The following is a 72,089-nucleotide window of genomic DNA, read 5'->3' as shown; positions in this document are numbered from 1 at the left end:
GGGAAAATCAACTTCGTTATGTTGAGGCGCGAAGTTATGGGTGCCCTTATTCAAATCGATCTCGATGTTGTTCTGAAAAATAAAAGACACTTGTATGATGAAGAAATTTGGGATCATATGAATGAAAAAGCTTATGGTCATATCAGATCTTGTTTGACCAAAGAGGTGAAATACTTGGTGAAGGATAAGGAGTGTGCGATGACTTTGTGGCGTACATTGGAGGAGAAGTACTTGCTAAAAAGTCCTGAAAATCGCCTTCATGCAATGAGCCAAGTATATGGCTTTCGAATGAAGTCAAGGGTGTCAATGCACGATCATGTCTCAAGATTTGAAAAGTTACTTGCTAATTTGAAGAATCTTGATGAAGATATTAAAGATGAAGTCAAGGCTATGATTCTGTTACACTCACTACTAGAGGAATATAACCATTTTGTGACTACCTTGATATATGGGAAATGCGTGATCATCTTCAAAGATGTTTGCACAACATTGTCTAACTTGGAGATTTAGAATAATAATAAAAATTCTGAATGAGCATCGTCTGAAGCTTTGGTGAGCAGAGATTGGGTAATGGAGAAAAAGAAAAAGCGTGGTGGAAAGAATTCTCGATCCAAATTGAGAAGCAGAAATATAGCTCGAGACGAGTGTGCCTTTTGTCATGAAAAGGGTCATTGGAGGAAAGATTGTCTAAAGGCTCAAAAGAGAGATGGGAAGAAACCAGCAGCAGCAAACATGGCACGAAAAGATGAAGACTCTGATTATTCACTAAGTATTACTCATGTAGCATACGTGGCTAGTTCGAGCGAGTGGATACTTGAAACTGGAGCAACATATCATTTGTGTCCCATTAAGGAATGGTTTACAGATTTTAGCGAATTGGAATCTGGTGCAGTTATGATGGGGAATGATCAACCTTGTCACACAATGGGGATAAGAACAATTCGACGCAAAATGTTTGATGAAATGATCAGATAACTCAAAGAAGTTAGATTTGTTCCAGCTTTAAAGAAAAATCTAATTTATGTGGGTGCTTTGGAATCTAAAGGCTACAAGGTTACCATTAGAGATGGCATAATGAAGTTTACACATGGAGCTATGGTGATTCTGCAAGGGGTTCGGCATCACAATCTGTACTATTTGAAGGGAGGTACAACTAATGAAGCAAATGTTGCTGAGACGCACAGTGACACCACTGAGTTATGGCATGTACGATTAGGACATGCTGGAGAGAAGTCTTTGCAAACTCTGATGAGGCATGGACTCTTAAAAGGTACCAAAACCTATAAATTAAATTTTTGTGAGCATTGTGTAGTAGGCAAGAAAACAAGAGTCAAGTTTAGTACAGCTAATCATAATACTCATGAGATTTTTGAATATGTTCATAGTGATGTATGGGGACCAACCAAGACTGCATTAATTGGTGGAAGCCATTATTTTGTTACATTTGTTGATGATTTCTCTAGACGTGTGTGAGTGTACACAATGCGAGCAAAGGATGAGGTTCTAGAGATTTTTGTGAAATGGAAAAAATTGGTGGAGACTCAAACTAGCAGAAAGATCAAAGTATTACGATCTGATAATGAGGGTGAATATACTTCTGATCCATTCTTGCAAGTATGCCAAAACGAGGGTATTAAAAGATATTTCGCGGTGAGACATATTCCGCAACATAACAGTGTGGCTGAACGTATCAATCATACTTTGCTGGAGAAAGTAAGATGTATGTTATCTAATGCTGGTTTAGATAAAAAGTTTTGGGCTGAAGCTGTAAGCTACGAAAGTCACTTGGTAAACTGGTTGCCTTCTGCTGAAATTGGAGGTAAAACTCCTATGGAAATATGGTCTGGAAAGCATGCACAAGACTATAATTCCCTTCGTATATTCGAGTGTCCAACTTATTATCATGTCAAAGATGGTAAACTGAATCCTCGTGCTAGAAAAGCTATCTTTGTGGGATTCAAAGGTGGAGTAAAGGGCTTCAAGCTTTGGGATCTCAAAGATAAAAAGTTTGTGTGTAGCAGAGATGTCACATTTGATGAAGTTTCAATGATAAAAGCTTCAAGTTTTCAGCAGGTGGAGAACAAGACCAAAGAGGTATTGCAGCGGGTGGAGTTTGATGCAACTCCATATGTACCAATTAGTTCTACATCAGAGAAGGGTTTAACTATGGAGGTGACACCTAGAGTTGAAGAAGAGGATGTTTCTTCTAATGTCCCACAAAATGAAGAAACAATTGATGATGTAGATAATGATGATTTTATAGCAACAAGGAGGCCAAGAAGAGAGATAAAGAAACCTGGATGACTTACTAAAGATATAGTGGTAGCCTATGCACTTCCAGTTATTGATGATGACATCCCCAACACTTTCGGTGAAGCATTACACAGCAGTGAAAGTGATCAGTGGAAGTTAGCCATGGAGGAAGAGATGAAATCTCTCCATCAAAACCAGACTTGGGAACTTATAAAGTTACCAAAGGGGAAAATGGCTATTGGCAATAAATGGGTCTACACAAAAAAGCAAGAATCTCTGAATCAAACAACTCCTCGATACAAGGCAAGGCTCGTGGCAAAAGTTTTGCTCAGAAGGAAGGTATTCACTACAATGAAGTTTTCTCTCCAGTTGTAAAATATACTTCCATTTGTATCCTACTTGCCTTAGTTGCAGAATATGAGTTAGAGTTGGCTCAATTAGATGTTAAGACGGTGTTCTTACATGAAGATTTGAAGGAGGAAATCTATATGATTCAGCCTTGTGGTTTCAGAGTTGCTGGAAAGGAGAATCATGTGTGTAGGTTGATTAAATCTTTGTATGGACTGAAGCAATCGCCAAGGCAGTGGTACAAAAGATTTAATCAATTTATACAAGGGAAAAAATTCACCAGAAGTGAACATGATCACTGTGTTTACTTTAGAAGACTACCAGATGAAGCTTTCATCTATTTGTTACTCTATGTCAACGATATGCTTATAGTTTCGAAGAATAGAGATGAGATCGAAAGATTAAAGAAGCAGTTGGCTTCTGAGTTCGAGATAAAAGACTTAGGTGATGCACAGAGAATACTTGGCATGAAGATTCGTAGAGACAAGAAGAATGGGAGCGTATGGTTGACTCAAGAGTCTTATTTAAAGAAAGTGCTAGAAAGATTCGGCATTGATGACAAAACTAAATCGGTATGTACACCTTTAGCTCCTCATTTCAAATTAAGCTCTTCTTCATATCCTAGATCTCAAGAAGAGCTCGATTACATGGTTCGTGTTCGATATGCTAGTGCTGTGGGTAGTCTTATGTATGCTATGGTATGCACAAGGCCCGATATATCTCAAGCAGTGAGCATGGTTAGTAGATACATGCACAATCCGGGTAAAAATCACTGGCTTGCGGTAAAGTGGATTCTCCGATATCTGTATGGGACAGTTGATGTTGAGTTATTGTTCAAGAAAGATTGTGGTCAATAATGTATTGGGTATTGTGATTCTGATTTCGTTGGAAACCTTGACAAGTGAAGATCAACAACGGGCTACGTATTCACATTGGGTGGAGGTCGATTTTGCAATCAATAATTGCTCTGTCCACTACGGAAGCAGAGTATATGGCAGCAACTGAAGCTGTAAAAGAAGTTATCTGGTTGAAAGGCTTGTTAGGTGATTTGGGAGTAATCCAGGAGAACATTGTGGTCTTTTGTGATAATCAAAGTGCGATATTCCTTGCGAAGAACCAAACATATCACGCTCGGACGAAGCACATAGATGTGAAATATCATTATGTGAGAGAGATTATCGAGAGCGGTGTTGTGTTGTTGAAAAAGATCGATACCAAAGATAATCCATCAGATATGTTGACGAAGGTAGTTTCTGGAGTTAAGTTTCAACATTGCTTGAAACTAATTCAAATCCTTCACTTGTGTTAAGATATGTCCTTCGGGAATTTTGAACTACGGTTGGCTTGATCCCAAATTTTGAGTACGTAGGCAGTCACAGAGATGCAGCCACTTTGGGGATGATGATTGGTTGGTAGTCGACTCAGATTTGGACAAATCTTCACCAATGTGGAGAATTGTTGAAAAGTCAAGAGTTTTGGTTGAAAAATAAAAGTGAGCCACATGCATTGCTTTTGTTTTTCAAAGTTGGCACAAAATTGCAAGCTGTAAAATATTTGGCATTTGACAATCCTGCACCAAATGAAGAAAAATGGAAAAGTTAACAAAATTTATCAAATTGACAGAGATGAAGATTGACAAATTGCAGAGAGATTAGGTGGAATAGTGCAAGCTTAAAGCTTATAAATTGAAGTCATTTCTTCATTCTAAATCATCCCCAAACTGTTAAGCTTATAAGTTTCTGAGCTTTTGAGAGAAGTGAGAGAAGTGTGTCTGAGGAATTTATCTTTCCTGCAGAGTGTGAAAGTACTAGGTATATTTAGGTTTCTGGGAAGTTAGATTCGTTACTCAAATATTGTACTTTATTTGTTAAATAAACAATTATTCTTTCTTGCCTCCGTGGATGTAGGTTTAATTACCGAACCACGTAATTCTTGTGTCCTTTATTTTTCTATAATTATTTGGTGCGCTTGATTCCGCATTCCGCGCACAACATTATGTATAATGTTTAATTTATTTATTAAACCTTATTTTAGTGGGACTCTTTCCTGAAGGTATTGGATATTTATTTTGTAAAGTCTTTTAGTGTGTGGGATTAGAAGTGCTGGAAGAATGATTATAGGGAAAGAATTATTATTTTGGAGGCAAGTATCTGTGTACACATGCGTTTATGATCCGATTTAAGCAGACGATACACAAGGCGAGGAGAAAGTCATTGGCGCTGAGCTCCTAAGAATTTTCCCAAGACGAGAGGATATATTATTTGTGCAGCCATTAGTTCCACCGTTATCATCTCGTAATTAACAATAATAAAAATTATTGTAAATGTAAAATGATGACAAATAATTATAGGAATTAGGTAACAAGCTTCAGGCGTGAAACGGTCAACAAGAAAAGATATAAAAAAATTCAAACAAATATTACTAAGCAATTCCTAAGTTACATACGATATAATTAACAATCAGCCAATTTCATGCGTTGCATTGAAATCTAAACTGTTGAAAAATAATTAATGAAAAATGAATAACAAGTGGGCCACACGCTGAATCAACTTAGTTTTATGAGCCGTATGTTACATTAAGGATGTATTGTATTAGGTTATATTGTATTATTATTGTATTATATTAATGTTATAAAATATTTGGTGCTACACTGTATTATATACTTTATATTATCATTTATATTAAATAATATTATTTAAACTTGTTAATAGCTTAATATTTTATGTTGTTAATTATATTAAAATTATAAACAAAAATATAACAATTCATCGATGGCCATCACAACCACCACAATACACCACTACCAGTCACCCACTCATACGTCTTTTAAACAATATATAATTTACTACCATTGGAATTTGGAATCCTCGTTATCGTGCCTATGCAAAGGCATAGGTGCAATTATTATTGGCAATGGAGCTTCCGTTCGCCGTAAATCTAAGGTAAAAGTTTTAGATTAAATATATTCTGATTTCAACAAAAGGAAGCTTCGTTGCCAGTAATAGTTGTATGGTCAGTACATGGATTCGAATGATGTCGACGTTTTATTCAAATGACATCTAAATAAGGAGGCCGACGGTGGTGAAACAGTAGATAAAGTTGCCGGCGGTGGTTGATTTGCTGCTGTTCTGATGTTTTACTTTATGATTTAATTATAAATAAATTAAATCACTTTAATTGATTAAATAGAAAACTTTTGGCTTTAAAACAAATTAATGCATACCCGCGTTTACCAAGGGTGGGTCGTGAGTTAATTTTTGTGGGATAATCCGCATTAAGCCTTCGATTAATAAGGTAAATATGTTTCTTTTGCCAAACACAAGTTTCATTTTAGTTAATGCTGGACTCACCAATGATGTTGTGCATTGCGACTTCCCAAACACTCCTTAAGTGCAATTCTTAGGGAGACCCCTAAATAGTTTTCAGTCTTGTAGATAGAGATAATTTGACGATTTGAAGTCCATATTATTTAGAGCTCAAGAGTATTTGAAGATTTTATACTATGTGTACATTAATGAAGTTGTTAAACAATATTACAAAATATCCAATCAATTTTTTTTTATAGTAGCATTTTCCAATTTCCTTCGATTTGGATTTTATTTTTCTCTTTCTTACATTTATGTCTTCGCAAATCACTAATGTCCTTTCTGGCAAGAAATTATAGATTTTTTTTAATATTTAACAATTGTAAGATTATATATCCCAAAACTTGTATTAAAAAAAAGTTTGAAATAATTAAAGTCACTCATCAAGTGAGATAAAAATTTAAAAATTAGACAATAACTATTTTAAAAAGGGTCCAGTTACTTTGCCCAAGGAGTAAGGTGTCCATATATTTGTCTTTTTCTAATCCAACCATTATGTCTAAACCAAGAGTTCTAATTTTTTTTTCTTTTTTGCAATGGTAGGGATATATTTTCTTGATTATTACCATTGAAATCCTTGATAGTTCCTAAAAAATTCATTAAAGTTAAGTGTGAGAAATTTTGGAAACATAAGCCCAAATTTGTTTTAACTTTTTCCATTTATCTTGTTATCAACAATTTTTTTCTTAAAAATAAAAATAAAACCTTTTGTGTTCTAAGAATTCATGTGATAGTAGTCTTTAATAGTTTAATTGAATACTTATTCCTGTGCTAATTTGATTTCATAATGTTCTTTCTTATGATAAGCAATAAGTCTGAAAAAACAAGAGAAGGAGAAGGCATAGGCCCTAATTAGTTCATGGCCGATGTGTTATATTACAGTGGCTATCATTCTGTTGTGGTGCAACTTCACTGCAGAGATGATGTTGAGAAGTTGATTGATGATCTGCAGTGATGATATTCAGAACTATTATTCTGTTGTTGACCATAAGCTAATTGATCTTAATCCGGGGTTGAACCATCGGGGGTTTGAGCCAAGGTGATTGAGCTGTCTAGGCAAATGGCTAATACGGTAGTCCTTGTGAAGAATGAACGATGATGACAAGGACAGCTGCATGTAGTTCTTGAAGGACATGAACGTTGTTGAGGTTCCAACATTTTAGTTCACAATATCACTGCAAGTTCCATCGGTCGTCGAAATAATACCCATGTTGCGGGTGACCAAACATAGTGCTATTGTAATGAGAACTCTTCTTCAACATTTTATCAAGCACCTAACGGGCTTAACTTCATGTGTTTATTATTTTGCACGTGCTGAGTTTCATGAAACCCTTATAAAATTTACATTCAGAAAATCAACTTAATTTATCTTATGTTTTCCTTTTTAATAACAATCTCGTTTATTTCATATTAAAAGAATCCGACCCATTTTGTGTAAGTGAAATATTGTCAATTATTCGAATACTCCTCCACAAGTAGTTCAAAATAATATATTTATATGCAGGTACTAATATAAGGAAGGCATAATAAGAATTAAAGTTCTCATTTGTTTTCCTATCTAATATAGTAATTTCATTCTAGTGCAAATAATAATTTAAATAAAAAATTAAAAGGGGTTTGAAATATGTGGGGTTTGAATAGGTCTACTTATTATACAAGTTAATTGGAAAAATTAAAATAAATAGAACTTGTGTGCCAAAATTTAATTAAAACTCTTTGTTTTTTTCCCTTCTATTTTATAACAAACAATAAGGATTGCAATCCAATTGAACAAATAAAGATAAAAGATGGGGGTCAAAATCCAACAAATTTTTCTCTGGAAAACGCTTATATATATGTTAGATTAATTTTAGCTATTATTGGTTGATGATAAAACAATTGTACCAATGTGAAATATATATTCCTCTGGTCTTATGTCTCATGCTATATAGGGATGTTAAAAATACCCGTTAGATCCAGAGCCGGGATATTCAGATTGGGTATTGAGGTCGGGCCAATTCCAAACATCACTTGATAATGATTATATTTATTTGGCTCATTTATTACATATATTCAACATTTTGAACATTTAAAGTTCACATTTTCATGCCAATTTCATTAAAATAAAATTGTAAAATTATAAAATAAATATAAAAATACATATATGTTACATCATATAAAATTCAGGCCGAATTCGAGCATTGCCATACTCGGGGTCAAACCCAGATTTGCAATGCATTATTGCCCACGAGAAATATAATAACCTCCAATTGTTGAACAAAAGAGAAAATGAATCATATATGTAAATTAAAATGTGATTCATTAATTTCACAATTTAAAGAAATATACTTATTCCAATCTTACAATAGAAATTCTAAATTTTATTGTCTAGGAAGTTTTAGAAAAGCTAGTGAGGATAGCAATAACATCATGGATATAAATTCTTTATCTATGTTGAATCCTTCCTATTATGCTTATATATAAAAATAAAGAACGTATTTTCAATCCTTATTACAAGCCACCATAGGGGAGTGGCGTATCATGACCTTCTCTAGGGCTCGACCCAGATTTATCATCAATTTCTTTCTTGTTATAAATTGCATTCTTTGTTTCCATAGGGCTTGGAACACCATGACCTTGTCGAGGGCTTGGCCTAGATTCATCATCTGTGTTATAAATTGCATTCTTTGTTACAACAAAAGTATGTAACAAATCCTATGTAACAAATCCAAATAACAACCAGTTTTCATAAGGAATCTAAAATGTCTAATTGCTTCAACTTAAACCGACTTGCCATCTCTGACATAAATACATGTTTCAGCATCACTTGGCGGCCGGTAGCTCAGGCAACCCTGCATTGAAACACAAATGTGAGTAGTAGCACCCGAATCTATCCACCATGTGTTGCTTGGTACCAAAGCTAAATTAATTTCATAACAAACCAAAGTAAGAAATGCACATTTCTTCATGCACCATGCGTGATATTTTTGACATTCCTTCTTGACATGTCCAGGCTTACCGCAGAAGTAAACTTTGATAAACCTCCTGAACGAGGCCACATAAGAAAAATCTTATTAAATCGCATGCACAGTAAAGTTCCGAAAACAACTTTAATTGTACTGCTACATTTTTCCTGCTGTTTAGCTATTTCGTGGATTTATAATTGTAGTTTTTGTGGTTTGTTTGGGTTTGCATTTACTGTTTTGAATTCTCTAATATCGTAAGAATTAAAGAAAATTTTTGAGTTAGCATCAGTTAAAAAAATAAGGGTACCATTTAATTTCATTAATGACACATGTCAACGGATCCTTGAAAGCGTAGGATGGTTGGGAGAGAAAATGTCTAAAAGAGGATTATTTATTATCTAGCATTACTGCCCATGAGAACTATATTATGTACCAATTATCGAACAAAAGAGAAAATGAATTATTTATTTAAATTAAAAAGTGGTTCATTCATTCCACAACTTAAAGAAATATACTTATTCCATTCTTACAATAGACATTCTAAATTTTATTGTCTAGGAAGTTTTAGAAAAGCTAGTAAGAATAGTAGTAACATCATGAATATAAATTCTTTATCTATGTAGTACCCTTCCTATTTTGTTTATATATAAAAATAAAGTACGTATTTTCAGTCCTTATTACAAGCCACCAGAGGGGCGTGGCATTTTATGACCTACTCCAGGGCTAGGCGCAGATTCATCATTGGTTTCTTCCATGTTATGAATTGCATTATTTGTTTCCATTGGGCTAGGAATACCATGACCTTCTCCAGGGCTTGGCCCAGATTCCTCATCTCTGTTTACCTCGTTATGAATTGCACGAATTCTTCTAAGAAGGCTTGGCACGCCATGGCCTTCTCCTGGGCTTGGCCCAGATTCGGCATCAGTGTTTTCCTCGTGAATTGCATTGCTTGTTCTTATAGGGTTTGGCACACCATGACCTTCTTCAGGGCTTGGCCCAGATTCAACTTCAGTGTCTTCCGCGTTGTGAATAGTATTTTTTGTTCTAGGATGGGTTGGCGCATCGTCACCTTTTCCAGGGGTTGGCTCAGATCGATCGACACTTTCATTTTTGTTAGGATTTAAACTGCTTGCAGTGGTTAACGCAGCAAGTATTGCGATGATAAAGAAGAAGATGAGTACTGCTTGAATGTGACGAAGGCCATTGCGACAAGTGAGAGTCGATGACTTGATGAGGACATGGAGTGCATATGTGCATGGAGCATTTATAGTCTCCAGTTTTTTCCATTTATAACTAATTCTATTTGTATAATAATTTCAATTGGATTTTGGCTACAACTGAGGAACAAATTTGTCAGTTCACCGAAAAATATGCATTTAATTGTAATAATCTGTTAACATATATGTTTCCATTATTTTGATTTTGATGATAACAAAAAAGATTAAGAATGATTAATCTTTTAAGCTCAAATTATTTTCTTTTTAAATAAATCATTATTTTCACATTATAAAGGTTTCATATTTAATGGAAAAATGATGTTATGGAATTAAAGTGTTTTGGACTAAAATGAAAGTATTTTAAAATCTTTGATATTGTTTTAAAATTTTGAATTTGGACCTATTTGAAAATATTTAAATATTTTGGGTCATTCTATAATTTCACATAGTTTGGGTGAAATCATAATTTCAAAAAGTTTTGGGATTGACAAAGCATTATTTAGAAATTCTAAAATTGGACCTATTTGAAAGCTTTCAATTAACATTTTGGGCCATAATATAGTTTTATAAAGTTATGGGGCCAAACTATAATTTTAAAAAATAGTTCACTGTAGCAGTTATTGTAGCAAGCGGCTAACCGGATGTGCAAAACCGATAAGCCGGATGTTGGGCAAAATCTATCCGAATTAAAAGCGGCTAACCAGATCCTGACAAACGGTAATCCGGTTGTTGGGCAGTAAGCTTTTGGAGCTTAAACGGCTAACCGGATTTCACAAGCGGCATACCGGATGTTCAAAAATTTAAAATTGTGGCTGTAACGGTAACATTAAACGGCTAACCGGATGTCCATAAACGGTAAGCCGGTTATGACTAAAATGTGCATAATGGCTAGTTTTTGAGCTCAAACTATATAAACTCAAAACCAATTCATTTTTGGTAATCTTGGCAAGCAAAAACAAGTGCACACAACATATATTGAGCTTCAATTTCGTAAAACATTATTTATTAAATTATCTTTGTTCTTCAATTTGTATATCCACTCTTAAAGAGAGTTTCATTGATGTAATTTTCATTTCTCATCAAATTGTGAGTGTACAAGTGTGAGAAACACTTGGGGTGAAGAGATTGGAGAGATAATCTCTTGTTGTAAAGGTTCATTGACACCTTGAAGTCAATTGTAAATGATTGAAGCCTTGGAAAGGTTCGGATAGTTAAATCCTCAAGCCCGGTGTGCTTGGAGGTGTGGACGTAGGCGAGGATTGCTGAACCACGTAAAAATCCTTGAGTTTGCTTTCTCTTCCCTTGCTCATTTATTATTGTGCTTTCATTGAATTTATTATTTTCGAATTTATTAAGGCATTAGATTGGATTGTTGTGTGTTTGCTTAGCTTAATTTATAAAATCTCAATTCCCCAATTCACCCCCCTCTTGGGTTGCCTAGTTAGTATTTCATTTGATATCAGAGCGAGGTGCTCTTGTGTAGTCTTAACCGTCTAGAGTTAAAGATCCATGGCAACCCATAATGACTCAACCTTTAGAGAAGGACAGTCCACAATTAGACCACCGTTCTTTGACGGAAATGACTACCCGTATTGGAAAACTAGGATGAGAATTTATTTACAAGCACTAGATTATGGAATTTGGGAAGTTGTTTGTGATGGTCCTTTTATGCCTTTGACTAAAAATGAAGTCGGGGAAGATATTCCAAAACCTTCACGGGAATGGAATGAATTGGAAAAGAGAAAAGCTACTCTAAATTTATTATTGTGCTTTTATTGAATTTATTGTTTTTGAATTTATTAAGGCATTAGATTGGATTGTTATGTGTTTGCTTAGCTTAATTTATAAAATCCCAATTCACCCCCCTCTTGGGTTGCCTAGTTAGTATTTCATAATCAAGTAACGTTAAACTAAAAGTATTAGGTTTGTCTCTCTTTTTTTTTTCTTCTTCTGTTCCGTAGTTATATATATTGGAAAATACCGATTCAATAATAATAAAATTGTCAAACAACATTTTCAAAACATAGTCTTGTTAATGATAAATTAAAATTTTTAATTAGTAGAATTATATTATCCACCAATTTTGTCTTTTTTTGTTACATATTTGTTATTTAAAATTGAAATTACATTGTATTGTCGTACGAGATTAAATATGTCATGCCTTAAGAAAATCAATGTCTACGTCCCTGATGGCTGTGACAGATTGATGCTAATTTTTTGTACTATCATTAATGTAATAAAACATACATATATATCAGTTGACACATTATTTTAAAGGGTAAGTACTCGTTTGGGGACTATATTTTGAGTTAAGTATCCATTTAGCCTCTACATTAAAAAACAAAACTCAAAATCTTTTGTTGTTAAATATGCTACACTCTTTTTCTTTGGTTTTACAATAATACCCTACAACAATGTTCTCAGGAACAGTAATGAAAGGAAAAAGATGATAATTTAAAAAATTAACCTCGAAATTAACATGTAAATTTACTCAATTTGTTATATTATTTTTTTACTTTTAGGATTAATTAGGTATATTAATTTTTTTATAAAATAATTATTAATAAGATTGTTGTAAACACATTAAACATTACTTTAAGTTACGTGATACCAATTTATTTATAAGTAATAATATAGCAAGATTGTTGCACAGGTTCAAAAATCAAAAGTTCTTTTACACTGATAATTATTGATTAATTTGCTAATTAGCTTCTTTATAGTTAAATTAATTAGTGTTAAGAATATAGTTACAAGGATAATATCATAGAAGAAAGGAAAAAGTACGGTTAAGAATGTATAAAATTTAATTACAAGGGTGTTTTCAGTTATTTTTAAAATATCAAAGCTAAACAAACACTTAGATCAATATAGAAACTAAATAAGTATTTACCCTTACTTTAAATACAAAATTCACATTTTAATCATTGATATAATTGCAGCATCACTTTTCTAAAAATTAAATTGATGTACTTTTAGTATGATTTTCTTCCTATAAATTAAACTTTTCTTTTTGACAAGAACGAAAAGGCAAAGGCATATGCTAATATTATGTTTTTTTTATGCCATTTGTAAATTGTGTTTCGTTCATTTATCGATTAAATTCCAATTGTAGCTAGAACACTACAAGAAAACAGGAAATAGATGACGAGAAATAATCGTCATAAAAGGGGGTGCATGACAGACACTTAATCTGTCATCTATGTCACTGTCATTAATGTATGACAGATTATTTGCCGTCATATATTAACGATGGTATTTTATAGTCATCTATTTGTCACATAATATTTTAATGTGAACAAATAATTAACTTAAAATTTGAATTATTTTAAAATTTCGCGCCAAATTTTTTAATTTTGGGCGGGAAATTTAATTGTAATTGGTAAATTTTTTATTCAGTTTTGGCGGGAAATTATGTTATAATTTGTAAATTTATTATTCATTTTTTGGCGGGAAATTGTTTATGACAGACCATATAATGGGAATTTCCCGTCATAAAGTTAATTTAAAAAAAAACGATTAAAATTAATTTTTGTATTCATGTTTACAAATGTAATTAATTAATTAAAATGAGTATCATAAAAAAATAAAAATAAAAATAATTAATATTAATTAAAAATTAATATTAATTAACATCCACTCATTCCAACAAGTTAATTTCAAAATAAATACATCTAGTATCTAATATTGTCATCACTACCAATACATATATAAGCAACATCCGAAATTAAAAAAAAAAATTCAACCAGTTAAACTACAAGAACAGATTTCCAAATTCCAGCCACCAAGCCAATACATGCATCATTCCACACCACTAGCATAACAGCAGCAAGGCAATACATCTTTTCACACCAACAAAAACCTCCAGCAGCAATACATCTTCTAACTACACTCCACTGCTATTCCAGCCACTTACCCAACAACACTCGCCACACACATTCAACAGCAAGCCAGCATCTTCCAACCCAACATCTGTCCACACCACTGGTATTCCAGCCACATACCGAGCAACCCTCCAACCGAAACCCAACAAACCAATACCAATCTATTCAGAATCAATCAAAATACCCAATGTTATCGAATGCAAAACACGTACACTACAATTGTTAACAGTAACCATTATAATTTGACACTTATAACTTTAATTTCAATAGATTTTTACAACTAATATTTATAGTTTCATACTAATACTAACCATTTTGCTGATGCAATAAGGATGTCGGAAAAATGGATAGCCCACTCCAAACGAACCTCATCTAATTTTTCCTGAGTGTATACTTTCTTTCCATTAAACTGTTAATCACAAGATTATTAAGAGGTCAAACTTAAAAAATAATGTCAAATATATGAAATAAAAGAAAGTTAGTGAAATGTCATCATCAACTTACATTGTTCATTAACAAACTAACATATGCTATTATTTCCTTCATGTATCTTAACACATAATTGCCACACTCCAATTTTGCGATATTTTGTTTCGAAGCCTGTTCATGCCACAAAAAAAAAAGTACAAAATCTCATTCATTTTAGTTATGTAATCGATAGGCACATATAGTTTCTATTCTTTTTTACCTTCACAATTCTCATCTTAGAATTAGAATTCCATTTTTCCCTACTTTCCTCTGCTGTGAAGAGTGTCATGGTGCTATAAAAAAAAAACGCAAAGTGTTATCTTTTAATTATATTGAAAAAACTTAAAATATCAATTGCATGAAATGGATTGGCATACATACATTTTAAGGAGCTGTTCTAAATCAGTATAAGGACTGGACTGCACAGGATCTACATAAAACACTTCCTTTTTCACCACGTCAAACACAACCAAAACCCAATGGTAGCTACAATAGGAGAAGGCAGTTGGAAAAAAAGCAGAAAACAAAACCATGAATTAACAAACAGTTGTAAAAGTAATATAAATTCATAAACAACTGTAAAAGTTTAAATGAAAATTAAAACTTACGAAGGATTATATGGCATGAGAATGAGTTGTCCGTTTTTGGCTTTTTTCAAGCGGTCGTGGATAAGCTCAACTCTCTTTGAGTGAAATATTTCTGCAGCCTTTCAATTTGTTGGGCAAACTAAACTTGGAGACATGAATCCAAATGGTTTTATTCCTTTTCTGGTTGGCAGAATGGTGGAATCCAACATCCTGAATAGAAAATCAGTGCATCCATAAAAAAATGTATACTAATTTCAAATAAAACTAGTTTAAAGAAAATTCATTAAACCACTTATGTCATATATACTTGAATAACATTTACTCCTTATGCTTGCATTGACAACAGTTCATTGCAATCTTTCTTCCCAATATAAGCATAGGCATGTCTTTGGAATACATTATCATCAATCATATATGTTATAACACCATCATTTTCATCAGGCAGGTGTTTCTCACACAATTTACCAAATAGTTGCAGCATAAGATGACTGTTTTGGTGCTTGAATACTGCACTCCTTGTGTTCCTCATAGGCTGCACTACAACTTTTTTGGCTCTATCCTTTTTGAAAAGTGGCTTTTTTGTTGGGCTATCAGGATGCCTCTCTTGTATACCATCAGCTGTACCGTCAACACAGTCAAAATCCAATTGCTTTTTACTGCTTCCAACTATTTTCCTCTCATCATTTGCATAATCCTTTGGGATTGAAGGATTGAGTCTTGGACTTTTCCTCAAAATGGCAGCAGTAGTATTTTTTGGTGGCTTGCCCAAATCGTCTGGCTCCTGTAGATGTTAATGATATCAAATTGTTAGTAAACAGTTAGCCAACAAAAAAAGAAATCACACATACAAAGACAAAAAAAATTTAAATATTTATTATTTAACTGATATATAAATTATTTCATTAACAATTTAAATATTTAACACACTTACAATTTCTTTCATTAATCCAACGTATCCTTTTTGACTAAGGCGGTGATTGCACTTGTTCAAAGCTCTCCTGTTCTTATTGACACGACTGATTTTCTGCGTAATTAGATTAGTTATAACACAAGGTAAATATAATGTAAGTGCTAACATATTACTTGTCCTAACTTGAAAATACTTACTTCAAAAGATTCCGACAAACGTTGGTCGACAAACTTTATCCAAATAGGACGTTTTAGTTGAGGGTACTCAATTGGGGGTGCATACAATTTCTTTTTATCATTTCTGCAATTCTAGATATAGTTTTTTGCCAGCATATACTTGAAGTTCCGAAATGTTGTTCCAATTGATTGTATCACCTGCTTCCTACTTCTAGGATGAACAATGAAACGACCCTAGATAAGAGGAAGATTGTTTAAGTGACAGTTAATAAAAATTCTGTTACATTAAAGTACATAATTGAAAAATGATAGCAAAAGGATTAAGTAGAATGCAGTGGATTTTTAAGAATTACCAGAACAGATTTCCACAAACGCTCTTTTGTCTCCAGCGGAACCTTACGCCCGTCAGAATAGAGAATTGAAACTGATGTATGAGCTAATACCCCAATAAACGAAGCCAACTCAGTGGCTTCATCGCCTGCTAGAATGCCCATTTCATTGTATTGTACCACAATCTTTCCCTTCTTTGTTTTAAGTCTTTTATTTTGCCTAGCTCCTATATTTACACCTCTCCTAGAGTTACTGCTTTCAGGAACATCAACATCAGGAGGAACGAAATTAACACCATCCATCTCTGCACCATAAAATTCACCTCTAGCCAAATCAGCACCATCATTATCACCTCCATCAAACTTAACACCATCCATCTCAGCACCATCAAAATGAGCCTCGTTTTACACATCTGCTAAATTATCTACCTCGGCAAATAAGTCGTCGTATTCGTCTTCTAAATAAGCTTCCTGATCAAAAGCAACATCAGCCACTACATGTTTTCCCTTAGCCATACTACTGCACCTGAAACAAGTAAATTAAATTGTATTAGTTAACTGATAATATAAAACTATATAACATTCAATCAGCTGCAAGAATAAAGTAGCTACAATAATTCATTATCATATTAGTTTGTAACATAAACTGAATAGTTGAATAAACACTTACTAGAAAAAAATTAATCAATTGGTAACCCAAATTCACTCTTTGCTATTTTGTACATAGATTGCTCGGTCGCCATTTGCGGAACGTAACAAATCATTAGTTGGAAATTCTCTAGTGAAGGGAGGATATTCTGTTACATTATTGACCTCATCTTCATTTATTTGATTAGGATTACTTCTACTAGGCATATGACAGACAATAGACAGCTTTGTTTGAATCTGATCGTTTACATAAAATACTTGTTTGGCTTGAGAAGCCAATATAAATGGATCAGATTTATATCCTAATCAGTTTAAGTCTACTAAGATGAATCCAAGCTCATCCTTCTTGACGCAACTACTTTGAACCCAATCACACTTCAACACAGGGACTTTCAACAAATGATAGTCAAGTACCCAAATTTCATCTATAACTCCATAATATGTCATATCACATATTTTATAATCACCTACACTAACTCCACTATTTTGAGTTACTCGACTTAAGTCTTGATCTCGTGTAATAAAATGGAAACCATTAATGTCATAACCATTATGTTTAGTTACAAAAGGAAGAGGCCCATGCGATAACCATCGCAAAGTATCCGCTACGTGATCACCCTTTTCAATCAAGTCATATACCTAACAAGACAAGGAAGAAAAGTAAACATCTTTACTAAGTGAAAAACAAAGTTGAGATTTCTTTTTGAAAATTAATTATATACATGCTGGAACCTTATCAGTTAGCCAATCAGCAAAGGTACGGTTGTGTTCCTCTTGCAACCATTTGTCATTGTGATGTGAATAACATGTTTTAAGCCACTGCATATGGTCACTAGACATCCAGAACATGAAAAAATTAGACTAAAAATTATAGAAATAAAGTATATAGAATTAATTAGAAGAAATGCACCAAATTACCTAATGTATGGTACCACCTCTTGCGTGTTATGCAAGATGTACAGGTGAGCTCGATCTAGTGATTGTGGAGGAATTTGTACCACTTTCCCACCAGATAATGGCTTATCTTTTGATAGGTTTTGCACATGTCCAAGTGGAACCCCAACTGTATTCATGTTTGATATGTATTCTGCACAAAATTCTAATGCTTCTTCTGCAATATAACTCTCCGCTATACAACCCTCATGACAGTTGCTGTTCCGGACATAACTCTTAAGAGTTTTCATGTATCTCTCGAAAGGATACATCTATCGAAGGTAAACTGGGCCACATAGTCTAACTTCATTGACTAAATGCACAGTCAAGTGCATTATTATGTCAAAGAAAGAGGGAGGAAAATATTTTTCTAACAAGCACAAAGTCACCACATGCTCTGCCTGTAATTTTTCCAATGTTGACACATCAACCACACTGGAACACAGCAAGTTAAAGAAGAAACACAACCTGATCACAGCTTCTTTAACATGCTTTGACAGGACACACAGAATGGCAATAGGCAAAAGTTGTTGCATAAGAACATGGCAGTCATGTGACTTAAGGCCCTGAAGTTTAAGGTCCTTCATTGACACAAGATTTTTTATGTTTGAGGAATATCCAGCTAGAACCTTAATACTTTTTAAAGCTTTGCAGAACCTTGTTTTTTCATCTCTAGTTAATGTGTAAGAAGCTGTCGAAAGGAATGTGCGCTTGTTATTTTTTAAAGTTGGAGCTAATTCATCCCTAATTCCCATTTCCACAAGATCATTCCTTGACTTAAGACCATCTTTGGTCTTTCCTGGAATATGCTGCAGTGCTCCGTATATGCTCTCACACACATTCTTTTCAATGTGCATAACATCTAATTGATGACGTACAAGTAAATGCGTCCAATACTTTAAATTATAGAATATGAATTTTTTTTTCCACCAAATGTGGTCATCATTGTCAGAACTTTTACGTTTTTTAGAGTTGTTCTTCCCCCATTTATAATCAATAGACTCAACCAGTCACAAAACACTCTCCCCATCCAACGGTTTCGGGGCAAACTCTCTCTCTATTTTGTTGTCAAAGGCTTTCTCTTGGTCTCAAAATTCATGACCATGAGGAAGCCAACGACGGTGACTGATATATGCATTTTTGCCATTGTGTTTAAGTCTACATTTAGTAGTGTCTACTCCACAATATGGAATGACATTATATCCTTTAACAGTGCAACCAGCTAGATTTCCATATACTAGAAAGTCATTTATAGTCCACAATAACACAGCCCGCAAATTAAAGAACTCCTTCATGTAGGCATCATAAGCCTCTACCCCAACTACCCACAAAGTTTGTAAATCTTCTATCAAAGATGCCAAGTACACATCGATGTCGTTGCCCGGTTGTTGAGGACCAAAAATCAGTAGGGACAACATCATGAATTTTTGTTTCATACACAACCACGGAGGAAGATTAGACGTTATAAGAATAATTGGCCAACAACTATATGTACTACTAAGAGAGCTATGTGGATTTATTCCATTAGCCGCTAACGCAAGACGGAGATTTCTAGGATCTAATGCAAATGTAGGCCATTTGGTATCTACTAATTTCCATGATGGCGAGTCTGTCGGATGTCGGAGCTTACCATCATCGACTCTCTCATTTGCATGCCAAGTCAAGTCCTTGGCAATTTCTGAAGACTGAAACATGCGTTTAAATCTAGGTATGGGCGGAAAATACCATAAAACCTTCGCAGGAACCCTTTTTTTATATTGGTCAACACCACCATCCTTTTTTTTTCCATCTAGATAAACCACAACTAGCACAGTAAGACAGCCCTTCATACTCTTTTCTGTAAAGTATGCAATCATTTGGGCAAGCATGTATTTTCATATATTTTAAGCCTAAAGCAGACATTGTCTTTTTGGCCTCGTACATAAACACGGGAATTTCATTACTTTCGGGCAGCAACTTGGCTAGAAGACTTAATAACTCGGTAAAACTTGTGGCGGACCACCTAAATTTACCCTTTATATTGAATAAGCTAACCAAAGTGCCTAACTTAGTGAAATTTGTGCATCCTGGGTACAAAGGCTTCTCAGCTTGTTCTAGAAGTTCTTTAAATACTTTAGGATCTGCAACACAATCCCTATAAGCATCGTTAACCATATCTATTGTGTTACCGTCATCATAGTCTATAAACTCAAATGGAACATTTACATCTACATTAGGAAGTGGTGTGTCATTGACATCTTCTACATGCCAACTCCAGGTTGTGTAAGAAACATCAAATCCATGAAAATACAAATGTTCACGAACAACCTTATGTGTACGGAATGATAAATTCATACATTTAGTACACGGACATTTAATGACGCTACTTCTTTCAGAATTACCAACAGCAAACTTCATAAATTCTTCAACCCCATCTTCATACTCACTTGACATTTTACTACAATGAACCCAAGACTTATCCATTTTTAGTTTAATTGAGTTCTGATCCTGACACATTAAGCAGGTTACAAATAAATAAAATATCAGAATATATTACCAATTCATCTAAGCAAAGTACAAATTAACACCACTTTAAATACCCTTACTGCAACATAAACAAAACAACAAATTTTGACCCCACACATTACAATAGTCACAACACAAAAGACAAGTACTTAAACACATTGCAGTATTCAAAATCATTACAGTAGTAAATAAACATAACACTAAAATCAAGCCTAATACAACTTCAGGTCATGCTATCATATAAAGGACCATAATATTAAACATATTTCATGCATCTATAAAATAACTAACGAACTCAAAACTATAAAATAAAGAAGTACAATTTATTTACCAGGTCAAATTAATTCCTCTACAGCAAATTGTTCCAGCAAAAGAGATGCAGCAAACTCTGCAACAAAAGAGGTGGCAGTAAGCTGCTTCAACAAAAACATAGAGTCAACAAAAACACAGATACCCTTTTCAATAAAATAAAATACAATTTTGCATCATAAGGTAAATTAGGTTCTAATTAGGTTCTAGGTATAAATTTGTTGAAAAAAAAGTACTGCTACTTCACTCATTTCCTAATAACCCCAAACTTCAATGAAAAATTAACCCTAGACATGCAAATTTACTACAATAGGCAAATTATTTGGCTCTTGGTCCTGCTACTAGTAGTACTACTGCTGTAAAACAATTATCCCTTTTCTCTAATCCTTTATCTCTAAAATCTACTTCACTCCTGCTACGCTACTATTGCTTCTACTACTACTAACCTTAACAACCTACATTCTTTGCTCTCTTTCAAAAAATTAACTAATCAATTATTTTAATTAGGTTTTCTCGTTACATTATTTATAGAATTAATTGATTTAACTAAGATCTGTGCAAAACAAACAACATGCAAAATGAAGACATAATAGAAATCATACCAAGGGCTTTCAAAAAATGACGGTGAGGAAGATAGCAAGATGAAGACAGAAAACGATGGTGAGGAACACGATGGAGAAGAATACGATGGTGATACCACAAAATGCAGCTTCACCCACTCAATTCCTCAACGCAATCGGTAACCAATACGTTAGGAAGACGATGGCAAGATGACGACTACCGAGATTTTGGTAAGATGATGGCAAAAAGGAAGTCAATATAAAAGGGTAAGCCGATGGCAAGATGACGACATCCAAGATTTTAGCCTTACCATATACTCTCTGTATGTTTGTGAGTTGTATGTGTTGATACTTAGAAAAAATTAGGGATTGAAGAAGTGAAACTCAGCACCAAAACGGTGCGTTTCATGTTTCTTAATTTTATTTTATAATAAAAAATTTTAAAAATATAATATTTTATATTTATGTACAAAACGTTGTCGTTCCAACTTCGCTAAAACGACGACGTCTCTTCCTTCATGTAATATTTTATTTTAAATAACACCAAAAGTTTCAGTAAAAAACGCACCAAAATTAAATCAACGTTAAATTTCTATCAAGACTTATTGACGCTTAAATTTATATCACAAAGGCATCATATATTCTTGACAGACTCTTTTTCTATCACAAGTCCATCACAAATCCATCATGAATATATGATAGCCAAAAACATATCACAATTATATCATGATTTTATTACCGACGAAGAATCCGTCAACAAGCGTGTGTCATCTATTGCCAGTTTTCTTGTAGTGGGACCTTAAGGGAGTGCTATAAGACAGTGGTAACAAGATACTAGAGGGAAGCGCTGGACGAAAACGACTTTCGAATAGAGATGATAATGGGGCATATATGGGTTGGATCTCCTCTGCTCTAAATCAAGATCCATAGTAAAAATTAAGCATCGTATATGCTCTAGATCCACCATGGATCGATGTTTTTCGCTCCATATCCAAATTCCCCAAAAAAGAAAAAGAAAAAGAACAAGAATTATATGTCCTCCGAATCTAAAAGAATAAAAGCCAAATATGTTCTAAATTTGTCATTAATTCTAAAACTAAATAAGAAAAGAGCCATAAATCTTTAGAAAGAAAATTAAAGACTAAAATTATAGAATTTATCTCAAAAATCTAACACAGACATCAACGTCTGTAAAATCAAGAAATCTTAAAATCTGATTTAGAGATGTGACCTAAGTGTTTGTACCATAATGAGGCCAAATTTTCTTTCTCTAATTTACGCTTTCTACCTCTGGAACTAAAATGCAGGTTTTCATTATAACTTGAAACGGTTTCTAGCAAATATGGATTTTCATAAGCATTAAGCAAACCGGTTCCAAATCATTAGAATTGATAGATAAACTAAATTGTCAATTTACAAATGAACAATAATAACCAAATTTGTCCAAAACAGAAACTGAAATCAAATTCTGTCTAAAAGACGGCACAACAAAAGTATGTAACAAATCCAAATAACAACCAGTTTTCACAAGCAATCTAAAATGCCTAATTGCTTCGACTTAAACGGACTTGCCATCTCTAACATAAATACATGTTTCAGCATCACTTAGCGGCCGGTAGCTCAGGCAACCCTGCATTGAAACACAAATGTGAGTAGTAGCACCCAAATCTATCCATCATGTGTTTCTTGGTACCGAAGCTAAATTAATTTAAGAACAAACCAAAGTAAGAAATGCACCTTTCTTCACGCGCCATGCGTGATATTTTTTACATTCCTTCTTCACATGTCCAGGCTTACAGCAGAAGTAAACTTTGATAAACCTCCCGAACGCGACCACACAAGAAAAATCTTATTAAATCGAATGCACAGTAAAGTTCTGAAATCAACTTTAATTGTACTGCTACATTTTTCTTGCTGTTTAGCTATTTCGTGGATTATAATTGCTGTTTTTGTGGCTTGTTTGGGTTTGCATTTACTGTTTTGAATTCTCTAATATCGTAAGAATTAAAGAAAATTTTTGAGTTAGCATCAGTTAAAAAAATAAGGGTACCATTTAATTTCATTAATGACACATGTCAACGGATCCTTGAAAGCGTATGATGGGTGAGAGAGAAAACGTCTAAGAGAGGATTATTTATTATCTAGCATTACTGCCCATGAGAACTATATTCTGCGCCAATTATCAAACAAAAGAGAAAATGAATTATTTATTTAAATTAAAAAGTGGTTTATTCATTCCAAAACATAAAGAAATACACTTATTCCATTCTTACAATAGACATTCTAAATTTTATTGTCTAGGAAGTTTTAGAAAAGCTCGTAAAAATAGTAGTAACATCATGAATATAAATTCTTTATCTATGTAGTACCCTTCCTATTTTTTTTATATATAAAAATAAAGTACATACTTTCAGTCCTCATTACAAGCCACCAGAGAGGCGTGGCATTTTATGACCTACTCCAAGGCTAGGCGCAGATTCATCATCGGTTTCTTCCATGTTATGAATTGCATTATTTGTTTCCATTGGGCTAGGAATACCATGGCCTTCTCCAGGGCTTTGCCCAGAGTCCTCATCTCTGTTTACCTCGTTATGAATTGCACAGCTTCTTCTAAGTAGGCGTGGCACGCCATGGCCTTCTCCCGGGCTTGGCCCAGATTCGGCATCAATGTCTTCCTCGTGAATTGCATTGCTTGTTCTTATAGGGTTTGGCACACCATGACCTTCTCCGGGGCTTGGCCCAGATTCAACTTCAGTGTCTTCCGCGTTGTGAATAGTATTTTTTGTTCTAGGATGGGTTGGCGCATCGTCTCCTTTTCCAGGGGTTGGCTCAGATCGATCGACACTTTCATTTTGGTTAGGACTTAAACTGCTTGCAGCGGTTAACGTAGTAAGTATTGTAATGATAAAGAAGAAAGATGAGTACTGCTTCAATGTGACGAAGGCCATTGCAACAAGTGAGAGTCGATGACTTGATGAGGACATGTAGTGCATGGAGCATTTATAGTCTCCAGTTTTTTCCATTTATAACTAATTCTATTTGTATAATAATTTCAATTGGATTTTGGCTACAGCTGAGGAGCAGATTTGTTAGTTCACCGGAAAATATGCATTTAATTGTAATAATTAAGTAACGTTAAACTAAAAGTATTAGGTTTGTTTCTCTTTTTTTTCTTCTTCTGTTCCGTAGTTATATATATTGGAAAATACCAATTCAATAATAATAAAATTGTCAACCAACATTTTCAAAACATAAAGTCTTGTTAATGATAAATTAAAAATTTTAATTAGTAGAATTATATTATCCACCAATTTTGTCTTTTTTTGTTACATATTTGTATTTAAAATTGAAATTACATTGTATTGTCGTACGAGATTAAATAAGCCATGCCTTAAGAAAATCAATGTCTGCATCCCTGATGGCTGTGACAAATTGATTCTAATTTTTTGTACTATCATTAATGTAATAAAACATACATATATATCAGTTGACACATTATTTTAAAGGGTAAGTACTCGTTTGGGGACTACATTTTGAGTTAAATATCCATTTAGCCTCTACATTAAAAAACAAAACTCAAAATACTTTTGTTGTTAAATATTCTACACTTTTTTCTTTCGTTTTACAATAATACCCTACAACAATGTTCTCAGGAACAGTAATGAAAGGAAAAAGATGATAATTTAAAAAATTAACGTCGAAATTAACATGTAAATTTACTCAATTTGTTATATTATTTTTTTACTTTTAGGATTAATTATGTATATTAATTTTTTTATAAAATAATTATTAGTAAGATTGTTGTAAACACATTAAACATTACTCTAAGTTACCTGATACCAATTTATTTATAAGTAATAATATAGAAAGATTTTTGCACAGGATTAAAAATCACAAGTTCTTTTACATTGATAACGATTGATTAATTTGCTAATTAGCTTCTTTATAGTTAAATTAATTAATGTTAAGAATATAGTTACAAGGATAATATCATAGAAGAAAGGAAAAAGTACGGTTAAGAATGTAAAAAATTTAATTACAGGGGTGTTTTCAGTTATTTTAAAAATATCAAAGCTAAACAAACACTTAGAACAATAGAGAAACTAAATAAGTATTTACCCTTACTTTAAATACAAAATTCGCATTTTAATCATTGATATAATTGCAGCATTACTTTTCTAAAAATTAAATTGATGTACTTTTTATATGATTTTCTTCCTATAAATTAAACTTTTCATTTTGACAAGAACGAAAAGCCAAAGGCATATGCTAATATTATGTTTTTTTATGCAATTTGTAAATTGTGTTTCTTTCATTTATCGATTAAATTCCAACTGTAGCTAGGACCTTAAGGGAGTGCTACAAGACGGTGGTAACACGATGCTAGAGGGAAGCGTTGGACGAAAACGACTTTCGATAGAGATGGTAACGGGGCAGATATAGGTTGGATCTACTCTGCTCTAAATCTAGATCCATAGTAAAAATTGAGCTTCGTATATGCTCTAGATCCACCATGGATCGATGTTTTTCGCTTCATATCCAAATTCCCCAAAAAAGAAAAAGAAAAAGAGCAAGAATTATATCTCCTCTGAATCTAAAAGAATAAAAGCCAAATATGTTCTAAATTTGTCATTAATTCTAAAACTAAATAAGAAAAGGACCATAAATATTTAGAAAGAAAATTAAAGACTAAAATTATAGAATTTATCTCAAAACTCTAACACAGACATCAACGTCTGTAAAATTAAGAGATCCTAAAATCTGATTTGGAGATGTGACCTAAATGTTTGTACCATAATGAGGCCGAATTTTCTTTCTCTAATTTACGCTTTGTACCTCTGGAACTAAAATGCAGGTTTTCATTATAACTTGAAACGGTTTCTAGCAAATATGGATTTTCATAAGCATTAAGCGAACCGGTTCCAACAACATTAGAATTGATATATAAACTAAATTGTCAGTTCACAAATGAACAATAATAACCAAATTTGTCCAAAACAGAAACTGAAATCAAATTCTGTCTAAAAGATGGCACAACATAAGTATGTAACAAATCCAAATAACAACCAGTTTTCATAAGCAATCTAAAATGCCTAATTGCTTCAACTTAAACCGACTTGTCATCTCTGACATAAATACATGTTTCAGCATCACTTGGCAGCCGGTAGCTCAGGCAACCCTGCATTGAAACACAAATGTGAGTAGTAGCACCGAATCTATCCACCATGTGTTCCTTCGTACCGAAGCTAAATTAATTTCAGAACAAACCAAAGTAAGAAATGCACCTTTCTTCACGTGCGGTGCGTGATACTTTTGACATTCCTTCTTCACATGTCCAGGCTTACAGCAGAAGTAAACTTTGATAAACCTCCCAAACAAAGCCACACAAGAAAAATCTTATTAAATCGCATGCACATTAAAGTTTTGAAAACAACTTTAATTGTACTGCTACATTTTTCCTACTGTTTAGCTATTTCGTGGATTTATAATTGTTGTTTTTGTGGCTTGTTTGGGGTTGCATTTACTGTTTTGAATTCTCTAATATCGTAAGAATTAAAGAAAATTTTTGAGTTAGCATCAGTTAAAAAAATAAGGGTACTATTCAATTTCATTAATGACACATGTCAACGGATCCTTGATAGAATAGCATGGTTGGGAGAGAAAATGTCTAAGAGAGGATTATTTATTATCTAGCATTACTGCCCATGAGAACTATATTCTGCGCCAATTATCGAACAAAAGAGAAAATGAATTATTTATTTAAATTAAAAAGTGGTTCATTCATTCCACAACTTAAAGAAATATACTTATTCCATTCTTACAATAGACATTCTAAATTTTATTGTCTAGGAAGTTTTAGAAAAGCTAGTAAGAATAGTAGTAACATCATGAATATAAATTCTTTATCTATGTAGTACCCTTCCTAATTTGTTTATATATAAAAATAAAGTACGTATTGTTAGTCCTTATTACAAGCCACTAGAGGGGCGTGGCATTTTATGACCTACACCAGGGCTAGGCGCAGATTCATCATTGGTTTCTTCCATGTTATGAATTGCATTATTTGTTTCCATTGGGCTAGGAATATCATGACCTTTTCCAGGGCTTGGCCCAAATTCCTCATCTATGTTTACCTCGTTATGAATTGCACGACTTCTTCTAAAAAGGCTTGGCACGCCATGGCCTTCTCTCGGGCTTGGCCCAGATTCGGCATCAATGTCTTCCTCGTGAATTGCATTGCTTGTTCTTATAGGGTTTGGCACACCATGACCTTCTCCGGGCTTGGTCCAGATTCAACTTCAGTGTCTTCCGTGTTGTGAATAATAGTTTTTGTTCTACGATGGGTTGGCGCATCGTCACCTTTTCCAGGGGTTGGCTCAGATCGATCGACACTTTCATTTTTGTTAGGACTTAAACTGCTTGCAGTTGTTAACGCAGTAAGTATTGCGATGATAAAGAAGAAAGATGAGTACTGCTTGAATGTGACGAAGGCCATTGCAACAAGTGAGAGTCAATGACTTGATGAGGACATGGAGTGCATGCGTGCATGGAGCATTTATAGTCTCCAGTTTTTTCCATTTATAACTAATTCTATTTGTATAATAATTTCAATTGGATTTTGGCTACAGCTTAGGAACAGATTTGTTAGTTCACCGAAAAATGGGCATTTAAAAAATAATAATCAAGTAACGTCAAACTAAAAGTATTAGGTTTGTCTCTTTTTTTTCTTCCTTTGTTTCGTAGTTATATATATTGGAAAATACCAATTTAATAATAATAAAACTGTCAAACAACATTTTCAAAACACAAAGTCTTGTTAATGATAAATTAAAATTTTAATTAGTAGAATTATATTATCCACCAATTTTGTCTTTTTTTGTTACATATTTTTTATTTAAAATTTATATTACATTCTATTGTCGTACGAGATTAAATATGCCATGCCTTAAGAAAATCAATGTCTACGTCCCTAATGGTTGTGACAGATTGATGCTAATTTTTTGTACTATCGTTAATGTAATAAAAACATACATATATATATCAGTTGACACATTATTTTAAAGGGTAAGTATTCGTTTGAGGACTACATTTTGAGTTAAGTATCCATTCAGCCTCTATATTAAAAAACAAAACTCAAAATACTTTTGTTGTTAAATATGCTACACTCTTTTTCTTTGGTTTTACAATAATACCCTACAACAATGTTCTCAGGAAACAGTAATGAAATGAAAAAGATGATAATTTAAAAAATTAACGTCGAAATTAACATGTAAATTTACTCAATTTGTTATATTATTTTTTTACTTTTAGGATTAATTATGTATATTAATTTTTTTATAAAATAATTATTAGTAAGATTGTTGTAAACACATTAAACATTACTCTAAGTTACCTGATACCAATTTATTTATAAGTAATAATATAGAAAGATTTTTGCACAGGATTAAAAATCACAAGTTCTTTTACATTGATAACGATTGATTAATTTGCTAATTAGCTTCTTTATAGTTAAATTAATTAATGTTAAGAATATAGTTACAAGGATAATATCATAGAAGAAAGGAAAAAGTACGGTTAAGAATGTAAAAAATTTAATTACAGGGGTGTTTTCAGTTATTTTTCAAATATCAAAGCTAAACAAACACTTAGATTAATAGAGAAACTAAATAAGTATTTACCCTTACTTTAAATACAAAATTCGCATTTTAATCATTGATATAATTGTAGCATTTCTTTTCTAAAAATTAAATTGATATACTTTTTGTATGATTTTCTTCCTATAAATTAAACTTTTCATTTTGACAAGAACGAAACGCCAAAGGCATATGCTAATATTATGTTTTTTTATGCAATTTGTAAATTGTGTTTCTTTCATTTATCGATTAAATTCCAACTGTAGCTAGGACCTTAAGGGAGTGCTACAAGACGGTGGTAACACGATGCCAGAGGGAAGCGTTGGACAAAAACGACTTTCGAATAGAGATGGTAATGGGGCAGATATGGGTTGGATCTACTCTGCTCTAAATCTAGATCCATAGTAAAAATTGATCTTCGTTTATGCTCCAGATCCACCATGGATCGATGTTTTTCGCTCCATATCCAAATTCCCCAAAAAAGAAAAAGAAAAATGAACAAGAATTATATCTCCTCCGAATCTAAAAAAATAAAAGCCAAATATGTTCTAAATCTGTCATTAATTCTAAAACTAAATAAAAAAATAGCCATAAATTTTTAGAAAGAAATTTAAAGACTAAAATTATAGAATTTATCTCAAAAATCTAACACATACATCAACTTCTGTAAAATCAAGCGATCCTAAAATCCCATCAGATACTAATCGCTCAATTCTAGCTTTAGAGATGTGAAGTGTTTGTGCCATAATGAGGCCGAATTTTCTTTCTCTAATTTATGCTTTGGACCTCTGGAACTACAATGCAGGTTTTCATTATAACTTGAAACAGTTTCTAGCAAATATAGATTGTCATAAGCATTAAGCAAACCGGTTCCAACAACATTAGAATTGATAGATAAACTAAATTGTTTGTTTACAAATGAACAATAATAACCAAATTTGTCCAAAACAGAAACTGAAATCAAATTCCACCTAAAAGACGACACAACAAAAGTATGTAGCAAATCCAAATAACAACAAATTTTCATAAGCAATCTAAAATGCTTAATTGCTTCAACTTATACCGACTTGCCATCTCTGACATAAATGCATCTTTCAGCATCACTTGGCGGCCGGTAGCTCAGGCAACCCTGCATTGAAACACAAATGTGAGTAGTAGCGCCCGAATCTATCCACCATGTGTTTCTTGGTACCGAAGCTAAATTAATTTCAGAACAAGCCAAAGTAAGATATGCACCTTTCTTTACGCGCCATGTGTAATATTTTTGACATTCCTTCAAATGTCCAGGCTTACCGCAGAAGAAACAACCATGCCCAGCCTTCAGTTTCTTTGGCTCTATACCTTTTTTCTTTCTTTTGCCCTTATCTTTAGAAGTGCTTACCACATGTGAATATTCGATTTTCTCTTGCTTCAATCTCTCTTCTTCTTGCACACAAAACGAAATCAATTCATTGAGATTCCATTTCTCTTTCTGACAGTTGTAACTGACTTTGAACTGATTAAATTGTGCAAGAAGAGAAATAAGTACCAAATGCACGACCAAATGATCAGATAGGTCGAGCCCTAATGCCTTAAGCTTAGCAGCAAGATGAGACATCTCCATGATCTGTTAACTTGTATATGTTCTTTAAAATGATTTTGATAATAACAAACTCTAAATGATTTTGATTAAAATGTTGGAATTTTCTTTTTAATAAATATTTCATTAAAAAGTCGTATAATATTTTCCTAAAATATGAGAAACCATTAAACTTGAAACTGGAAAAATATCTTCTACAAAATGATGATTAAAAATGTGTTTCTGGAAATAAACGGCGAACCGTTAACATTGAAACAGTTAACCGATAAAATCTAGAGATGAGTATTTTCTTAAACTTGAACCGGTTAGTAAAAATGGACAACACAAGTGTGGAGGGAAGGTTACTGGACTTAAACAGCTAATATTTTATATCAAAATAGTGAACCGATAATTTCCAGAATGGAAATAGGTGCTAACCTTGAACCCTTGAAGACAAACGATAAGCCTATTCTATTTTGCGCACTGTTGGAATTAACCGGCAAACCGTTTAATGTCAAATGGCTAACCGATAATTTTCAGAATGTCATTCCATGCTAACCTTTAACCGTTTAGCAAAAACTGATAGCAGAAATTTGTTTTGTAGGTCTTTGGAAATTAACAACAAATCGATAGGGGTAAACGGTCAACCGTTTATTTGAATTTTAGCTCAACGGTCACTTGGACCAGTCAAAATGGTTAACCGTTAATGGTTAAGGGTGATCCGATTTCGTGCAGAAAGTCAATAACGGCTATATTTCGGCTCCAACTATAAAATGGCTCAATCAAATTCAAACAAGGAGAGATCTAAGAGCTATCATTGAGCTTGCTACTGAGCATATAACCATTATTGAGCTTTAAACTTGTTTTTGTTTCTTTGATTCACAAGTATTTATTTGTAATCAAACTCATTGTATGGGAGAAAATTTATTTGTAATATTTATCCTTGAGAGGTTTTAAGTGTTGGGATACACTTGGGTTAAGAGATTGGGGATAATCTCTTGTTGTAAAGGTCCATTGACACCTTGGAAGTCAATTGTAAGCATTTGAAGTCTTGGGAGGCTTGGATAGTGAAATCTTCAAGGTTGGTTTGCTTGGAGGCGTGGACGTAGGCGGGGAATGCCGAACCACGTAAAAATCATTGTGTTTGCTCTCTCATTCCTTACTCTTTTATTATTGTGTTTTATTAAATTTACTTTTTTTTATTCCATTAAGGTAATAAATTAAATTGTTGTGTGGTTTGTTTAGCTTAAGTTTTAACGCAACAAGTATTGCGAGGATAAAGAAGAAAGATGAGTACTGCTTGAATGTGACGAAGGCCATTGCGACAAGTGAGAGTCGATGATTTGATGAGGACGTGGAGTGCATGCATGCATGGAGCATTTATAGTCTCCAGTTTTTTCCATTTATAACTAATTCTACTTGTATAATAATTTCAATTGGATTTTGTCTACAGCTGAGAAACAAATTTATTAGTTCACTGAAAAATATGCATTTAATTGTAATAATCAAGTAACGTTAAACTAAAAGTATTGGGTTTGTCTCTCTTTTTTTTCTTCTTCTGTTCCGTAGTTATATATATTGGAAAATACCGATTTAATAATATTAAAATTGTCAAACAACATTTTCAAAACATAAAGTCTTGTTAATGATAAATTGAAAATTTTAATTAGTAGAATTATATTATCCACCAATTTTGTCATTTTTCGTTACATATTTGTTATTTAAAATCGAAATTACATTGTATTATCGTATGATATTAAATGTGCCATCCCTTAAGAAATTCATTTTCTATGTCCTTGACGGTTGTGACAGATTGATGCTAATTTTTTATACTATCATTAATGTAATAAAACATACATATCTATCAGTTGACACATAATTTTAATGGGTACGTATTCTTTCGGGGACTACATTTTGAGTTAAGTATTTATTTAGGCTCTATATTAAAAAAAACTCAATATAGTATTGTTGTTAAATATGCTACACTTCTATCATAACTTTTTCTTTAGTTTTACAATAATACCCTACAGAAATATTCTCAAGAACAGTAATGAAACGAAAAAAATTATAATTTAAAAAATTAACCTTGAAATTAACATGTAAATTTACTCAATTTGTTATGTTATTTTTTTACTTTTAGGATTAATTATGCATATTAATTTTTTATAAAATAATTATTAATAATATTGTTGTAAACACCTTCTTTTTTTTTCTTTAAAAGGTAATGATGATTCAATATATGATGATTTGCGAAATGAAATCTCAATATATGTTGTATGCACTTGTTTATGCTTGCAAAAGTCTTAAAATTGAAGTTGGAGTTGAGTTTTTATAGTTAAAGCCCAAAAACTAGCCGTTATAGTAAAATTCCAATAAGCAAGCGCCTAGCCGCTTAATTTAGCCGGCTCCCCACTTCAGAATAGTAAAGTTACTGTTAAATTTGAATTTTGCTACAGTAATATTGTTCATAATTTTGTAATTATGCCCAAAACTTTATATAATTATACTATGGCCCAACACATCATAGAATTTTGAAAACAGGTCCAATTTCAGAACTTCTAAATAATGCTTGTCATTCCTAAAACTTTTTAAAATTATGTTATGACCCAAAAAATTTTCAAAGAAGTCCTTTTCAAACTTTAACAAAATACTTATAAATTTCAAAGTTCTCAAAATTTTTTCAATTTAGTCCAAATTTTGAAAATATGAAATTTTCCTCAGGTGGTTAGCGGCCAACTCTCTGTCTATTTTTAATATTTACACTTTAGCCCCAAACCTTTAGAAATTATAGTATGGCACAAATCGTTTGAAAGATTTGCCAATAGGTCCAAATCCGGAACTTAAAACAAGACTTATTAAAATCAAAGATTACAAAACTTTTTCATTTTAGTCCACATCTTGAAAAACAAATAATTGCCTAAAATACTTGGCTCATAATTGTTAAACATTTAGTTTATGAAAAATAATGATTTATTAAACAAAATTTTGAGTTTCTCAAATGCTAAACCATTCATATATTAAATCATACCGGTTTTACAAGAATTGTCGCAATAATGAGTCCGCTGAGCTCTAAACTTTATTCTTAATCTCGTCGTTGTCCTTTGAGTGTCTTGAGTTTGATTTCACGTGATTCACTTCATCATAAATATTTTCCTTCAAGAACTAGTGAAATGTGAAATACAATATTTTTCAAATCACTTAAGACATATGTTTATTATCATCAAAATTACATTATTTGTAAGCCCTTTAGGCTAACAGGTTTATTGCTTTGGATTGTGTTGGTTTATTTTTTACTTATTTATTTATGGTACACATCCTATTTTAATCACACAAAGAGGGAAAGAGTTTTGTTTCCGCTTAATTTACACCTGCTTGTGTGAGTTCCTTACGAGATAAATCATAGAATTTCTGTTATTATTTTGCCTATTTTTAGTAGTGGTAGTTATATATATTGGAAAATATGTAGTTAATCACAGTAAAACAATCAAACAACATTCCTAAAACATAAAGTCTTGTTGATGATAAACTGATAATTGTAATTAGTAGAATTATATTATCCATCAATATTATAATTTTGTTGTTACATATTTGTTATTTAAAATTGAAATTATTGTATTATTGTACAATATTGAATGTGCCACACCTTGACAAAATCAATGTCTATGTCCCTAATTGCCGTGTTAGATTGATGCTGATTTTTTTTTACTATTGTTAATGTAATAAAACATACACATTAATTGATACATTATTTTAAAGGATAAATGCTTGTTTAGTTGCTATATTTTGAGTTAAATATCCGTTTAGTCTCTATATTAAAAAAAAAATCAAGACACACCTATTATTTAATATGTTACACTCCTATTCTTTTTTTTTTTTTACTTTTACAATAATACTCTTGCAATAATATTCTTGGAAATACTAGTAAAAGGAAAAAAATGATAATTTAAAAAATTAAGTTATAAGTAACATGTAAATTTACTCAAAGTTTTATATTGTCATTTTACCTTTAGGATTTATTTGGTAAATTAATTTTTTATAAAATAATTAGTAGTAAGATTGTTGTAAGGATATTAAATATTACTTTAAGTTAGTTGATATTGATTTATTTATAAATAATTATTAGTAAGATTGTTACATAGATACAAAAAATACTAATTCTTTTACACTGATATTTATTGATTAATTTACTAATTAATTAATTTAAATTTACTAATTAATTTTTTATAAATAAATTAATTAATGTCAAGAATATTATTAGAACGATATCATTATAAAAGGAAAGAAAAAGTAAAGGAAGGAATGTAATATAATTAATTACAGGGTATTTTGAATCATTTTTAAAAATAAAGACTAAGTAAATACTTAACAATATAAGTACTAAACAAACATTCACCCTTACTTTAAATACAAAATTCGTATTCCAATCATATAATTGTAGCATTACTTTTCTAAGAATGAAATTGATGTACTTCTTGCTATGATTTTCTTCCAATAAATTAAGCTAGTAAAAGCTTATCAAAATCTAACAAATGGAGCGTGCAAATTTGGTGTGGATACAAATATATAAAATTATCGCATCGGTGGGATCCAGATGCAAGTTCAGTTAGTCAACACTTGTAAGATAATAAATAATATTAAACAAAAGCCAACATACACTATGCTATCGGAATTGTTTTTGTTGAATTATTTATTATTTTATTTCAGCGGCCAGGTTAGCTTTAATGCCGCCACTAGTTTTACTCTTCCTGAAGCTTCTATAATACGTACTTTCTTCCTAAGCCACTCGTCTTCTTGGATTACAAGAGAAATTTGTTAGGCCTAAATAAAAGGGGAGATGCACTGTCATTCATTCCCCTTAAAATTTGTTTTATCACTTTTGTTCTTCATTAATTTTTTTAAGAGTAAATGCTTGCTGAGTCTTAGAGTCATTTTAGTCAATTATCAAACTAATTAGTTCTTTATTTTTAAAATGACTCTGTTGTATATCTGTTTTCATTAAAATTTACCTCATTGTTCTCTATTTTTCAGTTGCTACATGTCTAACTTGCTAGAATCTTAAGTTATACTAGATGAAAAAATTACTATTATTTTACCTCTTAAAAAGTTAAATTTTACAGTTAGACAGTGATATTTTAAGTATTTTCTGAAAACATATAGGCTGACAGAATAATTTGTCTTAGTCGGATTAATTTTAGTTACCCATCGAATAAATTAATTATCATCAAAATATCCTTAAATTATTGTAAATTTCAACTTTTTCTTCATTACCGTTTAAAAGATAATGGCTAGTAGGGTCACTTTGGTTAAATAAATAAATAAATAAATATATATATATATATATATCTCTTCTTGACAATAATTGAGAAAATTGAGGTTTTCAATAGTTGGAGGTATTTTGAAAATAATCAATTTATTTGAATATAAATAAAATTACCCCAAGGAAAATTTACCTATATTTTAATACTACATTTTACTCCTTGTTTTAAGGGATAACTGTAACATTTTCACATGAATATTGATTATGTAAGACCTCTAGTCCTCTGCGAATTAATACTAGTTAATTTGTTCATTAAAAAGTCAAATTTATCCTTATCGGTATATTTTTATGTGAACATTGGAGACGAAATGAGTATAAAAAAATTCACCAAGCACTTTAAATGGTACAATATGAGAATAGATGAGCTTACAATATGAAATTTTGATATATGTAAAAGCATAACTGGAAATAATTATAGTAATGATAATATATTAAGTTTAAGAGTCTGATCAAGTAGTTTTCAAATAATTTTATTTAAATAACTACCAAAGTTTAAATCCTTACATTATTTCTTACTCAATTTAATGAGTATTAGAGTTATTTAAAGACCATGTTTTGCACAAAATCAAATTTTATCCCAAAACTCTTTTTTAAGGACCTACAATATATTATTTAAGACAAATAATCTTGTCTTTATGCATACAAGAAAAGAGAGGAATTATCAATTGTAACATTCCATATATAGCAAAAATTCTATAATTTAATATTCGACAAATTAATAAACTTTATTATATAATAATTTTTCGCAGTCCCAACTTGAATCGGAGGGCTAAATTAATAACTTTAATAAATTAATAAGATAATATTTTTATAAAAAAAACTTATACAACTCTATGGTCTCATTTGTATTATAAATTAATAATTTTATTAAAATTACAAATATAATTATATTGTTATTTTTTAAAATTTAAATATATTTGGATCTCATCTTTTTTTTTATTGCTTCTAGACGTTCCATGTTTGACTTCTAAAATACAATAATTTTAAATTTTCTTGTTTTAATTTATTAAATTGGTAAAAAATAATAAATTTTTAGTTGATTAAAATGTATGTTCATTGAGTTGTATATATACACTATATAAAGTAATAAATTATTAATTTATCAATTGATTAATATATTTTTAAATAAATAAGTTTTGTATGTTGCAACATTATCAATTTATAAAGATTTTACTGTATAACCAGTGAGGATTTGACTAACTTATAAGCTGCAAAACCCACAAACAAAACCACTACGAATTATATTTCGAATTTTTTTTTAATTATATTTCCGTTGACCTTTTAGCCACCCGATTATGAGGGAAGGAGACTATTAAACAATAAACATCCCGCGTAGATTGTGTATGGAGAAGAAATTAATGACTTTCGTATTGCCCACCAATTTTTTTGGTTCATAAGTCTATTTCTTTAACATACATATATTTTTCACCAAGTTTAATGTTTTGCAAAATCCAAAGTGGGAACGATTTGTATAATATAATAATTAAACTTGCGAAAATTTACTGTGGGTGCTTGTGAAAAATCAGGGTTCCACACAAGTTATTGACCCGGAAAGGTATATAAACAAAAACAAACTGTGGTCAACAATTGATTCGACGTTCTATAAATGAGACCATTATGTGGTCTTATTCCACTCCAGTTTTACAGCAGCAGCTTGATTTTTTTGCTACCATTGGTTGTAACCCACTGTAAACTGAATCAATCGCTTGTTTTATAAACAACCAAGATCATTTGATTTATTGCACCGCGTCTTTACAAGACAATTTAGAATTCCATTTTTTTTTTTTTCCCTTCTTCTTGCTTATTGATTAATTATCTTCTCTAAAGCATGAAGCTTAAGCAGTTCAAAGCCAGAAGCAAGAGCACAAGTTACTGTAAAAAAACATGTTCATCAGAATTTGAAAATGAGCAACCCCATCATCACTCAGAATCATTTGGCGCACAAGATATGGGCAGTGTGCCCAAAAGCATCTCATCTTCAGAGAAAAAACTTACATGGCTGCAGTCTCAGATAATTGGTAAAAATGCAGAATTTGATTCTCCATTTGGAAAAAGAAGACTCACTTATGCTGATCACACTGCCTCTGGCAGGTCTCTTCGCTACATTGAAAATTATATCATCAACAATGTGCTTCCCTTCTATGGTACTTACTTCAACATACTTGTATAATTGTATTTGACTTCATATTTTCATTTGTTTAGATCAAAACCCCCTATTGTTTCGGTAAATTAATCATTTTCTCCTCAGGTTTCAAAATTCATCATAGTCTAAACCAAGATTCTATTAACTTTTTTATGTCTTTTACTATCTTACCTGAGAAATCAGACTTAAGATTAAAAAAAAAAATTATTGATCAATTGTTAACCTTTCTCCCAGTAGTTTGTCAGCAAGTGATTTGAAAAAAAAAAATTGAAATGTAACCGAATTCTTTATCATATTTGTAATTAGAACAATTTGATTTTGAATTTGTCAAATGTAATTATTTATTTATTTATTTATTCATATTCTTGTTTATATAGGAAACACTCACACTTGTGATAGTTATGTGGGACAACATACGACAAACATGGTGCATGAAGCATCAAATTACATTAAGAAATGCTTAGGTGGTGGACAAGAAGATGCAATGATATTTTGTGGCTCAGGGACAACAGCTGCAATTAAAAGGCTGCAAGAAGTTATGGGGATTGCAGTGCCATCGATTCTAAGGGAGAAGCTTATAAAATGTTTAAGAGATGAAGAGAGATGGGTGGTTTTTGTAGGGCCTCACGAGCACCATTCAAATCTGCTTTCATGGAGGCAGAGCTTAGCTGAAGTTGTAGAGATTGGTCTTGATGATGATGGCTTATTAGATATTGAAGCTCTGAGATCAAAACTTGAGTTGTATAAAGATGCTAAGAGACCAATATTAGGTTCTTTTTCAGCTTGTAGTAATGTGACTGGGATTTATTCAGATACAAGATCAATTGCTAGACTTCTTCACCAATATGGAGGCTTTGCATGCTTTGACTTTGCTGCAAGGTACACAAAATTTTACGCACTTCTGCGTCATTATTTTCCTTTCAATTGTAGCATTATAGTTTGATCATTAATCTCTTGGCTTTATAATTTTATGATATGACAGTGGCCCTTATGTCGAGATTGACATGAGGTCAGGACAGACTGATGGCTATGATGCAATTTTTCTTAGTACGCATAAGTTCCTTGGAGGGCCAGGATCTCCTGGCATCCTTCTGATGACCAAGGCTTTGTATCAGCTGGGTTCATTTCCCCCTTCAACTTGTGGAGGTGGAACGGTTAATTATGTCAATGGCTTCAATGAAAAGGTAAACTTTCTTACTTCTGTTCGAGCTTATTAGTGCAAATAAATGCTTGATTTGGATTGTATAGACTAAATTCATTGTTCATAAATTGCAGGACACGTTGTATTTGGAAGACATAGAAGAAAGAGAAAGTGGAGGGACACCACAAGTTATTCAAATGATTAGAGCAGCATTGGCCTTTTGGGTAAAAGAATACATTAGTCATGAAGTGATCAAGAAACAGGAAGAAACTTACATCGAAAGAGCACTAGAGAGGCTTCTACCAAACCAAAACATCAAGATTTTAGGAAACACAAGCACCAAAAGACAAGCTATACTGTCTTTCAACATACATTCTTCTACCACCAATTCTTCCCTTGGTGAGAACACGAAAACAGAGACAGACAAGCCTCTGCACGGACCCTTTGTAGCAACACTCTTGAATGACTTGTTCGGCATCCAAGCACGCGGCGGGTGTGCCTGCGCCGGACCCTATGGTCACCATCTGCTTGATTTGGATGAGGCTCAATCATATCAAATTCGTTCTGCAATACAAAAGGTCATTCTTAGTCCTTGCGTATATACATGTTCTTCGCACAACAGCATTAGTTGAATATGGTTATAATGTTCAATTTACTGCAGGGTTATGTTGGGGTGAAGCCGGGATGGACAAGAATTAGCTTCCCTTACTACATGTCAAACGAAGAATTCGAGTTCGTTCTTGAAGCATTGGAGTTTATAGCTATATACGGCCAGCGATTTCTGCCCTTGTACAATTTCAACATCAAGACGGGTACTTGGTGTTTTATGACAGCATTCGAGGAATTGATTATTGGTAAGCAAAATAGTCACAAGCTTCATGCAAAGCAAGCAACGGTGCCAGCTGAAGATGAGTACCCAATTTATTTGGAGAATGCTAGACACATTGCTAGCCTTCTTCCCGAGTTTCCTCCTCAGCATCGATTACCAGAAGACGTGGATCCCAGTTGCCTACACTTCAGGATCTAGTTTTTCCGGTCTTGAAAATTATTATGATGGAGCCTATAATCTAAAGGGTTTTTTTTTTCACTCTTTTTGTTGACAGAAAGTAGATAAAGAAGGATTTTTCAATAAAAATATGAAAGATATATGGTAATATAATATAAAGGGATAAGGTGCGCGACCGCCGGCACAAGAACACTCTCGATAATACATATACTGCATGTATATTTTTATACTTGAGAGATTGACATTTGGATGCCATAATTATTTTTATCTTTCATTTTTACTGCTTAAGTCTCTTATTTATTTTATTACTCAATTACATCCTAACGTTAAAATAACAGCCGAAAGCATTGGTTGTGTAACTTTTTCTTTTTCAAATTAAAAGTCATACTTGTTGTGATATTAATCTCATGGCTAAATTCTGCCATAACCCCTGAATGTAAAATTCTAATATTGAATATTTAAACCTCAAATGATCAGATCTATTTATAAATATTTTAAAAAAAATCAACCTCCCACTAACCACACAAAACACTCAAAACTCCCATTTGCATGAGATGGGAAAAGAGGTGGTATTCCCTTAAGAAACATGAAATCCAACTTCCAACAGTTATTTCTACTTACATTCGGAAAAACTTTTCTGTCAAAATTTTAATAAATGAGAAATCAACGTGCCGTTTGGCACTTGATTAACTGCCAGCTAAAACAAAAATAAGGCAGCAGGTTCATAATCTTTTTGTAGTTGCTAATTTTTAACTAGATGTTAATGAAATATATAATATGCATGTAATGAATTAAAACTGCTACCCACAAGAATTTGCAGAATGAAACTTTGGAATTCATTCAATTATCCCTTCAAATATCAAAATTCACTAATTTACAATTAAAGAACCTACAAACTGAAATTCACTAATTTACAATTAAAGAACCTACAAACTAAGGACAGACATAAAGGCTCAAATCATACAAGTTCAAAATTTTCTTTTATCTGTCTATACATACAGTATATGTAAAGGGCTTCAATGATGGTATACAACGACAATGACTTTCAACAAAGTATCAAACTTAACTTCTGGCCTGTCAGCAGGCCCTGTCAGCAGCTCAAGCACAAAAATCTTCAAAGTCGGGCTCAGATTTTCAAGGCCTGCTTCGATATGAGGGTGACAATCTTTATCAACTTCATAAATCAGGATGCATCAAAGAGGCTAATGTCTATGATATGTTTGACAGTGGACGAAAAAGAGAGCAATGACAACCAGAACCTGTTCGAGATTGTAAGAAGGTATGCTCAAAAAAGGAGAAATAAATATTTTAACTGTTATGGGGGCATGTGTGGTAAGGAACAATCAATTTTCAGGAAATTTTGCAAAGAAAATCTTATAATCCTCAGATGCATAAGTTAATTAAGGCTCTATCCACCAGCAGCCACCTCTACCAAATCAGAAAAGACGATAAGAAAAAATTTTCTTGCAATGAAATAATGCAATTATCATGTCAAGAAACTGCATACAAACCTGGTATATGGAGAACAGATTGTACATTCAAAGGAAATGGCTGGCCATCAAAAGTTGTGGCTTTTGATTGTCTTCTTCAACCTCCATTGAAGCTTCAGCTTTAATTTCCTCAACCCTTTTGTCCCAAATACTGTCTATTAGCTTCCAGGTTTCATCACTTACAGTTTGGGTCTGCAGATGGAGACAACCAAAATTAAGAGAATAAACGTATCATTAGCTGGTACAGTCAAGTATGGTACAGAAATTTAGTAGTAGCTATTCCACTGACCTGCATAGGGCGAGGTGCACCAAAAGTTGCAAACCCAACGTTTCCTGGTGCAAACGTGGCCCTTCCTGGTAGCGAGACTCCCTGAATTCCCCATCGGCCAGCATAAATTAAAGCACCATACTCATCAACTGGACTTACAGCAGGCTGAAAAACAAGCAACGAAAAGCATTACAATGTCTACATGATCAAAAGCACTTGAAAGTGAACATAACCCTATTAAAGTTCCACCATCAAGAAAATGAACAATAAGCTCAAAATAGATTCTCACAAACAGGTTTCAAATTGCACATCAAAAACTCCATCATTTATATCAATTTCCAGAAAATTATATGTAGTAAAGATATCTAGATTTGTGCAAACATAATAATAAAGATGCAAAGCACTGCTGTGCCTAGGAAACAAGCATCATGGAAATTCATTTTACATTCCTTGTTAATAAACTACCTGAGGTATTTGAGGCGCCTTTTTATATATGTCCCAAATTTCCTCAGCTTTAATCTCACCCTTTTCGAGTAAAATATCTGCACAGGATGAAGGCATGGATTTGAACAGTATTACACTTTGCTCTTAACATGGAATCATTCATGGTTCATAACCTTAAAATTTTACCGCACATTGAAGCCAACCAAATTGAGTCATCGGAATATTTCAAAAACAACATAATGTGCAAGGACTAATATCTTGAATGAATCTATCAATATAACCTGTAATTGTCTCCACAGCTGAATGGTATTCTCTGAGCACAGACACACATTTTTCCACAGCAAAACGCATATATTCATCTCGAAGTGCTTCAAGTTTGGTTGCAAGCTGTTATAATCAATAAGTCAAAACTATCAGTACAATTTATTTTCTTTAGATGAACTCTTTATTGAGCTTAACCAAGATAGTCACAAAATTAACATGTTACAGAGACGCACATTTGGCACTAGATCACTTTGATTCCTATAGTATGCTTTCCCAAATGCCGTCATCCCAGTCTGCAGAATCAAAAATTCTGCAAGCCTTGAAGCATCTAGTGTAGCCTTTGAAGAGATCCAGCACATGTTGTCAATCCCAAACATCTGCTCCTCAATTACTCGAGCTAAATAGGAGGTCAGTGAGTCATTAAATTTATTCATATAGAACCAAAGATACACGCGATATCCAAAGAATATATACTCTTCAGCAATCAAAATTAAATTAAAATTCAATGGACTGAGAAGTGTGAGGCATGTCATTAGAAGGTGCCTCCAAGATAAACTCATAATAAGACTATTTTAATAGGCTTTTTCAAATATGGAAAAATACATCTTGAAAAAGACAAAGGATAAACCTTGCAACAAGTTTGAATCAACGAACCATGACCTTACTCAAATTATCCAGGATTAAAAACAACCAGGTTCATAATTTTGTAAAGTTGAAGTTTATTTAATTTCTTTACGTTTATTTTTATTAAGATTGAAGCTCTTTATTTATTTTTATTAATTTCTTATGATTTAATGAACATAACTTAGGACTCTTCACTCAATAAAAGAACATACCCTCAGCCATAAATTTAATTTGATACTTTACTGATAGATATCTATAAGATTAAAAAATAGTAATAAACTAAGTATTAAAAATCATCATTCACAATCTGTAAAGTTAATAAATAACCTAAGTTAAAATTTAAATAAAATTTGTAAATTAATTTCATACAAACTTGCAAATATATTAAGCAAATTGCAGACTACACGAAGTTGAATGTGAATTCATTCAAATGTTGATGTTCACAAACAAAAATGATGAAATAAACTGCTCCAGAGATGCTTTATACGAAAAAATGTAACTTACGACCACAAGCACGGACTATTGCATTCAAATAATCGTTTTTTCTCGAAAAAACTCTGCCTGAAATTTCGGCATAACGCATATTTGGTTGGCTTCGGATTGATTTTATGTCCGTCTGCAAAAAATATATTCATATATATGAAGATTTAATTAACACATGTAAAGATACATAAAGACATTACAATACCACAGGAAACAAAATGGCACTGCCGATGAACAATCATGAACAATCATAGCAACCTCTATGATTGGACGGTAGGGATCTGGCAAGTGGCATGCAAGAACAGCTACAGCTGCTTCTCTATATGCCAACCTCAATTTCAATTCTTCTGGAATATCAGTACTGTCTTCTTGCCCTGTTTCAAACGTGCCCTTTTGCTGAAATGTCAAAGAAAATAAATAAATAAAGTGAGAAACGGGAATCCAATCACAAATAGAGTCAATTCTGTCAAGCATGATATGGTGAACTCAGCACTAACCCGTTTCAAAGCTTCTAAAAGTTCTTCTCGCCCAATGTAGTCTAAATCTTTCCTGGCAGTCAAAATTCCGGCTTCATTCCTGCCATTAAGTTTCAGAATGATTAACCAACTTTCCAAAGGTTGAGTCACCAAAGTCAATAGAAAGCATTCCATACAGTATATTTTGCAGCTCTGCCCCAGTAAAATCTTCTGTAAGCTCTGCAATTTCTTGCAGTAGAACGTCCTTTTCCTCCTCTGAGCGAAAATATTTATTTCTAGCATGCACCTGTTATGAGCAACAATGTATTCCACTAATAGATACAGTACAAAGAGGAGAAAGCTAGCATTCCCTTAAGCCAAACACATTAAAAAAATTTAAAAAAAAAAAAGAGGGAAAAATACCTTCAATATTGCAAATCTACCATCCTTAGATGGCAAACCAACCCTCACAATCTTGTCAAAACGGCCCTTTCTCAAGAGAGCAGGATCAAGAATGTCCAGTCTATTAGTTGCACCAATAACTAACACCTGACAAACCCATTTAGCAGTTAATTAACAAAAATGAATATTCTGTTTAGTCCAATAGAATATTTAAAAGCTACCTGTGATGTAGAAACTTTAAATCCATCCATCTCAGTCAATATCTGAAGCAGGCCTTGTTCCCTTTCTGCACCACCCTACATGAAGCAATTATATACACAGACCATTATATTCGACAAATCAGCGAGAAATGGCAGAAAAACATACAATTCTGTATGTACATCACTATAAATAAACATCATACTAAATATGCAACAAAAATGTATTTAGTTATGAGTCTAGGATGAACTGTCCAGTGTTAGAACAAGTGTGCATGTAATATATTGAGGAGAAAGTCTTAGGATGGTCCCAATAAGACCATCCATTAAAAATCATGCCACATGTTTTGAATTTTCTCGCATCTATTTTTATTACTGTAATGTGTCTACGTGGTAACATTTAATTGAATGGGCGTATAAATATGCAGTACATCACTCACCTGATACTTTCTCTTTATTCAGCAAAAGAAATTATAAGTACGTACAAATTTATTCGATTACTCCATGATATAAATTTTTGAAGGATAATGCTTTTGCTAAATCAACATCTAGATCAGAAACAGTCCCAGTCCTTATAAATCACATCAAACTCCAAAATTGGATGTTAATAGTCAATTGATAAATAAAATCATAAATCCTGCAAAAAGCTCCAATGGTTTAAACTAGAAAAATCCTGCAGCCTATATGTACTACAAAAAGCTCCAGTATAGATCAGTCATGATTCTATATATACTTCACTTGCCTTAAGTCCCTTTTCAGAATATTAGCACCATTTCATGTCAACCCAGAAGCCATCTTTGATCATCAGACATATAAATACACCACAGCCTGACACTTGTTTCTATCCCATACACACGCAAACTGGTATCAGTAAATTATTGTATAATAAGGATGGCCATATAAAATAATTCAACTGTTCTTTTCACTTCATTATTCAAATAGACACTCCAAGCTCTAGTTCATTCCTCCCCACTAACATAAATGTGTGTGTGTGTGCTCACAAGCAAGCTTTGAAATTCGAATGGAAAACTTTCATACAACCATACCACAAAATAACTGGGAAACTATGAAATTCTACTGACGTAGCAATTTGAGGACTCAAATGTAGTTGCAACAGAGATGTATAGAAAAATACAAATCTAAAATAAATGAAACCAAATTTACATTTTTTATTAGAAGAACAACATTTATCATTTCTAAAAACATACATATATTAGTTCAGGCAGGAGATACAACATAAAATTTAAAAATTACTAGACTATTTGGAAAACACATGCATGTAAAAACCTCTGGAGAACAGAGATTAAAAATTTATGGAAAAATGAAATTTAAAACTGGCAGTGAGCTTGCTTGCCAGTTATTAAATTCTTATATCCAATCACATTTCAAACGCCTTTTAAGAGAGATGAACCCAAAATAGAGAGACAAAAGGACCAAAAATGAACAGAAGAATGAAAAAGTTAAACAAAAAGAACATAGAACCCCCACTTAGTGGTCGCCCAATAATCTACATCAATTTTTAAATTCCTATAGACATAAGTATGATCATAGACTGACTGGGTAATAGACACTTAGGTACGTGCATGCCAAGATAAAATGCTCACTATTCTGTGCAACCTTGCACTATAGCATTTATAATGCAGACGTATACATGTCCACAGAAAAAACGAAACTAACACTCAAGCAGAAAATGGTCATCATCCATTAAGTTATTTATCATACACACAATGCTCCAGAAACATTATATGATCTATTTTACTTCTCGAACCCTGGAAAATTTATAAATACAGGGGAAGAAAAGGAGAAAGAGAAACATGTACAGTTCATTTGTTTTTAACAGTAATTAGTATCGTCTACAATAACATTAACTGAATTTGGTGTGTAATAACCAGTTAATCACATTGCATTGTCCACTTTTATAGGAAAAAATGCAGAAAAGTAATCAAGTTCATTATTTTATGTTCTTTTCCCTTTTAAATATTTCTGGTACAGGAACAGAAAAGATACTTAGGAAACAAAACTTGTTTTGTAGATGAAACAAGAGTCATTATGTGTGTGTGTATCTGTATGTATCTGTATGCATATGTATATGTATAATGTATATGTATATATATCTTACCCCGCCAATATCAGGTCCACCACGCTTGCTACCAATTGCATCAATCTCATCAATAAAAATGATGGAAGGTGCAAATGATCTTGCACTAGCAAAAAGATCCTTGACACGTGATGCTGCCACGCCCACGAACATCTAAAAGGTGAAGTTTATTAGCCAGATTTTCGAAGTTACTAATATGTCAACATCATTGTCTCAACAAAAGACAATTGCTGAATTTCCAAGAGTTCCATAGAAATGCACTTAAAAAAAATACTATGTTTGAATCTTCATTCCAATGTTGCACAACAGGATATACTTCCAATAAATAGTTATCATCCCACAACATAATCTGAACATAATATTATCAATCAAGTTTATCAATTCCAAGGACCATGGTTCCATACATTCTGGAAAAAAAAACTCGGTTTAGGATTGACTAGGTGATATGCAAAACAATGAACTGGCTGCATTTCCCTAGCATAACCACCAAGATTGTCAACAAACCATAAACTGAAAGGTATCATAAGTGTCAGGAAACCATATGGCGTTAGGAGACAAAAAACAATTCACGTGCATCTTCATTACTTTTTCCACCTTTATCATATTTTTTCAGAGAATCAGAACTTACCTCCACAAAATCAGTACCATTTGCTGCAAAGAAAGGCACTCCTGCTTCACCAGCAATAGCTTTAGCCAACAGCGTTTTACCAGTTCCTGGAGGCCCATGTAGAAGGACACCTTTTGGGCAATAAATACCTTTGTTTTGGAACTCCTCATCATTCTTTAAAATACGCACAATCTCTTGCAGTTCTCTCTTTATATACTCCTGACCAGCAAAATCATCAAAGGTAACTCCAGTAGTTTCTTCTGCCGATATAAACTTTGCCCTGGAAGTAAGGTAACAAATATTATATTGCTAGGCCACACTCATTCGTCTGAATTTTCTCAACATAAAATGCTTAGTTTTCATGATCCAATTGGAAAAAAGAACTCTTACTAGACAAGAGTATGTGACACCAAGAATACTCTCAACTCATAAAAATGAGGGACATTAACCATTTATCATATGAAGGACATTAAACATTTATCAGATGAAAGAAAAATAACAGTATTTAAAAACAAGTCACTCATAAATCACTATCCACTTACCGACTCTTGCCTAATGATCCAAGTGCACGGCGCTGGAGTGGCTGCCTGGTTTTTTGGGGAGGAGTTCCCAAGTCACAAGGTATTAACTTAGCATATATTGGCCTCATTATATTGTCAATCCAAATGTATAATCCAACAGCAAGGGCAAGTCGCATAGACCATATGACTGCTGTAGCAACACTAGAGTAGACTTCTGCAGATACTGTATTCACATTAACTACATCAACATTTACTACTTGCTGGTGCAGCTTTTGCCATACATCATTCCAACAATCAATGGGCATACGATCTACCACATGGCGGCGATAAATGATGTCCTTCCCTGGATTCCCTTCTTTTCCTTCAACTTTTGCATCTTTGTAGTATGGCAAAATCACTGAAAAATGAAATTTAACAAAAAGATTCCAACATATTCAACAACAAGAAACCACCAGAGAAGTCATAAAAAGAATTACAATCTAAACGCTAAGCTGATTAAGCAAGAGAAAAAGAAATAGCAGGTATAATACATCATTTTCATGAGCATGAGATTTGGTGGGATAGAGTTTGTTCATCAACATCACTTTGGGCTTCTGTTATAAATGAATTTCAGGATTCTTCATTTTTCATTATTTATTGAGAGGCCGTTTTACACAAATTGAGTTTGTTTCTTTATTATGTGAGTAAATTTATTATGTAATTGTCACCCAGTCCAAAAGTGGACAGTCGGTTCACATTTCCTCTAAAAAGTATTATGAAAAATGCTTTCTGTCTCATCAGAGTAAAACATTGAGCAATTCAAACAAAGAATAGAATAGGAAAATGAAATTGGAAGCAAAAATTAAGGACCAAATAGGTTAGAGCATATATGAGTTTGAAAACGTAGTCCAGAGGCCAAGTAATGGACAAGCAAAGAAGAGATTTCCAATGGAGTCCATTTAAGAGAGAATTAAGTAAAGATTGCAATATAAATATAATCTACAGAAATTGGTTTCAGAATTCAGTATAAATATACTTCAATTTGCAGTCTTATGCATCATATTTTCAAATTACTTCACAGGCTATCACGGTTTAATAGATGTTTAACATTCACCAATTAAATGTATTTCTCAAGAGACAAATTTAAAATGAATTCTACTAGGATTGAAGATGTAAGCCCATAAGAAGCCATTTGAGGATCACTAATAAAATTCATCTCCTCATTTTTCCTTGGTAAGCCTGGTACTACAATTCATTTTGTTTCGAGCACACTGTGATTATGTCTTGCATACTCTTTTACATTGTTCTTTCTAAATTTCTAATAAATCTGCCAAATCAATACTTTGAATCCAGCTTCAGCTCAGGCTTAAGCCCAATAAATAAATAAAAGAAGGCCATAAAAGCAATTTTACTGGTTCAATAATTCTTAGAGCCAACTTCGTCAATTAAATTAAGAGCATCATTTACCAACTTATATAACTTTATCTATGCAGAAATCCAAGGTTAAAAACATATCAAGGTGAATCCATCTCCCATCAACAGATTAAGATTTATGACAGTACAGAATGGACATGTTCTATGTATATTCAGGTTAATGTTTGACTGAAGCTCTCTCCGAAGAGTTGATGCACACAAGACTCAAGTAATGAAGTGACTACTAGAGTCTAGAAACACAATTCTTATGGTAATCATCAACTTTTTTATACTAAGCATTTTATGTATGTTTACACAGCTGCTCATGAACCTACGTGAGACATTTAATCATTAACTAAAAATAGAATATCCATAACATTCAACTTTGCAACACCAACGGAATGCACTAGAGATGCTTTTTACCATTGTATGTTTTGTTCTCTCATACATGCTTTACATTTTAGCCATTATAAAACCCAAAATGTCTTTCTAAAATAACAAACAATAAATACAATTTTATAAATCTAGCTACCTAAATAAATTTTCCAATTATTAAATACAAGCTTGAAACCAGCAAAACAATTAAAAATTGAATTTTCATAAGCAACGAAGAACAAACTCCCTACCAGATACAGTTTGACCATAGTTTGAGTACTCCATATATTGGACACTATTTGAGTTAAGAAGCTTCCAAAAATCACTGAAGTCAATCCTATGCGAATTCTCAGGGTCCAACTCTGTTCCTTTCAACCTTCCACACATAGTCATTAACACTCTGCTCCATTCCGAAGCCAGCACAAGCTGCCTCTCCAGCTGCACATTGGCCTTTCTATCAAATTCTTCCAATTTGTTAATCCGTTGCCTCTCTGCTTCCTTCAGTTTCTGATAAAATATCAAATAAATCTTTAGATTGAAAATTTTCAAACACAAAAGCAAATAATTGAAAAATAATAATAACAATAAAAAAAAACTGATATATCAGGAAGTGCTTTTGGAAACAGCAAAAACGCTTCCCAGTAATAGAAATTAATGTATTTTGCAGTAGAAATCAATGTCTTTTGCAGCATTTAGCTGAATTAAAAATAAAATAATAATAATAACTTCTAGAAATTGGTTGCCTTTTCATTAGAATGCACTTTCTATAAAAGCACTCCCAAAACAAAACAATAAATATAAAATTACAAAACAAAATCTAACAACTTGATATGGATTTTTGAACGCGCGTCTAACACCATTTCAAACTGACATAAGTTAATAATGTATTAAAAGAACAACATAATTTTAAAATTTTAAAAAACAAAAATAAGAAACCTCGAAAAGCTGAGTTGACTCGGCATCTTCTTCTGAGTTCGTAGATGATGATACGACTGAGTTGGAACTTGAAGCTTTACAAGCACTAACACTGACCCGGTTGTGCTTAACTGTAACGAAAGAGCGCCTCTTTGAACTCAATTTGGTTCGGAAAATGTGTTTATTAAACCGAGAAAAATGAGAGGGGAAGTGCTTTGGGAATGTAATTGAATCGAGCTGTTGTGAGAAATGAGACTGCATTTTTGTTTTATTGTTACTTTATTTTATTTCATGGAAACAATGGAATTTTCTCGGCTACTTTCTCTCACTTTCTCGTGCGGGAAAGTGAAGGAGAAAATGCACGAAGTTTATCCGAGCTAACGCAGTGTTCGGTGAGCAGTGGAGGTTTTTATGCGGGTTTCACCTTTTAGAGAGACGAACGAAACGAAGCGTTGGGCTTGAGAAATTAATGACACCGTTTCGTTTTTAAACGACGTCGGTTGAACCATGTGATTGTTTATATAGAAGATAGCATGTACACCCTGAGATACAGAGAAATGGTGACAAAAACTCTTAAACTTTTAATAAGAAATACGAAGACTTCTTTTTAATCATATTATCCTTTAATTCTATATATTTAAAAAAGATTCATCTCAAAATTTTATAATCAATAGATCTATTTTATTATATTAAAGTAATTTTTAATAATAAATAGAAGCATAATAATAAAATTAATTAATTAAAATTATTTTGAATATTATAAAAATTAATTTTAATATTGTTAATAGGAATTTTTTTTGTTAATTGTAAAATATTTATTTAAAATCTCTGTAATAAATACAAATATATTACTAAAATAAAGAATAATTTAAATTTTTAATATTATTTTAATTGTCAAAAATAATTTAATATTATTAGTCTACTAGATAAATTATATTATTTATATTAAATTTGTATTAATTTAAAAAAACCCTTAAAGTCAATTTTCTAACTACTAAATTCAAAGGGTATTATGGTTAAAAAGGAATTTTAATGTCCCATAAAACTTAACAGTTTTTGTGATCATTTTTCTAAAACTTAAGGGTATAAGTGTCATTTTTCCTTATATGTATTATGTTTTTTAAATAAGTGCTTGGTTATGACCATATTTGATTTTGACGTGATGTAACTTTTAAATTATATCTGCTGTGAAAAAATGTAAATATAAAATAAAATTAATAATATGTAATAAATAAAATTTTTAAATAATAATTTTGACAAAATTAATAAAAATACAACAAAATTTTCATTATAAAAATGTAAAATTAAATCAACTTAGCTATTGAAATTAATATTTATCGAACACTATAATATTATAACTTCTGATCAATTTTAATCTCGAACAGGCCTAGATTAAAAATAAAGGAGAAATGTAATTATTAAAAGAATTAATAAAAAATTCTACCGCATGCCTTTTCACATTCTCCATAATTACCAATTAAACTCTTCTATTTTCTCTCTCAAATATTAGTTTGAAAATACGCCATCGAACACAATTTCAAACATACTAAAAGTTAATCATTTCTGTACTCAAAAACAAATTATAAACATGGCTTAATTTTGCAATCCCATCATACAAACTTGTCATCGAAAAGAAAAAGACAGATTAATGTTGTTAATCAAAAAGACTAAAAATCGTATTGATAAAATGATTTAACAAACAAGAGTTCTTTACCCTTCTTTTCTAAGGCAAAAATGATTTCGAAATACAGTTTGGCATTAGGCATCCCCCCAATTCTTGGCAATTTTGGGTCACCATCTATTTACTTGTAATGAAGAATTCTGGGCTCCTAAAGTTCAGCATAACGGCAGTGTCCTGTCTTATTCATGCTGCCTTTGAACTACATATACACTCTGGGTACGGGTTTTCGTAAAATGATTCTTCAGTCCTGAAACGTGCTCGGCCTTTGATTCCTGGTAAGGGACCTTTCCTTTTCCTCGGCCCCCCTTGCCTGTGAATGTTTTAGCCACAGATGCAATTACTTCATTACAATGTTATTTTGATTCTGCAGACTGGTTAACTGATTGCATGGCAACAGTTTATTTCTTTTGAATAGATAGATATACATTACAAAAAGTCTCAATGAAGTTACCAGTTCTCATGAATTTGCTGCACACGTTGCGAGAAGGATGGCCCTTCTCTAAGCTTTCCACTTTTCAGCTTATCAAAAAGTTCAACAAGTCCTCTCCTGAAAAAAGAAAAAAGGAGAGCAATTACTCAGAATATCAGTCTGCTACTACATCACAACAGGAATCTTCTCCATAGAATGAACTAATGATTTAGCTAGTCTAATTGTCAGTTCTCCAGAGTCCTTCCAAAAAACATATTCCAGGGCTGCTTTAATACCTATCTGGGGTAATTGTCTTGCGGTGACCTAAGAATCTCCGGTGGCCCTCAACTGCTCTTGCCATGTTGCCAGAATGTGATGGGATGAACACATCACTCTCTACAGAAATCAAGTAATCAAGTGCTGCAGTTTGCGACGCATGATTAGCAAATGCTTTCAACTCTTCCTTGGTTGCCAAAGTTTCCTGTGAAATCCAGCCACTGATTTGTCAATGCACCTGTACCATCAAACTATGTTGGCTGGGTAATAAGCTACAAAATCATAGGCATACCTTGAAAACTAAATTTGGGAAGCGATACATGAGTTCTGAAAGGTGAGCATTGCCACCATAGATTTCTCCAGCAGCAATATAAATTATTGTTGATGGAGGATAACCAAGGGCTTGAAGAAATATCCCCACCTCCTTGGGAGTTAGTGGACAATAGCCTCCAATTCTCTGTTCTGTTGAGTTTATCTTTTTAACTTTCCAATGATTCGTGTTCTCCCTAGAAAAACAATAACCATAAGTTGTAATAAGCAACTGACTTTCCCAAAAGTTTCAATGGTTTTAACACTGGAATTTTAATTCACTGATTTTGAGGAAATCAAAATACTAGTGTATTAACGTAAAAAATAATTTAAAAGTAAATGGAAAGGTTTTCAAAAACTTTGAGAATATGCTAAATGACTTTTAGCATTCTTTGAAAGTTTCAGAAACTGCTGAAGCACAATGAAATGAAAAAAGCTTTAGAAGATATTAAACTGACCTAAAGTCAATGATTTATCTGAGACTAAGTTTTACAGTACAACTACGACCCTACATATAGGCAGAGGCAGGCCTTTAGCCAAGGCTTATCCTCTCAGTTTGACAATGTAAGGTTTTTCGGAACTATACAACCCACATGCTCATGCAGACATAATTCTCACCTCATTATTGTCAGCTCTTTGGATTCTGCATCAGTCAGACCATACGTACAACCAGTAAATGACAGCATGTCTTTCTCGTATCTGAGATGAAGGGCTATGTATCTTCCCCCACGTGATCTCAGCCGCTCCACCAGCTTCTGTGGTGTCAGCGTCATGCATGCTCAGAACCTAATTTAACAGGAAGCCCCATAGGAGACCTCTTAAATGCATCATAGAACTTTTATGTACATTGCATGCTAGCATAATACACAGGACATGCTGAAAGGATAAAAACTATCAAATGATTTCAGAGATTGAATCAGCACTTGTGCCATTCAAAAGTCTTGTATCTTCTACGAACTTGCACAAACTCAGTTTGAATCTATTAACAGGATGTATAGTTTGTAAACCAATAACATTTTCAGTTTTTGATAAATTTGGAGTATTAAATATAATTCAATATAATCCCAAAGGAAATAGCACAAAACAACCTTTGTCGTTCAGAGTTTCAACTAATTCCCTGAAAATCTAAAAACCGTTTGCAAACACTTAACTAAACACATTTTTTAATGATTATTTGCATCTCTTAGTTTCAGAAGTAAAGAATCATATATACATTCTAAATTAAATAATCCCTAACATAATCTAGGGTTTTGATACTGTCCATAAAGATAAAAGAAGACGGAAGAAGGACAGGGGTGTTAACACCAAGGAATAGCAATTCGAACCTCTCCTAGGATTTCGATTGGGGGAGAGAAGCGGAGAGCATAATATAGAGCACGGCACCTCAACCGCTGTATATCCAGAGGTAGATCATTGTTTGCAAGTCGTGAATCTGATTTTGCAACATGGATTACCTGCAGAAATTGACTTGATAAGCCATCTTGAGTTCAGTCATCTTTCCGTTCAAATAAATCCTAAGAACTGATTGTCTAACTTGAGCAACCACTAATTTCACTCAATAATTAGCCATGATTTCAAAGGTGAAAGTGTAAAGCAAGGTCAAGCCTTCTAAAATATTTGAATATAAAAGTTTCAGGGGACATGCTTCAAAGTATTCAAGAAATTGACAAATCATGAACTTATATACCATAATAACCTAATGATTATGTTTGTTAAGTGAGTGACTTTTTCCCAGTTTGCAGTATCAAATCCAGTGCAAAACACGGGTCTTCTCAGTTCTAAGTTCCAAACCGGCATCCATACGTAAATATCATAAAACGATTAAGAGGAAAAAAGGGAGGATGGGGGTGGCACAAAGTCTTTATGGGTGCTAAGTGCAATGGATTAGCACGACACATTAAAAGTGGATTAGTTAAGTTGCAAAAATCCTTGCATAAAAGATAAGGTAGAGTAATGTGGATAAGCCCCGTAGGAGGACGTCCTATGGTTCTCTTACACCCAATGCTGTTTGATAGTTGAATGATTGTTTCTCTGTTGGCTATAATAAACGTTATATCAGGGAACAGGGATGGTCTTTTCAATTCTAAGCGCAACAATAGGGCCCATATGAAATATCATAAACAGATAAAGAAATAGCAAACACCACAGTTTTTCATAGGTGCTAACTGCAATAGACTGCTGGACACCAGTAAGAGTAGATTAGCTTAGTGCAAAATCCTCTCACACAGAATAAGGCCCTCTGCTCAAAACCAAGATCCAGTTTTTTCAACTTGAAACTTCACAACAAAATATTACACATACCTGATATTCCTTAAATAGCTGTGTCATCTCTTCATAGTAACCCACCCCAGACCAGGAAGTGAAATGCTTCCGGGCCCGAGGTACTGACTCCAGTTCCTTGGGGAGCTCCTTGGCAATCCTCAAGTCTCCTCGTAATGTTTTAATAAATTGCGCCTCATCAAACATATCTGAAAATGTACTGTGCATAGGGTTCACAACATGAGAAATTCTATGTTAAATAATATACTTTTTAAAGTAATACTGGCCTAATTATGGAGCACTTCAGAATACCTCGAGTCTTTCCAGAATGAACGTTTATCCAGTTGAGGAATAACTAAGGTTGCATTCATTATGTGTGCCACAGCCACCATGTCCGCTATCTACAACAAGCGCACAGTTATTGAATTTTGATTAAGAGAAGAATCAGAAATTGGATGGTGAACAGCTAAATAGAATGTTGAACTCTTCTATAAATGCATCGTACATCTTATTTTCTGAACTATGTTTCTGCCGTGGATTTGTCATTTTTTTGTTTCTACTTTGCTTTTATAGAAAATGCTGCGCTCCATCAGATAGAGCAATCTTGACTTTGATGGCAATCTTTCCTCTTGGTTAGACTAAAACTATAGCTGAAGCACATAAATTTAGAACATATAGCTGTCTTAAACTTACACCAGTCCGCATCTGATTTAGTCCTCCATTGCTTTTCACTGTTATGTAGTGGTCTGATCCTTGGGCAGCTGAAATAGCAAACCAGAATTTAGAGGAGCGATAATATGGACAGAGAGTAAGAGAAAAAGAGAAACAAAGGGTGTTCATTGGTGGATTGTGCTGGTATGCATGTTTTTTTTTTTTTTCCTCCCTGAAAGAAAGAGCGAGTTACTTATCTTGAATTTAAATAAATAAAAAGAATCGGTCAAGAAGATGCAAGAATATGCCCTGATAGAAGGCTACAAGTGATACAGAAAATAAAGCTTATAAAAATATTGAAGACCTGGAATTGTTATAGAACACAATTCAAGGGAAAAAGAGTTCCAACAGAATTACAGAAGTGTCATTAGATTTTGTTCCACTAAGTTCTAGGAACAGAACGAGGGATCCATCCTGCACCGCAAACAAAATAGGATAAGCAGATGTAAGTAACTTTTACCTCTGTATTTACTAGTAGGCTTGACGCACGGGTGTAAACCATAGCTAAAAGGAGGATCCCAAAGTTGTTCATCCGGAATCTGCAAAAATTGCAAGCAAAGAAACCCAGTACCATTAAAAGAAAATGCATCACTATTTCTTAAAAGGCTGTTAAAATTGATATTGTTTACAGCATTTTTTGAATTAAAATGATAATATTCTTAATTTCAGTTTCAAAAGTGAAAGCAATATAGAATAGGGATGTATAAGAAAAAACTTGCAGCCGAATCAGAAAAACTTTAAGCAATTCTTATTTCCTTTTTCTAGAAGGAACTATCAGCAATCAGCTTTTTGCAATTGTAAGGTATGTTCAAGGTTATTATTGCAATTAGATATAGGCATATTTAGAATGTTACTGTAACACCCGAAAATTTCCAGCAAATTCTAACTAGTTTTAATATATCGCAGCCTATTGTTCTGTGAACAAACAAATCCATCAGCCTATATGAGTTTCTTAACCAAGTCCTTTAAGACTTTAACTAACTTTCTTTGGAGCAGATCATGCATAGTAAAATATGTGATAATTGAGAGGCATACGAGGCGATTATGGGAAGCATACTATTTTCCAGAGTTTTAGTTCATTGAAACAACCAAGTAACATATAAGTGACTAATAAGAGTTTCTGGAAAGGCAAGCCAATCAATAGTTTCTTTCTTTCACATAGTAAAATAGCATGTAAACTACAGTTCAACAATGAGGCAATTCTCCAATCCTCTTTTTAGAATTTCTCAGCTACATCAAATGGTTGAACATGAATAATAATGAGACATTTTGATCCCGTCCAAAAGGTCCCTCTGCCCAACATCGGTTTCCATTTTAAAAGTTGAGCTCACACAAATGGTAGTAACCACATTGCCTTTCAGCGCACTTCAATTCAAAGTACAAATACTTCCTTAACTTTTTGTAACATGTATGCTACAAGATCCTAAATCTTCTACTCTGGCATTTATGCTAATGTAACAAATCCAAGTTCCTTCAACAAAACACCTCCCACAATCAACAACTGAAAGAAGAAGCCAGCAACCCAGATACCAAAACACAGAACCCACCAAGAAAACAGAACAATCTAATCAAAAATCAACTTTCACAGGCCAAACCATAACTACCCAGATGCAGAAAACAGAATAAAAATCAATAATTTAACATCAATAAATAGTTTTAAAATCTTTAAAAAAAAAAAAACCAATCTTTACCTCTAAAGATTCTAACTCGGATTGAGATTGAGACTGAGACTGAGAATGTTCAGTGAAGACAGTCCTCTGCCCATCAGTACCATTATCAACATCCAATATGTTTATACTAGTCTTAACAAGAAAAATGAAAATTGAAAAGGCAAAGAGAAGGATTATATAAAGAGTGATGCTTAAAAAAGATGGTTTCTTTGAGAAAAAATTGGCTGTTGAAGAAGAGGTTCTCTTGTAATACGAGCCTCCTCCTCTATGGTGATGATTTTGTACCATCTCAAATCAAAAGTAGCTAGATTTGCTCTTGCATTACTTCATCCAACATTTGTTCGTACTCTGTTTTGTGGTTTGTGTGTAATTTGTGTGAGAAAGAGAAGAGCATTTCTGGTGTGAAATGGTTTAGACAAGTAATTATAGGTGGGGTTGTCTTAGCCGTTTGATTATCAAGGTTAATGAATGATCGACAATCTTGTAGTGTGAATGTTTTGGATACAACCCCTGAGGTTTGGAACTGTTACACTTGAAAAGGAACTATCGGTACGTTGTCATATCACCCCTAAACGCATATGACATATATAAATTTTTTATGTGAATTTTTAATAATTTTGATACCATTAACAACAGCCGTGAATATTTTTAAAAAAATTATTTTCACTATTTTTATTTAAAATCTAATTTCTTTATAATTTTTTTCGGATAGACAACTTATCAATTCATCATGATGAATAAGATAGTGTAATTTTACATTAAGAGAATATTTTATCTGTATTGAAATATGTGATTTTTTTCATCTTTAAATTCAACGTGTCTCTTATTTTATGGAGTAAGTAATTTGTCTTATAGTATACTGAAATCTATATTTTTTTTCAACTTTTTGCTCATTAAAATATAAAATTATAATATTAAAGTATTCAATAACCATTAGTTTCTCTAACTTGTTAAGTTAGTTTGATCCACCACTTTTATGTGATGATCACTATATATTATTTAAAAATCATATTTATTATATGTTTTAACTTTTATTTTATAATTAAAATTTTTTATACAGTTGGGATACTTTTTAAGTCACAACACCTTAACAATAAACACAACATAAAATTTCAATCCTAGATTATGTACGAGGAATAAAAATGGTTAGCGGAGAGAAGAGTTTGATCCAGAAGGAGCCAGTTGAAATAATAAACCCATATTGAAACAATTAACTTTTAATAAAAGGTCCATAATTCTAAAGCACAACCTAAGGAAAAAAAATTATTATATAATGAAAGGGAGGTAGTACAAGAATATTGAAAGAAACCTCAAGCAAAATAATTGCTGTTAATAAGGCAAGCATGCATGGTTGATTATTGAAGAAAACCCCATGAATGCGACCAGCTTCCTTGCTTGTACAGTTATATTGCCACCTTGCAGCATCCAAATGGATATGGATCCTCTCCTAGGGTTTTTTTCTCTTATTCCTCCTAAACTTTCAAGGATCCACTAACATGTGTTATTAATGAAATTGAATGGCTGAGATTTTTTTCCCCTCACATCTCTCTCTACATTCACGCCCATCTCTAGCAAATTGTAAAAAAACAAAAAACAAAAGCACATGCTAGAGAAATGAAATCAACAATAATGTTTGTTCTAATTAATTTCATTCTTTTCGTCTCTTCTCTTTCTATATTGACGATGATCTTCAGCAAATTGAAAATTAAAAAAAAAAATCTGAATAAAGATGGTTAGGAACATGGGTGCGGGAGGCTGAGGGACAATAATGATGATTACGGGCTTCATGCTATATAGTATCAAACAGCTTTTGTTCGATCATTGAAAAATTGAAGAATTGCTATTGATCACTTTGCGAAGTGTCTTGAGGATCATGGATCAAGAGAGGTAGCAATTGTTCAAGAAAAGCAAATTCAGTATAAGGTTAAGTAAACTGTATGATGATAAACTGTAAGTGAGAGTCTTAAGTTTGGTAAATTCATAGGTTGTAACATCTTCACTTAGTGAATTATTTTTCATCTGGGCGTGGCCTCGTTGATGTAGGATTGATTAATCCGAACCACGTAAAAATCTTCGTGTCATTTATTTTCTACATTTTATTGTGTTTTTGGAAAATTAATATTTTTTATGCAGATGAACAGTAATCGTGAACATTAACAGTGAACAGTATTTCTGAAAAATTAATTAAGTTGTTAATTTTTTGTTTTTAATTGCCTACATCTATTTGTGATAAATCTAAATTTCTTTCAATTGATATCAGAGAGGGACACTAACTATTTGGTGAGATTCTTGGAACCTAAATATATTTTTTAGGTATGAGTTGTAAAGAGAATGAGGCTCTTTGGCTCGTCCACCTGTACTAGATAGGATGAATTATGCTTATTGGAAGTAAAGGATAGAAATTTATCTGATAGCTATTGATGAAAGAGTTTGGCAATGCGTACTCACAAGATATACTCCACGTATCAAAATTGATGAAGATGGTGTAGAATCTCCGAAGGAAGTCAGAGAATGGAGTAATGATGAACTTGATGCGTTTGGATATAATGCAAAAGGACTTAATGCCATTGTTAATGGAGTTGATGTGTTTCAACACTAACTAATTTCTACATGAAAGACATCTAAAGCTACTTAGGATATACTCCAAAGGACTTAATGCCATTGTTAATGGAGTTGATGTGTTTCAACACCAACTAATTTCTACATGCAAGACATCTAAAGTTGTTAAGGATATACTCCAAAGTACTTTTGAAGGCGACAATACGGTAAAACGTTCTAAACTTCAGAAACTTACATTTGATTTTGAAAACCTAAAAATGCATGAACATGAAACCATATCTGAATTTTATTCTAGAATCCTTATTATGGTTAATGATTTTTTTGCTCTTAGAAAACTTATTTCTGAAGAAGAAATTTGCAAAAAAATCTTAACATTTGCTCATCTTAAATATCATCCTAAAATTTTGGTTATTGAAGAATATGTTGATATGTCTGCTATGACTAGGGGTTCACTTATAGGAAAATTAATGGTCTATGAGACTAACTACTTGAATTTGAATCTCAAGAAAGGAAAAGTTATTGCCTTTCAGGTTGAAACAGAGCTCCTATCACCAAATCAAGTAAAAATGATGATCCATTTTTGTACGTGGATAATTCACTTGCACTCATTGCAAAGAATTTCAAGAAGATGTTGAAAAAGAAAAACTTTGACAAACCAAAGAAGACTTCAACATTAGTGGCTTTTACGGTTCAAAAAGGTTCTTCTAACTCTCATTCTAAATTGTTTGATTTTAACAAACTTGAGGGTATTCGATGCAGAGAATGTGGTGGCATAGGATACATACAAGCACAATGTGCTAACACTCTTATGAAAAAGAAAGCAATGCAATCCACTTAAAGTGATATTGATCTAATGATAGCATTGATGAAGAAGACCTTGTTGGAGGACTTGTTGTCCATAATAATGGCAGTAAACAGGAATCAAACATCAGAGATGCATCCACATCTGAAACCTCGCACTTAGCTCCTTGCAAGGAAGACATTGATTCTCGCCTTGACACAATTGTGCAACATATTAATCAGAATAATGATTCAGATAGCGACTTCAGTGATATTGATATAAATGACAAAAAAGCTTTTCATGAAAGGTACAAGATGATGTTCGCTAAATGGGAAGAAGTCTACAATGAGAATATGATCTTGATGACTCAAGTATTCAATCTTTTGGATGATAAGGCGAAACTTGAAAGTGGGGTAATTCATTACAAGTCTTTACTTGCTAACAAAGATAATCAATTGCTTACAGTGACCATAAAATTAAAGAACATCAAAAAGTCACTTAAGATGATGAATTCTGGAACTCAGAAGTTAGACCATATCTTGTCACTTACCAAATCCAGCTCAGATCGTCATGGTCTTGGATATCAACATGGTCAAGACTCGAATTCTCAAGGTGTGTTTGTTAAAGCTTCTTCACAAACAGCTTTTCCACCAATAGTTAAAATTCCATATCTTCAAAAAGGTAAAACTGTTGTACATTCTTCACCAGTTCATGAAGGTAAGAACAACAAGTTTATCCCCACTTGTCATTTTTTTTTCATGTGAAAGGACATGTAAGACCTAATTGCTTCAAGCTTATAAAGTATATGAAAAAGGCTATGTTCTTTAATTATTCTTATGGAAAACCTAGGATGACACTTAGACCTAAGGTTGAGACAAGTGAAAATAAATCTAGAACTACTTGGATGAGGAAGACTGATTATAAAGCTTATGTTTCCTTTATTTCCTTGAGAACTTGCATTACTTACTTTTGTTACTTTGATAGTGGTTTTTTTAGACACATGACAGGTGATAGAAGTGCCTTGATCAATTATCAAAAAGTTGATCGAGAAAATGTAACTTTTGCTGATGACGTAAAAAGTCGAGTGCTTGGAAATGGAACTTTGAATGTGGAAGGTTTTCCAAAACTTTGAATGTGGAAGGTTTTCCAAAACTTGACAATGTTTTGCATGTGGAGGATCTCAAAGCAAATCTACTCAGCATTAGTCAAATTTGTGATTAAAACTTGTTTCTGAATTTTGATAGAAATAAATATTGTGTTCTCGATGTTGATGGAAATTGAATTTTAGAAGGACATTGATCATCTAATCATTGTTATAAGTTGATTAATTCAATTATTTGCCATAAGACCACTCTTGATGACACAAAATTATGGCATCAAAAGCTTGGTCATTTAAACTACAAGTTACTAACTAAAATTATGAAAACAGGTGCTGTCAAAGGAGTTCCAATACTAAAAAAGAAATAACCAAGGATATGTGGTTCAAGTCAATCTGACAAATAATAAAGGGCGCTGCATAAAGCCATTCATGATAGAGCAACATCAAAGGTGCTACAACTACTTCATATGGACCTTATGCGACCAATACAGGTTGAATGTTTGGCTAGAAAAAGGTATGCATTTGTGTGTGTAGATGATTTCTCTAGGTTGGTTGCACAAGTGTTTAGTATTAAAAATTATTTAATTATCAAGCGATAATAATGTTATTTTGTGCTTATGTTATAATTTATATTTGTGTTTATGCAATATATTAGGAATTATTAATTATGTATTAAATATATCTAATTTTATATATTTTATGTTTATTAGGTAAAATATTAATTTCACGTAATTCGAAGCTCCAAACAGATAAACGAATGTTAAATTTAGATTTTAGAGGTCCAAAAACCTTAAGATGAGTCACGATCGGCTTAAAATTGAGCTTATGTAAAAAGAGTTGACTTTTTCTGTTGACCGAGTACTGATTGGATGATAAAATGAGCTTACAATAGATATGAGTGCACGGGATAACTGGCAATTTTGACTAAATCTCAACCGTTCATGATTCAATTGCCACGATTGTGCCACGTGGCAATGGTTGGTGAAGCAAGTTGTACGATCTGAATCTTTGTATTCGAGTCAACCCGATCCACCAATTAACCTGCAAATCTCAACCGTTCTTTGGCCAAATCAGATGAGTCAAATGATGTTACGTGTAATGTTGACTTTTGAAGTTTAACCAGCCGCTGGATCTTGATTTAATGGTTACTAGGAGGGCATGCATGAAGCTTTTGAAGGACCGTAAAATACTGGATTATGAATTTATTTTTCTATAAATAGAGCCTCATTTTTATGTTTTTAATCATCTCTCTACATCTCTTTTCTTCTCAATTTATCTCAATCTCCCTATAACCTTGTTTTCCAGGTGTGTTTTTAATATTTTGTATAATTATTTTTATAAAAAAAATTAGTTTTATTTTCAATTTTAGTTGTTTTTATTACTTTTAATTATAAGTAATTTAATTTTAATAATTCTTTTTATTTCAATTATGCTTAACTAAATAATAATAGTTAGGATAAGGTGAAACTCTTAGGAAATAAATATGATTTAATGAAATTCTATTTTTTATTTTATAAATTAAATTAAATTCTATTTAATTTTATACATATTTTATATTTTGAAATTTTTATTTATTGTAGACAAACAAGGGGGTTTGGCACAATAAATTCTTAATATCTTAATATAAGGTATGGTAAAATGGCATTTTGACTTATTATAGACAAATTAAATTTTGACACAATAAATACTTAATCCATCATAACATTAAAGTGAAAATAATAATAATTTCTATAATTAATTTTTTGGGTAATAAATCTAAAAAAATGGCAAAAAGAATTTATTAAGTTTTATTTACTACTAAGAGTGGATCAACAACCCTAACTAATTCAATTTCATAGTTTTATTTAAATTAAGTTGTTTATATTTAAGATTTATTTTCAATTTTTAGATAAAACAATATAAACAAATTAAATTTTTTTTCTATGGATCGATCTCGGACTTACCAAGGTATAATACAATAAGACACTCTTATACTTGGGAATTAAAAATTACTTTTAAGTTTTGTCAACAAGGCTACACGCAAATTGAAGGTGTTGACTTTGATAAAACTTTTGCACCTGTTGCTAAACTCGAATCTATTCGTTTATTTTTTACAGTTACTTGTTTAATAGGCTTTAAATTATTTCAAATGAATATTAAGAGTGCCTTTTTGAATGGCATCTTAAATGAAGAAGCTTATGTTGAACAACCTAAAGGTTTTGACGACCCCAATTTCTCAAACCATGTTTTTAAATTGAAAAAAGCTTTGTATGGTTTAAAGCAAGCTCCTCGAGCTTGGTATAAGAGGTTGACTAAATTTTTGCTTGAAAATGGCTATAAGCAAGGGGGAGTAGATAGAACACTATTTATTAAGCAATTTAATCCAAGAATTTTAGTTGTTCAAATCTATGTTGATGATATAGCGTTTGGTTCTACCTCTTTTGATCATGTCCAAGAATTTGTGAGTCAAATGAAAAGAGAATTTGATACGAGTATGGTGGGAGAATTGACTTACTTTTTGGGTTTACAAGTGAAACAAATGGAGAATGGAATTTTTGTTAATCAAAATAAGTATGCAAAGAGTTTAGTTAGGAGGTTTGGCTTAGATTCTGTAAAACACATGAGAACCCCTATGAGTACTAATACCAAGTTGACTATTGATGATAGTGGTTCTAGTGTTGATCCTAGTCTTTACATAAGAATGATTGGTAGCTTATTTTATTTCACTGCAAGTAGACCTGATATATGTTTCAGTGTTGGTGTATGTGCTAGGTACCAAGCAAATCCAAAGGAATCATATTTAGCTGCTGTCAAACGAATCATTTGTTTTGTCAGTGGAACAATTAATGATGGTATTTGATACACTAATGATACTAATTGAAGTTTTGTAGGATATAGTGATGCAGATTGGGCTGGCAATGCTGATGATAGAAAAAGCACCACTGGAGGATGTTTTTATCTTGGAAATAACTTAGTATTGTGGCATAGTAAGAAACAGAATTCAATTTTTCTTTCCACGGCTGAAGCTGAATATATTGCAGATAGAAGTTGTTGCACCCAATTGCTTTGGATGAAACAAATGTTTGCAGATTATGGTATGGTTCAAGATACTTTGACTGTGTTTTGTGATAACACGAGTACTATCAATATTTCTAAAAATCATGTTCAACACTTTAGAACTAAGCATATTGACATTTGTCATCACTTCATTAGAGATTTAGTTGAGAGTAAGACTGTGTTCTTAGAATACATTGATACAGAAAAACAAGTTGCAGATATTTTCATAAAAGTTTTAGACTCCAATCGATTTGAATCTTTAAGGAAAGCTTTAGGTGTGTGTTCCATGTAAGTCAAAATCTTTTTTTAGTTTTAAATCATGCATTTGTGCATTAGATATAGGACATGCATTTATAAATTTTAATTTTAAATCAATGTTTTTGTGTTTCTTTTTTTACGACAAGCAATTTTTCATGTTTTTAAAGATTTGAAAGCCTTGAATAAGGTTTTATTAGAGTTATTTAACCTTTCTTCAAAAGCACATGAATGACAATTCAGTCTCTACTTTGACTCAAGGTTTTGATATTGACATGGTCTTTGTTGAGAATATTTAACTTGAGTTACGATTGTTTGCCTGGATTCTTATCTTGTCATAAGACCTCAAATATATGCAGACACTATGGTCAGAAATAGCTACCTATAACTCTTAAGAGTGAAGCTATCCTTGAGTAATCTGAGTCTGCGTATCACAAATATGACAGATGATGAACTACCATGAGAAGAATGCTACCTTAAAGGGTAGAGTGAAAACTCCTGACAGTAGATTTAAAAATAATAATAATCTTTCAATTGAAATGGTCAAAAATTGGAGATCAAAATGATAAGGCTAGTTTGACCAACTCTATATTTTATATTTAGGATTTTGACTATGAAAATTAAAGAATTTTTGGGAAAAAGGTTTAGATTGAATTGTTTGCACACACACACACAAAAGCTTAAATTTCTCTAATCTTTACTTAATTGAGGAAATTAGAGTCTTAATTACATGAATTAATACTTGTTGTGAAAAATTCCCAGACATTTTTTGTTCAATTTCATTATTAATGCATTTTTTTAAATTTAAAAAAATTCATGATGCATGTGCATTCTCATGTTCTTACTAATATATATATACTTAGAAATTTTAATGATCAATGGCGAGTTTTATGACATTAGGAATAAAATAGTAAACAATACAAAATAGTTAGAAATTAACATAGAGCGAAACTACTTGAACTTAGGGGTGTTCAGAATCTAATCTAATCCGCTCAATCCGTCTAATCCATAGAAATCTGATCCGTTGATTGGTGGATTGGATTAGATTGAAATTTTGATAATCCGCAATCGGTGGATTGGATATGGATTTACTTATGTAAATCCACAAAAATCCGCGAATTCGCAAAAAAATAAAAAGTATTTATTTAACTAAAAAAGCTTGTAAATATGGCATTATTACTTACTAGTAATTAAATAAGTTAAAATATAGTTACATTAACATTATATTGTATCTTATCCGATGATAATATAAAATAAAGAATAATTAAATAAACAAATATAATTTCCTAAATAATTAATTTCCATATACTGATCTAAACGAATGAGATTTTTTTCGTTTTAATGTGTTATATTTTAAAACTTTAAATGTATTTTCTAGCTTTATTTAAACAGTTAATTTATTTAAATCTTATTTAATTTTAAATTTGATCTCTAGTAAAATTATTTTTATATTAAATTTTTTTATTTAGTTAGTTCGTGGATTTGACAGAATTAAAAATTTTCAATCTGCAAAATGGTGGATTGGATATGGATTGGGTCAAATCTGCATCCGATCTGTAGATGTATGGATTGGATTTAGATTGAATTTCATCAATCCATGGATTGGATTGGAATGAAAATTTATAATCCGTAAAATCGTGGATCGAATATGGATTAATGTCCAATCTGTAAAGTCCGATCCGCGAACACCTCTACTTGAACCCATTAAACAATCCTACACACCCACTTTTTAACAATAATTTTTATTATCAAAATTTCCTTATAGTAATTCTCTATTAAACACATCAACATATAACTTAATAGAATTATTTTTATTCTTTATACCCATTAATTTTACACTATTATCAATTTATCATCCTTTATTCTATGATGACTTTACATCACAAACATTCAACAATTTTTCTTTGAGAGACAGAGTGTGTGGCTAGCCAGATAGAATACATTCTATGGGGATTTTTGGTACTTGGATGGATATGATGAGTAAAAAAATTTCAAAATTTACTAGTAGGTATATTCAGTAAATGGGTTTGAAGAGTATCCATATATATATATATATAAAGTTGGGACTTGAGCAGGTGATGTGACATTACCATTTCTCATCTTTGTATATTCTCTATTTTCTAATAAATAGAGAAATTTTCTTTTAAATTTGGCTTTTCGTCTTCTCATAATTAATTTGATTGTTATTACACAATAACAATTATGTAAAGATTTTAATAAGGCATATTCTTTGTAATAAACATGCAAGAGGAAGTGTGATGAATTTATTAAAATAAATGTAGATGTTCATAACATATATCTCTTAATCTCCCCACTATCTCTCATTAGTAACATTTAACTTTCCTATAACTTCCACTATCTCATAAGAAATTATGATCCATAATTTTCCATTAATTTCATGGAGTGATTATGTAACTATAAAAGGAGAGCTCATCTTTTTGTTTTGTACACACACAATTGGAATGAATAAAATCACTCTATAATATATTCTCTCATTTTATTTTTTATCTTGCGTTGCTTCTTTATCTGTATTGCTGGCTAATAACTTTTTTTGTTTTTTATAAGGCTATCTCATCTTAAAAAAAAAATCAATTCATATTTTTTATCAGTTTCATCAAGTGTAAAGTAAGAAAAAATAATAATACTAAATTCTTTTTTCAAAACCGCGTGAAGCGCGGTTCTATTTTCTAATTATAGTATATTTAAATGGCTCCACCTATTAACATATTCTTTTAGCAGTCATGAGATTTTAATGAAATTTAAAATATGCAGAGAAAAAAGTTAATTTACTAAAACAAGGGAGTTTAAATCATTTTGTCAACATATTGAGCGTCTAACTCCCTTCCACTCCTTTATGTAATCGATTCTAGAGTTTGTGATGACATGAATAGACAGCTTGAAATGTCTTCATTGTATTGACTGCAAGAACTTGTGCTTGCCGATAGTGATCAAAAGATGCAAAATAAATTAATACAAATTTTTACACCTTGTTAAACACACAGAAAAAAAAATGAAAAACACAAATTCCAATGGTAGATATAAATCCATATATACACAAACATACACACAACACATTTCAATTGCCTTAGATTTCCTTTCTTGAAAATAATAATAATTCAATAATTTTATTAGTTGTTTACCAGTAAGTTTTTTGAACTCAAGATCATAAAATAATAGATTAAAGTACACCCTAATTAAAAAACCGTTTTCTTTACTCTCCTTCAAGCCACATCAGTAGAATTGAGCAAGAAATCCTGTGATTCACTCTCATATAAATAGTTATTAGAGGCAGAAGCATCAGCTGAAAATATCATGACCCCATTAACTTCAAACCCATTTGCCTGCAGCAACCTCAAAGCGTCAAAAAATGCTTGCCCTTGAATCCCCCTACCGTTCACTTCATAACTTGGAACCATTTTTTCTCTACCAAATTGCTCTACTCGAAGCTTAAACGCTTCCAAATACCCTCTAGGGCTTCTCACTTTATCAGTATAGAACTGATAATTAACGTAGTCGACAACATGGCCGTAATCTTTGTAGAGCTTGATGTAGGGCAGTGCTGTGCTGTAAAATGGAGCAATGGTGGCCACAGAAATAATACTTTGGTTCTTCAATTGAGTGATGAGCTCGCCAATGCAATAAGCAAAAGATGGAGTTGAAGCGTTGCGCATTGGGAATTTTTCATAGTCTATGTCTATGCCATCAAGATGGTATTCTTGTATTATGGATTTTAGAGATGAGAATGCATTTGAAATCCAAATTTGAGGGTTTCTTGGATTGTACCTGTATGAAATTTCACAATTAAAGAGACGAGTCACATATATAGTTCATTAAATCATTGATAAATTTTTGTAAACTAAATTGATAACAAATATAATTTAATCAAGATGACCAAATAAAGTTATTATTTAAGAATGTTCAAGTTGTTATTTAAGCCTTCAAGTGCTTCATCGAATGGTTTTCAAATAATTTTATTACTTATGTAATGATTGTACATACAAAAGATTTTACCATACCAGTGGAGGACTTTTGAGCCTAAACTCCAGCCGGAGAGGCTGGCGAGGGCTTTGACGTTGGGGTGGCGAGCTTTGACGGCCGCAACCGAGTCCGGGGTTAGGGTTTCGGCCCAGTATGGTGAGAATTTGCCATTTTGGTAGTTGCCCGAAGGGTCTACATCAATGGCAAAACTAAGAATGAAATGGAAATCAATACCATCTTTGATTGGCACTGAATCAAATTTTACGGGAATCCCTGTAGCTCCTATGCATTCCATCATCAGCTTGTCACAATCTGAGGATTAAAAAGTACTTAATTTTGTTTGTAAATACAAATTAAATATAACTAAAATACAGCCCAAAACATTATATTATATCACATAATATTATGTAAAATATTGAAATTAAAATTTGGTTCAATGCTATGATCAACTTACAACAGATTTGTCCATATAAGAGAGCGATTACTGCAGGAAATAGAAAAAATTGCTGAAGCTTGATCATTTTTTTTCCCTCCTTGTTCAAGTTGTTTCTGTAACTAGTGAAATGCAAGAGCCAATCAATGTACGTTGATGCCAATTTATATGTTTTTTTCTTAATTTTTTAATTTTTTATTATTTCAGTGGAGTAAAACTATAAGCCGGCCAAAAGCGATTTCTATATTGTACTATTGACAAGGCCGAATTCCCGATTAGAACAATGCTTTCAATGTGACAAAATCGATGTCATTTTCATTTTTTTATTTATTTTTGTACAATTTGATAATTACATTATTAATTTTCAGCCGTCCATGTGTTTTATGATTCTATTGAACGGCTGTGATTTTACTAGCAGGAATTTTCCCTGTCAACCGAACAGAATAGGTGCTAATTAAGAATGTAGTTGTGACAAAAGGCAGTCCTAGAGAGAAGTTGGGGCTCCACGATGACACAAATACGAAGTAAAGTTTAACGTATAAATTTAAGTTATAAAATTAAAAATTAAAACTATAACTAGTTTGACACGTATCATTAATTATTAATCATTTCGGGTAATGGTTAATTTCCATTAAAAATTGGGTTATATTCTAGCAAGCAATTATAATTATAATTTATAAATGATTGACCCCATCCAAATGAGAACTCTTGTGAATCAAAACATTAAACTAATTATAATATTATATTGAAAATTAAACCTGAGATGATTATAATGTGAATTAAAATTTTCAGTTTTAAGAAAAAAAATTATTAGTAAAATTCTAGTATTTAACACTAAAAGCTGTTTTATTTTTCTTTTTTTAGTCATTATAGTTTGAGTGTAAAGCGTAAGAGGCTAAGATAGAGAGAAAGGAATTAGGTTGAAATGGAAAAATTAAAAGGCATTAAATAATGATTAAATCATTGATAATAATGAAAAGATTCATGGTAACAATATCAAATAAATCTTATTTTGCTAGTAGCTCGGATGAGCTATATCTCTTCTAACCAACAGTGGCTTCACTCCATGTTAACTGTATCATTTATCTCAAGTCTTTTTAAAATTCTTACTCATATGGCCATATGCATCGATAATATACATTTTCATTTTTTATTAAAAAAAACGTAATAATTATCCAAGAAATTTGATTTGTGACCTATTAAAGGACTAGCTACGTCAAACTTAAAGCAAAGTACATAAAGGCTGGGTTGGGAAGTTTCAAAACTTAAAAGTGACTGTGATATAGAATTTAAAAATGATTTTGAGTTTTTGAAATATAAAAACAAGGGATCCATCTTACATTTTTATTTTATGATTAACAAATAACCTACATTTACTCATCACGCAAATGCTATATATCTTCATAATTAAGATGATCGATCCTTGGTTCGTCTCACAGAGACACAAAGAGAACGCTACAAACAACATTCGAGAGGATATATCTTAGGAAACAATTATTCATCATGCACTCACCTGAGCTACAGTTCCTAGCCGCACGATGACCAAAATTATGGGAACACCAAATGCCACAAGAAAAATACTACGATACCTATACGTATTCGGTTTTTACATCATAATTTGATGTGGCACCAACGACTAATGAGAAAGCCCTGAAGTCCGCTTTTGGAGCATTGTTTTCTTTCCATTCACTCATCACGGGATTGTGACATTGTATGGATATCCAATGTCCATGTGTACCATCCATTGATCTCTCGGATCAAGCAATGTAGAAACAGTGAATGCTAGAGCTTCATTCTTGTCAATCTCCTTAACACCACTCCACTTCACCCTATTCGTGGTGTTGGCACTGGGGCCATTATTGTTG

The 72,089-nt window shown here is 32.4% G+C and overlaps 6 protein-coding genes across 10 annotated transcripts in view; 1 reads left to right on the top strand and 5 right to left on the bottom strand.

Moving 5' to 3' along the window:
* Positions 1 to 19,148: 19,148 nt before the first annotated feature.
* LOC127898881 (uncharacterized) lies at positions 19,149 to 20,523 on the bottom strand. The gene is made up of 2 exons (XM_052431382.1): positions 20,004 to 20,523; positions 19,149 to 19,897 (listed from the first exon to the last, which is right to left on the bottom strand). Exons 1-2 carry the CDS (start codon positions 20,521 to 20,523, stop codon positions 19,149 to 19,151), a joined length of 1,269 nt encoding a protein of 422 aa, XP_052287342.1.
* A 17,045-nt stretch (positions 20,524 to 37,568) lies between these two features.
* Positions 37,569 to 40,491, top strand: LOC102617600 (uncharacterized). The gene is made up of 5 exons (XM_006464811.4): positions 37,569 to 38,087; positions 38,464 to 38,965; positions 39,069 to 39,270; positions 39,362 to 39,805; positions 39,889 to 40,491. Exons 1-5 carry the CDS (start codon positions 37,772 to 37,774, stop codon positions 40,252 to 40,254), a joined length of 1,830 nt encoding a protein of 609 aa, XP_006464874.1. The 5' UTR covers positions 37,569 to 37,771; the 3' UTR covers positions 40,255 to 40,491.
* Positions 39,650 to 51,207, bottom strand: LOC102614574 (probable inactive ATP-dependent zinc metalloprotease FTSHI 4, chloroplastic). Of its 5 annotated transcripts, XR_003066435.2 has the most exons (18): positions 50,790 to 51,206; positions 50,105 to 50,360; positions 48,108 to 48,483; positions 47,587 to 47,845; positions 46,980 to 47,111; positions 44,885 to 44,959; positions 44,685 to 44,810; positions 44,459 to 44,568; positions 44,304 to 44,382; positions 44,065 to 44,202; positions 43,828 to 43,939; positions 42,933 to 43,096; positions 42,717 to 42,822; positions 42,457 to 42,533; positions 42,013 to 42,156; positions 41,745 to 41,915; positions 41,160 to 41,492; positions 41,047 to 41,122 (listed from the first exon to the last, which is right to left on the bottom strand). XR_003066435.2 is itself a non-coding variant. In XM_025101280.2 (17 exons), the coding sequence occupies exons 1-16, from the start codon at positions 51,027 to 51,029 to the stop codon at positions 41,772 to 41,774; spliced, it is 2,538 nt and encodes an 845-aa protein (XP_024957048.1). In that variant the 5' UTR covers positions 51,030 to 51,207; the 3' UTR covers positions 39,650 to 39,791; positions 41,745 to 41,771. The 5 variants fall into 5 exon arrangements, 4 of the variants coding, with proteins under 4 accessions (XP_024957048.1, XP_006464638.1, XP_006464637.1 ...); XM_025101280.2 differs by lacking the exons at positions 41,047 to 41,122; positions 41,160 to 41,492 and adding an exon at positions 39,650 to 39,791 and having other exon boundaries at positions 50,790 to 51,207; XM_006464575.4 differs by having other exon boundaries at positions 41,047 to 41,374; positions 50,790 to 51,207.
* A 1,138-nt stretch (positions 51,208 to 52,345) lies between these two features.
* LOC102615168 (O-fucosyltransferase 38) lies at positions 52,346 to 58,487 on the bottom strand. Its single transcript, XM_006464576.4, has 11 exons — positions 58,105 to 58,487; positions 56,874 to 56,952; positions 56,396 to 56,463; positions 56,015 to 56,103; positions 55,745 to 55,922; positions 54,769 to 54,897; positions 54,062 to 54,198; positions 53,427 to 53,640; positions 53,155 to 53,339; positions 52,901 to 52,996; positions 52,346 to 52,759 (listed from the first exon to the last, which is right to left on the bottom strand). Exons 1-11 carry the CDS (start codon positions 58,369 to 58,371, stop codon positions 52,633 to 52,635), a joined length of 1,569 nt encoding a protein of 522 aa, XP_006464639.1. The 5' UTR covers positions 58,372 to 58,487; the 3' UTR covers positions 52,346 to 52,632.
* A 10,417-nt stretch (positions 58,488 to 68,904) lies between these two features.
* On the bottom strand, positions 68,905 to 70,334 carry LOC102617886 (chitinase 2-like). The gene is made up of 3 exons (XM_006464812.3): positions 70,246 to 70,334; positions 69,830 to 70,103; positions 68,905 to 69,596 (listed from the first exon to the last, which is right to left on the bottom strand). Exons 1-3 carry the CDS (start codon positions 70,310 to 70,312, stop codon positions 69,035 to 69,037), a joined length of 903 nt encoding a protein of 300 aa, XP_006464875.2. The 5' UTR covers positions 70,313 to 70,334; the 3' UTR covers positions 68,905 to 69,034.
* Positions 70,335 to 71,917: 1,583 nt separating this feature from the next.
* The window catches only part of LOC107175540 (pectinesterase-like), a 1,965-nt gene continuing 1,793 nt past the window's right edge, over positions 71,918 to 72,089 (bottom strand). The window contains exon 2 of the mRNA XM_015527036.1: positions 71,918 to 72,089. This exon is cut by the window's right edge and continues 535 nt beyond it. Coding sequence (XP_015382522.1) covers positions 71,918 to 72,089 — 172 coding nt within the window.

The sequence above is a fragment of the Citrus sinensis genome, chromosome 7, assembly GCF_022201045.2.
Source record: "Citrus sinensis cultivar Valencia sweet orange chromosome 7, DVS_A1.0, whole genome shotgun sequence".
NCBI lineage: Eukaryota > Viridiplantae > Streptophyta > Magnoliopsida > Sapindales > Rutaceae > Citrus > Citrus sinensis.
The sequence above is the reverse complement of the archived record's forward strand: the minus strand, read 5'-3'. Positions and strand labels throughout refer to the sequence as shown.

Excerpts from the sequence above, each read along its gene's own strand:
- LOC102617600 (XM_006464811.4), top strand. The coding sequence starts at position 37,772 with ATGAAGCTTAAGCAGTTCAAAGCCAGAAGCAAGAGCACAAGTTACTGT. Across the intron at positions 38,966-39,068 it reads TGCTTTGACTTTGCTGCAAG|TGGCCCTTATGTCGAGATTG; the intron begins GTACACAAAATT and ends ATGATATGACAG. Across the intron at positions 39,271-39,361 it reads TCAATGGCTTCAATGAAAAG|GACACGTTGTATTTGGAAGA; the intron begins GTAAACTTTCTT and ends CATAAATTGCAG.
- LOC102617886 (XM_006464812.3), bottom strand. The coding sequence starts at position 70,312 with ATGATCAAGCTTCAGCAATTTTTTCTATTTCCTGCAGTAATCGCTCTC. Across the intron at positions 70,104-70,245 it reads CTTATATGGACAAATCTGTT|ATTGTGACAAGCTGATGATG; the intron begins GTAAGTTGATCA and ends TTTAATCCTCAG. Across the intron at positions 69,597-69,829 it reads GGCTCAAAAGTCCTCCACTG|GTACAATCCAAGAAACCCTC; the intron begins GTATGGTAAAAT and ends AATTTCATACAG.
- LOC127898881 (XM_052431382.1), bottom strand. The coding sequence starts at position 20,523 with ATGGATAAGTCTTGGGTTCATTGTAGTAAAATGTCAAGTGAGTATGAA. Across the intron at positions 19,898-20,003 it reads AGCCAAGTTGCTGCCCGAAA|AAAAGAGTATGAAGGGCTGT; the intron begins GTAATGAAATTC and ends CATACTTTACAG.
- LOC102614574 (XM_025101280.2), bottom strand. The coding sequence starts at position 51,029 with ATGCAGTCTCATTTCTCACAACAGCTCGATTCAATTACATTCCCAAAG. Across the intron at positions 42,823-42,932 it reads AAAGTGATCTAGTGCCAAAT|CTTGCAACCAAACTTGAAGC; the intron begins GTGCGTCTCTGT and ends TGATTATAACAG. Across the intron at positions 42,534-42,716 it reads AGCTGTGGAGACAATTACAG|ATATTTTACTCGAAAAGGGT; the intron begins GTTATATTGATA and ends CATCCTGTGCAG.
- LOC102615168 (XM_006464576.4), bottom strand. The coding sequence starts at position 58,371 with ATGGTACAAAATCATCACCATAGAGGAGGAGGCTCGTATTACAAGAGA. Across the intron at positions 53,340-53,426 it reads TCCCAAATTTAGTTTTCAAG|GAAACTTTGGCAACCAAGGA; the intron begins GTATGCCTATGA and ends TGGATTTCACAG. Across the intron at positions 52,760-52,900 it reads CAGCAAATTCATGAGAACTG|GCAAGGGGGGCCGAGGAAAA; the intron begins GTAACTTCATTG and ends AAACATTCACAG.